Here is a 70,149-nt window from a genome sequence, read left to right as displayed (position 1 = left end):
TTCAATATCCGAAAACCACTTTACGGTTACTATCTCTTGATTGATTCTCAGTTTCCTACATTGGACACTCATACTTTTTATGTAGGTATCTAGTTTCACCTCATGAAATTTATAGTTTCTTATAAAATAAAACTTACTTTTTTTTGTTTGACATTTTCCATTCTCTCATATTTTCTTTTCTTGTTTTATCAACTGGCTCAAAGGGATGAAGAATCAGATGTTTCTTCATTGCTCCTGTAAACGGTGGTTGTGTATGAATGGATGGTATTTGACCTCTTTCACTTCTTCTTAGTGGAACATTATCTGTATCAGCTTTAAACTTCTTTTGAAGTGGAGGCTCAACATCTTCGTTTACCTACAGACAAAAAAAAATAGTTTTTACAAAGGGTTATTATGTCTATAAAATAAATCAATACTCACAAAGTTTGGAAAACAAACCTGACTGTCTTGTTGTACCAATCTCTTTTTAATTTTCATTAGAGGTTGGAAAACAGGAATCTCACAAACATCTCTCATAAGAACCTGATTCATGCAAATCGTTTTTATATAATTGTTTAAGAGGCCTTATCGATCATGAAATAGTTTATAAAGCTTTATAAAATACCTCATTTGTACCCTTTCCACTATGACTTTTTTGAGAAAGGAGATCAAACTTAGGAGACGTAAATGTTGGAGTAGGCGATGAAACCTTCAAACAAAATATTTGAAAATTAGATGTTTATGCTATATACATTAAACTTTTACAAGGCCTTATAAAATATATTAATTGTGTACCCTTGTATCAAAGTTTGGAGTAGGCGACGTAACCTACAAAAGAAATAAGAAATTCAATTTTCCAAGCACTAAATCAAAATATTTATAAACCTTTATATCATATTTTAGATTCATACCTGCGACGTTTGTTTCAAGCAACTTTCTAATTCAAGTTTTTATGTGTCTTCGTCTTGAGTGATTTTTTTGTGTAGTCTCATTTTCCCCAAGAATATTCTCTTCTTCCCTTAGATGCCATGTACCAGATTTCGCTTCTTCATCACATATCTCTTCTTCATTTTCATCATCTAATGCACTTCTTCCATCCCCAGAGTTTGCTTCTTCGGCAATTGTATCTTCTTCATTTTCACCATCTGGTGCACTTTTTTTATCACCAGAGTTTGCTTCTTCATCAATTGTATCTTCTTCATTTTCGTAATCTTGTGCACTTCTTCTATCACCAGAACTAGCTTCATTCTCACAATCTTCTTTGTTTGGTGAACCGTCATTAAACTTCAAAAAAAACAAGTGAAATCGTTAGAGAGAAATAACATGTGAAATTTGATAAGTGCTTGGTAAAATTCAATTGGTTACCTTAACTCCTAAAACATTCTGGATCACTACTACTCGCTTATCCAAATCACGAACCATTTGGATTAGCTTATCAAGTTTCTCGCTGTTAGACATGGAATGATCTTTATCTTTCCTTTGCTCCTTATCCTTTTGATACTCTTCATCTTTATTTTCCTCTTCATCTGTCTTTTCCTCTTCATCTTTATTTTCCTCTTCATATGTCTTTTCCTCTTCATCTTTCTTTTCCCCTTCATCTTCACTATGGTTCAGATCTTCACCATGCTCTGCATCTTCGTCTTTTTTCTTGCATTGTTGACATATATCTTCTGTTGCAACAAACATATCCACAAAACTTTTCTCCCAATCGCTTCTCCTCATTTTGTATCCTTGTTGAACTAGTTTCACAACACTGTGAAAGTCAGCATCGTCACTATGTGTTGCCCCCACCAAATGTTTGTATTCCTCAGCCAATCCAATCACTGTGCTAACCTCAACCTGTATAATAAATAAAACAAATCTCTGTAAACCTCATATATATTAATTTATAAATCCCTATAAAACTACATTTACAATATTTTATAAACACACGTCACATTTACAATCCCTACAAAACACTGATTTGTGGACCTTTTCAAGGAGTGCCTAAAAATCCACTTTTCAAATAATACAATACGAATATATTTATAGACGTTTATAAAAACTCACATTGTTTATCTTCTTCAGCTCTAACACTTCAGTTATTGTCGGAGTTCTTGTTGAGTCCCAATGTAGACACAACGGATCTGAAGAAGAGGATGTCTCGCATGGTTTTCCCAAAGATTTACCAAGCACATTTACTGATGACATTGCCCAAAAATTTATGGCTAGCGCAAAACCACTCACTTCATAACTATCTCCTGTCCAGGAACTTGCACTCAAACTTTTTACACCTCTCATCAAGATGCTATAAGCAGTTTTACCCCAAGCCATCTTGGGTAAGCGATAGTTCATATAACGCTGCAACCTGTCTCTCGGGATTTTAGAACTCGGGTTTTCTGCCATAACTACCGCTTCTGTGATTATTGCTGTTCCAAGGGATAATCTTTCTAGTGTTGGCATGCTTCGTGGTTTCTCTTTAAACATTTCATACAACGTTCTCACCGTAAACTTATCATTTTTGCCCAGTATCTAAAGGTATGGCTTCTTCATTATTTTGAACTGCGACTCTGTTATTGTTTGATCTTCCTCATAACGTAAGCATGTTGTCAGATGAAATTCCCTTAGTGAAAACCTCATAGGCTGGTCCGAGAAAGTAAACCAGAGATCCTCTCCTTGCGTCAATACTCTTCGCTGCATTAGAAAATGGATCAACTCTTCTGAAAATTGAACTCTATTCCTTTTAACCACCTTCAAAATGCTCCCAATGTGAGATAGAGAACTCTTCTTTTCCTAATATATCTTTTGCCTTCTCGACATAATCAATCTTTGAGTGATGGATTATCGCTTTGAGATTATCTAGTGGTTCTACAGCTTCATAAACCCTCCCAGACAATCTCAAGGTTGTGCAAAACTCGTTGCTATCCAACTGCAATACAAGACAACACTTCTTGAGTTCACGCATCGTATAATTACTTGAAACCCACATTTATAAAGGCTTATAAATTTTCAAAAAAACTCAATGTTCACTATCGATACTCTTTCTCTTAGATCTAACTAGGAACATGACAATCCTCAACCAATCCTCTTCTGTTTTCTTGTAACATAAATAACAAATTCAAAAAATGACTTCAAACAAACAAAAAGATACCCAAATTTAGGAACTTACTTGTAGAGAATCGTGAAGATGAGAATCATGAAGATGAGAATCGTGAAGAGGAGAATCTTAATCGTGAAGAGGAGAATCGTGAAGAGAAGACGACATTTTTGAGATGAGATTTTGAATCGTGTAGTGTGATTGTTATTCGTCGTCACCGGATGCTCTTTCCAGAGAGACGTCGTGACTAGTGAGAGAGAAGACCTTTTCTCGTCGTCGTCGTGAGAGTGGCCGTCGTGAGTGTCGCCGTTGTTAGAATCGCCGTCGTCCTAAAACTTAGATTTATAAAGAGTTATAAATTTTCAAAAACTTAATGTTCACTATCGGAAATCTTTATCTTAGATCCGACTATTAATAGATAACTCTTTCTCTTAGATCGAAACAACAAAATCTGAGAAAATTACTTACAAGTTGTGATTCTTTATCGATCTCGTCGTCGCTCGATCTCGCCGTCGTCACTCGATCGCGTTCGCTTCGTGCATGAGAGAGGATACACTTGACCTCGTCATCGTCGCTCGATTTCGTCACCGTCGTCGCTCGATCTCGTCGCCGTCGTCGCTCGATCTCGTCGCCGTCGTCGCGTTGCCGTTCGAAGCTTTCTCTCGAGAGAGAAAGAGATAGGAAACGAGGTTATAATTGTGAGAGGATTATTCTTGTCTTTTGCCTATTAATGATTGAAGTATTTCTGAAAATGTTCTCCTTCTAAGTGTATATATAAATAGTGGTACTAAACAAAGTGTAAAAGTAAAATTTTCCCTACAAATTATCAATATAATAACTTTTATATTTTATGATATAATATCAAATGAATATTTAAAATAACAGTGCAAAAAAGTATAATGACTTTTTTGACGTCTTTCTTTAAAATTTTAAAAACCTTAAGTTATTAAAAAAAAATCCATATAAATTTTGTGTTTTGGTAAGTATGGTTTCTGCTTCTCTTTGGGCCGAAGGCGAAATTGAAATGGACTTCTAGTTCATATATATGAAGTCCATTGATAATCTCGATTTCACCAGAACACAAAAACGTCACGTAGTTTCAGTAAGCAAACAAAAAAAACGAAAACGACATACATTCGAAGCGATTAACGATAACATCTCTTTCACTTCCTTCGAAGTTCATTTCAAACCACACATTCGAACTAACTGAAAACAGAGAGAGAGAGAGAGAGAGACAGTAATACAGAGTGTGTGAGCAAGCAGCAAATGTCCCTATCAATGGCGTTATGCTCCCAGCCGATCTCTTCTCCGCTTCAAAACTCTACTCTCACCCCCAAGATCTCACTCACTCTCCTCTCCACCAAGCGCCTCTCTCTCTTCTCCCTCACTCGAGCCTCCTCCTCCGACAACGGCACGTCTGCTACAGTCTCTGCAACCACCGTGGAGATTCCAAAGCCTGTGTCTCCCGCTAAAGAGGAAGTTCCGGTTAAATCTCGGACGGAAAGCTCCTCTGACGAGACTGATTTGACAACTACCACGACGGAGATCAAGTTTCAGGATGCGAAGTGGGTTAATGGAACATGGGATCTGAAACAGTTCGAGAAAGAAGGCAAAACCGATTGGGATTCTGTAATCGTTTCTGGTTAAGTGTGCTCTGTTACTTACTACAAAAGCTCCTTGTTTTGGTTTTGTAATACGTTATAGGGTTGTTGTATAATGTGTAGAGGCAAAGAGGAGAAAGTGGCTTGAAGACAGCCCGGAAACAACTACTAACGACGAGCCTGTTCTGTTCGATACCTCCATTATTCCATGGTGGGCTTGGATGAAGCGGTATCACCTACCAGAAGCTGAACTCCTCAATGGTATAACTCAATAATGATATTGTGTAACTTTGCTACTAAACATGATCTCAAGTTTGTTTGTTTTTTCTTCTTGGTGGGTATTGTCTTATAGGTCGTGCTGCGATGATAGGGTTCTTCATGTCTTACTTTGTTGATAGCCTTACCGGAGTAGGACTTGTTGATCAAATGGGTAATTTCTTCTACAAAACACTCTTGTTTGTGGCTGTAGCTGGAGTTCTTTTCATCCGCAAGAATGAAGATTTAGACAAACTCCAGGGTTTGTTTGAAGAGACAACGTTGTATGACAAGCAATGGCAAGCGGCGTGGAAAGAGCCGGAATCATCATCTTCAAAGAAGTGAACAAAGTTTCTTGCTTTTTTCTTCTTCTTGTTATGTGATGTTTGTGACCAGTGGAAAAGTCTCAAGATCATTTATTTCTTGTTTACCGATCTTGAGGTTATAATCTTTCTGGCTTGAAAAGGAACTCTATGAAAGAAAATGTACTTAGAAACCTTGGAAGAAAAGCAATTGATTGCATACCAGATTAGAATCTGACTAGGACAACATCACAACATGATTTCATATTTTATGTGTATATAATTCTTCGTTTATCCCACAAGGTATATATATGACCCCACATGAATCTTCAATATAATAAGAGGAGAGTGGAGAGTGAATCAATCAAGGAGCATACATTATGTGGTCAACCATATGATTCCATGCACATTTATTATAACAACAACAATACTGCATCGCAATTTTTAAACAGTGGCTTATAATGCACCCGACGATGACCAAAAGCTAAAGAGTAATCACATTCACATGTGAGTTTTCTCACTTATTAAACTAAACCCAAACTTTTGCTCACATATCCACAGGAACCTCATATATAGTTTTTGAAACCGAAAAAGAGGTAAAAGGAGAGGACAGAGACAGACAAAGCGGTGGGTAACTTGATGATCTACAAGTTAGAGTGGCCAAGACGGAGAAGGACACGGTGCCACGATGTATTGAGCACCCCTCTTAGGTTCCACACTGACTCCACATTTTCCGGCTGAACATTGGCCGCCGAATCCACCTACCCCACAATTCCCATAATTATTATACGAGAATAATTCACTATTATTATTATCTGAGAGAGAGGCTTTTTTACCGCTTTGGCGATGACCTCGGTGGTACTCTGGGAGACATCAATAGTGGCTTCAAACAACACCCACGCCCATTTGTCGCTGGAGTTGTGTTCAGAGATGTAATCCTTCCCTGGTTTCTGTGTTCTAGAAGCTTCCACCCAGCTTTTGCCTCCATCCATTGATATATCCACTCGCTCGATCCCTCGCCCACCTCCAGAAACCGCATATCCTTTGATGCTTACCTGCAAAAAAAACCCAAATATTACAACTCAATTTGCTCCTGCATTGGTCAGATGAGATTAGTTGGGAAATGACTTCAAAGTTCTCACCTTTCCAGGCTTCACCATTTGCACGTCCTCCAAAGAGCAGATTGCACTCTGTTCACACCATAACCATGAGATAAGATATATTTGGTGGTGGTCCAAAGAAAATAATGCTCGGTTTATAATTCTATAGTCAAACCAAATTCAAAAGGGAATATTGTATACCTGAACAGGGAAATCCATTTGGGGCCTCCTTGAGGACCAGTCGATATTGTCCCAATTGACAGAAGGAGGGAACATTTTGTAATCTTTTTGCATGAAAAAACCCTACAACATTGTGATCCTTTAGAGCAGTTTCTGATTTGCTAAAAACACAGGGGGATGCATGCTGAGACACAGACCTGGCATTCTCCGGCGAGTACATTGATGGAATCAAGCCATTTGACGGAACGAGCACCAATCACACCCGGGACAACCAGCCTTAACGGATATCCGTGATCCCTGTTCAGGATCTTCAAACAAGAAGGAAAAAAAAAACATTTAATCAACAAAAATCTCTGAGCAATGAAAAAAGAGAAAGGGAGATATAAAAACCTCTCCATTCATCTCATAAGCGAGTAGAACATCGGCTTCAGGATTTGTGGCTTGGTTAAGAGGGATTGACGCCTTGTAAGGCCCACCATTCTCCTCCTAGATAGAGCACGAATCAAATCAAAACCAAACGCATAAACTAAAGATGAAAGGGAAGGTGTATATATATAAATACCTTGCAGCGATCAACACTGACAAACTCAACATGTCTGCCACCTAAACCGGTGGAGCTAGTGAGCTTTGGAATCCCCAAAAGCTCAAGAACATCGGCCAATTTGGCCCCGCCCCACACAGCTGAAAGGCAAGTACTATTATTATACAGTCTTTGCATTATAAAAAAAAAAGAGAGTCTGGAGAGAGAAAGAAAAACAAACCGTTGCCAATGGCAGAAACATCCCAACCAACCCCTCTAACATTCCTGACTTTGCTCATAGCAGTTCTTCTGTTACCCGCACACTGTAGAGTAGCAGTGACATTGTACTTGGGCAGGGACATGATATCTTTGATGAAGAGCTTTGTTGGGTTATCGATCAATCCGGTGACGGACACGTAGTAGCTGCTAAGTGGAAACAAAGATCCAGATTCAGACAAAAGTTGGAAAAGAAACCGAAGATGGAGAGAAAGAGATGAGTGACTTGTCGATGTGATCGATGATGGGAATGGGGCCATGGTTTCGCTTGTAGAAAAGGTGGACGGGAGTGACGTAAGATGAAACTAAGGCGGAGCGAGGTGGTTCGGCATTGAAGGGCTCCTGTCATCGCATCACCCCCAAAATCGAATGAATAGCAGATCAGAAACAAAATAAGAAAGGAGGAGGGCTTGCCTTTGCGTTGATTTTGAGACTAGGGTCACGAGATGGTTCCTGCGAGTAATCTGAAGGTCCGCGAATCCCAGGCATATCTTCTTCTTCTTTTTTTGCAGATAAACCACCAACCACCAAGACGCTTCCTTTGCTTTGTGGTCAGAGAAAAGGAGGACTTCTGTGGTCAGAAAAAGATATGTATCAGCCCATATACTCGGCCCAAATTTCGATTGGGCAAGGTATTGTGCCTCCATGATTTTGTTTCTTAGACTTTCTTTTTTCTTTTTATTTCATCCACTTGCATATTATAGCAAAAACCGGAACTGAGAAACCAAACCAAATTATCCGAAAACGAAACTGGATTGAAACTCTCAGATACCCAAATGATTTATCCGAATCGGGCACCCAATATCAGAAAAAAAATAAATAATAAGTTTCAGTTTTTTGATATAAGGTAAAATGTCATCAATGGATTGCATAAGAAGAGCGAAAACATTGTTACTATCCAAGAGTGACAACATTGTTACTAACAGAATACATTATCTTTTAGGTACTCTCTTATGTTATAAAGATATATGGTATTTCTATATTAAAATACAATAAATACTTACAAAATTAGCATCTTAGGAACTTGAATTCTGGTTGGATTGACGAATATGCAAGTGTTTAACCATTAGATCACTTAGATTAACATGTTAACTAATATATTTTATATATGTATATATTTGATTCATATATTAAATGGATGTCCGAAACCAACCGAAACCGTACCCGAAATCTCATAAGTGCCTATTTGAGTATAAGAATGATTTATCCAATATACCCATAGCCGAATGGTTCCTACCTGAAACAGAAACATAACCGAATACTGGATGCCTATGGGCTATGCATATCTTGTGATAATACTACTTTATTCCTAAAATTAAGAAGCCCAAGTATTTCAGATACTAACTACTTTTTCTATTAAGCTAGGAATTTTTATTTTTGTAAGTATATTATTGTTTCTAGAATTATTATTTTTATATTACTGACAATTATTTTTGTATTATTAGGTTATTACTCCATCTGTATCAAAATAAGTGGATTTTAAAGTTTTTGCACACATATTAAGAAATTACAAACTTTTATTTAATTTTTCTCATTTGTCTAAAAACAATAATAAATACATTTAATTCAACCAATAGAAAATCATACTGCAGAATACAAATAGTCAAAAACATAAAATTGCATTTACTTTTTACATAGAAACTTAAAAACATCACTTAAAATGAAACAAAAAAAAATCTCTAAAAACATCAGTTAAAGTGATACGGAGGGAGTAGTTATTTTTTAGAATTATATTGTTGCTAGAAACTCTTCATGGCCCTGACTAAAATAATTGTATGTTTTTATTTTTATTTTTTAAGAGTAGTTAAACAATCTGCCTTCTGGTGTTCTTATATGTTTTAGGTTAGATGTATATTTTTACTGATGATACGCAATGCGTATCTAAAACAATATAGACTTATTTGGATCAGGCATGATTGAAGTTTACCATCTACGTTGAAGTTACATACCTGTTAGCATTGTTTTTGTTGCAATAAGCAATAACTATGTTCTAGTTGCAACAAAGTTTCAAACTTTATAGAGGCTTTTGTGAGTATATCATTTGTGCTTGAGACAATTTATGAAGAATACTCATTTACAGTTTCGTCTCAAACTAATTACGTATACCGTTCAAAAATATTAACAGTATATTTAGCAATGCGACAGGATTTTGATACACCCTTTAAAAGTGCAAATTATTTGTTTGTCGGTATAAATTTTATTGCGGATATTCATAATTTTTCACCATTTATATATTTATAGACATTGAAGATAAGCTATAATTTGTATTTAAATTTATGAATACAATTTATGTCAATAGAGTTTTTATGTAACTAACTTTTTGAGCTTTGAAAAAAAGTTCTATATACATAGATTTTTAAAATTTAAATATTAAAACTTAGGTCATAAATAATTTATTAGAAGTGTTATTATACAATTTTGAAAAACTACAGGTGTTCAGTTTTTCAATAATAAATACTTGACTAGAAACTCAAGCTTATTTTGGAATATATATATATTTATTCAATATTTGGGATTAAAAAAAAAAAATCAGTACAACCTTTGAAAGATGTATTCAAAATTATATGTTTTTTTTTATAAAATGTGAAATTTATTGATCAAAGTAGAAAGAATAGACATTTACATCAACTATAAAAGACTATGAAGAGGAAAGCAAAAGCTATACAATGCAAAAAGAATTATTTTGTAAACCTCCTAAGCTTATGCTGTTGCTTCAAACTACCTTTGCAATATACCAGCTAACTTGTGGCCCGCTCTATAACGCAGAGACGTGATCATGTTACGTATGGACTTGTCAATGATCCGATACGCTTGATCCACTGTCCGAAAGTCTGTGCGATGTCTCCTCTCATTCCGCTCCCTCCAAAGATGATAGATGCAACTCTGAAACACCTCCAAAATTATATGTTGATATAATCCACAACACGAAATCATGATTTGAAATATATTATAATATTTCAGTTTTATTAAAATGATAATTATAATTAATATAGAAATTTCCTATCATAACATTTTTTAGTTTATTTTTTCAAAAATAGTCCTCAATGAATAAATTTTATTATAGGGTAAAATACATTTTTATCCTAGGGTTAACTAATCTAGACTTAGAGTTTAGAGTTAAGGGGTGGAGTTCTAGAGATAGAGTTTTAATTTTAAAAATACAAATAAATATTAAAAATTTCAAAATAAAAATGACTATTTTGGTTATTTTATTTCTTGAAAAATATTTTTGTGACAAAAACTTAAAATAACTATTTGAGAGAATTTGCCTAATTAATATGTACTTTTTATTTATAGTATTTGTTTTAATAACTTGTCTCCCATTGGTTGGTTATAGCTCGTTTAAATATTTCAGTAACAAAAATGATTTTGTTCAACATGTCCTTTAAGTTTTTCGATTGGGATTAGTATTCAACCGCTTTCTGCTTCAAGTGATTTCCTATGTGTAAAAACTGTCGAAACAAAATTCTGAATTGTGATCATTTTGCAACTTCTCTGTGATTCCAATTCTGATGCAGCCGTTCCGCTACACCATCAATACTCCTCTTTTACCTTCAAATGAAGCAGAAACGAAATTGAAATCTATGTAAACCAATCATAGCCCTTTGATAAGGAATAAGAAGCCAAGAATTGATCTGGGGATAGTACCAACTACCAATAACCAAGCATTGACTTTCTTCATTAGGCAGCATCTGAATGTCACTATCAAGCTGATGTTTATCATTTATATTCCATGCACGACCCGACCCGTATATCTCTTGGACGATCCTATGAGAGAATATATATATATATATACAATCTATGTAACAAAATAGCATCAACCAAGGGTTATCTCAAAGACTATTCTGTATTTGGCAACGGTGTTAGACCATCGCTGAGAATTGTATAATAATCCTCCCGCCAATCTTAAGACGCAGACCATAATTCATAAGTGGATCTAACATTCTATATGAACCCAACATGTGGATATGTTTCCTTTTCGCACACCTGACACCAATTGTATCCCCTTGATACTATTGGATTTTTAATTACACTATTTCCATATCAATTAGAAAATTAATCAATACTATTGAATTTTTGTATGGTATGCGTATGTGATTAAACAATGTTACCGATCAGAGCCTTCGTTTATCCCAAAAGGAATATGACCCACGACTCGTATATATATATATATATATATATTAGCAAGTCCCGTTTCTATATCTATAACGAGATCTTGAATAATAACGGGCATCAGCATAGATTCTGAAAACGAGAGAACCAAATGAAAATCATAAATATTATACACAAATAACTTTGAGTTATTGTTGGGAGGGTGAACCCATAACATTTCTTTATTTCAAATTTGATATCTTTTAAAAAGGAAACAAAATATTAGCAAGTTATATTATGTTTAAAAAAAAAAAAATAGCAGTTACAGAAAAGAGAATTAATTTTTTTTTTTTAACGTCGTCAGGAAAACACTAAACCCTAAATCCTAATCCCTAAACCCTAATCCCTAAACGCTAAATCCTAAACCATAAATCCTTGGGTAAACCTAAACCCTTAGGTAAACCCTAAACCCTTGGATAAACTTTAAACCCTTGGGTAAACTCTAAACCGTTGGATAAATCCTAAACTCTAAATAAAAACGCTAAACCCTAAAACTCTAAACCCTAAATCCTAAACCCTAAACTCTTGAGTGTTTTAGTGTTTAGTGATTTTGATTTACAGTTTAAGATTTATCCTAGAGTTTAAAATTTATCCTAGGGTTTAGGGTTTATCCAAAGGTTTAGGATTTAGGATTTAGGGTTTAGGGATTAGGATTTAGAGTTTAATGTTTTGCTGACGACGTTAAAAATATTTTTTTTGTAATTACTACTATTTTTTATTTATTTCTTTTTACCTTTTATTTTTAAAAAGATAATATAATTTGACAATATTTGTTTTCTTTTTTAAAAGATACCGAATATGAAATGACACAATCCTATTAGTTCCCTAGGGGGTGAACCCAAGAATAAGTCAATAAATTTTGAATATTTTTGAGATTCAGGATTCATCGAAAAATATTCAAAAGTTATTTGTGTATAATATTTATGATTTTCTTTTTCATCACTACTAGTTTACAAATTTACTGTAATTCCACAGAAAAAAAAGTCAACATCATTACAACATTTAAGAAAACTTGTAAAACGAAACTTGTAAAAGGAAACAAAATAAAGAAGACTTTATAAAACTTCCAAAGTGCTGACAAAAAAAATCATCCAAAGTAAATAAGGGAGTTATTGGAACATGAATTTCTGTGGAATTTGATGATTTTAATAGTAGAGAGGATTTTACAAGTTAACTAGATTTAACAGTTTTATCAAATACTTTTACATAGATTTTCATTACTTGTGTATAGAATTCTATTGATTGTTATTAACTTTTAAAGTAAGAAATTAATGGTGGTAGAAAAAAAAGAAAGAAAATCATTTCAATTAAGGCAATTCTTAAACAACTTTTAAAAAAGTTTTTGTCACAAAAAAGATCTCAGGAAATAAAATGACCAAAAAAATTAATTTCTACTTCTTACTTTATAGACATATAAATAGTTAAAAAAATTATATAATTTCGAAATATATGTTTTAAATTTTAATTTTTGTAAAAATAAAATTGAATTATTTTTTTAAAATGTTGAATTAAAAAATACGAAAGTGTTTTTTAAAACTATTTTTACAATTTTTATTTTAAATTTTTGATATTTTTTTCTATTTTTTTAAGTTGTGAATTGTATTATGTTAAAATTGTGATTTGTATATTATTTCATTCTTCAATTTGAGTTTTTGTATGTGAGTGTATTTTATTACATTGATTTCAAAAATCTTATGGGTATAAATGATATTCTCAAAGTTGAGTATTATGAGTAAAAACAAAGAAAATTTACATCCCAATAACAATATATTTTAATAGAATCTTATAATCAATAAAAACTACACTTTTCCAATAACAAAGAATTTTGAGTGAAATTTAAAAATCATCACTCCAATAACAATGGATTCTATTTAAATTTTAAAAATTCACAAACCAATAAGAATGGAATCTCAAAATTTAATAACTCCTCTAGAATTCTTTGCCCAATAACCCCCCTAAATGTCAATGGCTCATTTTTCAACCCTGTAAAAAAAAAATTCAAGGGTTTGCTCGGGAGAAATAATCTCATATGCTTTTAATGAGGCAAAAAATAACCTTGCATACTCTTACGAATTATGGCATACTCTTCTCTATTCTGATACTCTCTAGGAGTGTGGTTAATGTCGAAAGTGCCCCTGACCGATTTAAACTTAAATTAATGAAATAATTAATTAAATTTCACGCCTCCCCCTCCCACTCGGAACCCTTCCACTCGAGCCCAGTCGTTCGTCGATCCTCTCTCGTCCTCGTCGGTCTTCCTCGCTATCATCAAATTGCTATCGGTTTCGTTGCTTGTATGCTGAATCATTGAACTATTGATTTCGTTTTACAGGGTATGTATATCAAATCGTCCCTTTAGAATCCTCATCCACCATAGACGATTAACTCTATTCACAGGGATTCCGATTTGGATAGAAGATTTCATATTTGTGTATGAACTAGTCGAGGATCGGAAAGTTTGGATGGTCTGTTTATTAGGGAATTCGATAATCAACAACTGTATAATTGCATGTCGGGAATAAAAGCTGATTACAATTACAAATTGGTTTTGAATTGAAGAGTCGATTCGTAGTAATGTAAAATTTCTTATTCATTTGTGTATAAGGATCGGAAAGTGTGGGTGGTCTATCAATTAGTCAATTGGATAATCAACGACTGTGTGATTGAATGTCGGGATGGAAAGGACGATTGAATCAAAGAAAGTGATTACTATTTGGTTTTCAGAGAAACATCTAGAGCTCTGAAACTTGGGGAAACTTGGTTAACATGGTATAACGAAGTATAACTTTAATGGTATAACTGTATAACTATGTATAACTTTGATGGTTTATTTTTTTTATATTGCAGACAATGTGTCCTTTTTCGACGAACATACACTTTGATTATGATGGACATTATTCGAAGGCTGGAGATGATTATGAATGGATTCCAACCGATGCTCGTTTGTATGTTATATCCTTTATGACATCATCATTGGAGGAGATCAAGTATTCATTGTTGAAGGAGAGGATATGCAGGAAGATGAGAATAGATCCGTTAACGAAGAGGCTCAATTTGGGTTACATTCCATTGGTAGTGGAACCTAAGAGGCAATCATATATTTTGGATGATGAAGATGTGTTTGTTTATCTAACATCAGTGGATAGAGAGCAAAGAAGAAGTATTTTGCATGTGGAAGACGTCCAAGAATTGCAAATAGTTCAAATAACCGAGCAACTATCAAGAGTTGGAAAAAGCTCTTGTAGTAGAAATTATGAATGGAATTATACTGAGCGTGAGAGTGGATATGGAGAAGAAGAGAACGTGGTCACTAGTTTGGAACACGATGAACACCCCCACAAGAAACAGAAGAGGAGTAGGTTGTAAACCTTTTGCTTTGAGTTTTGATGTGAAGTAGGTTGTAAGCCTTTCACTTTCAGTTTTGATGTTTTTATCGTATGAGAACGTTGTGAGGTGAAATTTGTATTTGTGTGTTGTGCAACCAAGTGAAACTTTGTTTATTTATTACTGGTATAACTACGATAGGTAAACTGAGTAATGTGATTGTAAATTCTAAACTTGTTACTAAGTCATGGAAGTAATTAGATGGTGATTTATTATTAAAATCATGATCTAATCAGAATTATAAAAATTTCATCTCATTGCTTGTCAGCAATTATTTAGGAAATACACTGAGTTCTCATAGCTTTTTCGTTAATACTCACCTCGTTACATTTAAAATTTTGCTAATGGCAGGAAATCAAGTTTATGTGTACATGATCGTATGAGAAATGAACCAAGAAAACATAATTTAATTGGTATAACTATAAAATCAGTCATTCAAGTAGAGCATAACTAATATAAATAGAAATAATTAAAAAGTACAACTTTGATGTTTTCTGTAAAACTATAAACTTGGTGAAACTTCGACCACGCAAAATATAAACTTAGTGAAACTTCAACCACTAGATTTTCCCGCCCAACTTTTTGAATTTCTAATTTCCCTCTTCCCAATATGCTAAAACCCCAAAATCGTTTAATCGAAGTATTAAAGACCTTTTTTTGTTTTCCTCATTCGCTATATTCTCCTTTCTCTCTCTTCCTTAATTTATCTCTCTCCCATTCGAACTCCCCCCAACCCCGAGAGAGAAATAATAGAGATGTCAGCTTCATCTTCCATGACCGGTGGCCGGAGACGAGTACGAACTTCGGGAATACCTAGTAAGTGTTGGTGCGGGGTGGGCATCACCGAGCTCATCTCCAAAACCAATCAAAACCCATATCGCCGGTATTATCGGTGTATCTATGCGGCATCACTAAGGGTACATCCGTTTAGCTTTAGTTATTGAAGGCTTACTCGTTCTTCTTTTAATTGGTACGTTAAATCCGTTTTAGCTCGAGAACGACAATCACGTCTTCAAATGGGTTGATGAAGCTTTCACCGATGAGATACAACAGTTGGACTGCCAAGTTCGAATGCTAGAAAAAGAAGTTCAATTTCTCAAAGCAACAATAAGGAGCGAAGGTGAACTCAGCGAAGGTCCCAAAATAATGGAGCCGAAGATGCTGAAGATAAAGATATCAGGAGGTTGTGTTATTCTTGCTGTCGTTTTAGTTCTAGGAATTATGATGTACAAGAAGTAATCCCTAAGAGACTTCCAGCTACTTTCTGTTTTTTTAAGTTTTTTTGTAAGTTTCTCCTAAGTTATGCGAAGTTGGATAACTCTGTAGTTTGATCTATCGAAAAAGTTTCACAAATTCTGACCTATTTATACGAAAACGAATTTCAACTTTGTCTCAATTTTACAAAGCTGGACAATTGATTAAGTGAAAACACAAATTGTTACCAGTTTATACAAGCACAAACTTGTAGTTAATCTATTTTTTTCGAAGTTGGAAAATTGAAAAAATTCAAACCACGAAGTTTCACCAACATTTGACATAGTTTCACCAACATTTAAACAAAGTTTCACCAAGTTTAAGACAAGTACGAAGATGAAGAACATTGAGAACAACAAGATTTACAAAAGACCTACAGCCCCATATCGCTGAACATAAGGGTCACTGTGTAGTAGAGACTGCCTGAACTCCTCAACCTCCGGCAAATGCGGATTGAACCTGAAGTCAGATAATCTGCCCTCGGTCTCAAGCCATAGATCAGGAGGACCAAAGTAACCTGTATAAATGAGTAAATGAGTTTAGTAAACATTTTACTCAACTATCACATTTAAAACCAGACACATAAACTACACTTACTCCAAAATTTCCAGACCCTCCACATCTTAAGGACCACAATCACCTGTCTACGAACTTTCATGTTTTCAAGACCATCCCGGAATGCATAAGCATGAGCACCAGTTGCCACAAATTTTATCTGACTATCACTATTCAGAATAAAAAAAGGTGCGTCAATTACAGTATAGATAAATTTTGCTTTGATTATATGTTACTTTCTACTTACATGTTGTCCCTTATGTAAAACTCCATCCTTGCACTTGCAGGGGCATCGAAATGGGCTTCCGTGTTGAAGACCACTTCCATTGTATCTACCAGATAAGTGTTACGTTTTTCTTAGTTTCATAAATTTAGACAATCTAAATCACTTAGTTTTACTTAATTATACATAGTTATATTTTTAATACATTAAAGCTATACAAAGTTCCGAATCCAAGACATGTGAATGTTGCGGTTACTAACATCTAAATATTTAAATATATTTAAATTTTAGTAGCATTCATACCTATGGGATAGTTTCGGTCCCTGTGGTCCATGTGAGGGATTGCATGGATGTTCTTGAAGTCCATGAAATGCCGATTGTTCAGGGGATCGATGATGTAGACTTGCGTATGGCGCGAAGCAGATAGATTGAACCGAGAGTTAGTTGCCTGGAAACCTGGATATGAACGTTTAACTTCTACCCGAAAGATTTCCACCCATTTTCCCTCTTGCTTCTCTAGACCTCAAAACCTATCAGAATTCCCATAAATGGTCATCTCCATCTTGGTTCCCTACATAAATAAAGTACAAGGATCAAGTTTTTATTTTTCACGGTTACATGTTATTAGAAAGTCGAGAGATGATGATTTAACACGTACCTCTTCATCTGCTAGGACATATGTATAGAAAGGTCCACTGCTGGTAACATAGGAATAAAAAGGGTAGATCCTGTGTATTTTGACTCTGAAACGCCAAGCCGTGATCTTGGGGTTATATGAAACTTCAGAAAGCTTATCGTAGTGTCTCATCTTGTTTGTTGAGAGAGGAGATGATGAATCCTTTCTTTGCTTTTCTTTTTGGTGAATTTTATATCTGGACTAAAGGAGATGATTTAAGTTACTGTGGTGGAGTTTAGTTTAATTAATGCAATGGACATGCCACTGTTTAAATGCAAGTGTAATGATTATTATAAGAGACTTTTTCACGCGAGACATCGTGTTCCTTCGCGGAGTCCAACATTAATTACAGGTTTTTTCTCAAACTATATAATAAGTTTTGGATACTGATCATTTCTATCAAAATAGAACAATATACTATCTAAATTTCGTTAAGATTTACATAGTTTCAAATATTTATACAATCAAAATTGTAACGTTTTTCCTAGTTTCATAAATTTAGACAATCTAAATAACTTAGTTTTACTTACTTATACATAGTTATAAATCTTAATAAATTAAAGTTATACAAATTTCCGAATCCAAGACATGTGACTGTTGCAGTCATAAGGCGTGTGAGAGAAGTCCCGGGGAGTCAATCAAAGCACCCTTAAATGGAGACGCCACTGCTAGAATCATTAATTACATGATTTTTCTCAAACTAAATGTTAACTTTTACATTTATTATCTCCTATACTGCTAGTTTATGTCATTAAATTTATCCACAATAATTTCTGAGTACTGATCATATCTTGCAAAATATAACAATACACTATCTAAATTTCGTTACATTTTACATAGTTTCAAATATATATACAATAAAAATTGTTACGTTTTTCTTAATTTCATAAATTTAGACAGTCTAAATCACTTAGGTTCACTTACTTATGCGTAGTTATATCTTAACAAGTTAAAGTTATACAAAGTTCCAGTTCCAATTCCAAGAGATGCGACTGTAGGAGATAGAAGTTTTTCAAAGTTTCAAATCCAACCCATGCGCACTGAGAAGTCATGTCTTCTGAACTCGTGTCTTCTAGAGGCGTCTATCAAATCACCATTAAATGGGGTAATAAATACTCAGTTTAATCTCTCTAAACAAGTTAAACGAAAATCTCTCCATTTACTTGATTAAACAAATATCTCTCCATGTCGAACTTTAACTTGGCTTCTCTCCCTCCTTCCATGCTTCATAAGATTCTCTCAAAGGTAGCAACAAACCATCTCCGGGACTTCGGTAGTGCAAGAATTGCTTTCTCCGGGTTCAATCAAATTGGCAGAGAAGACTACTTCTATCGATCTGCAGATCTCTTTAACTTGAATGACTGGATTGAAGAGGCTAATGCTTTAAGGACATTGATGCTTAGGTGTGTTGCAGTACCCACAACTGAGGTTCCCATCATCCGCAAAGGTCCTACCACAAGGTCCGGTTCAAGGGTTATAAGAGCTGGATTTGCCAAAGCTGTCCAGGAGTTGCTTGCACAGGAACAAACCGGATTCAAGCAACTATTGATCCAGGAGTTGGCCGACTTAAAGCTTGAAGACACCAGCAAACCATTAGAGGTTCCAGACTCCTTTCATTCAAGTCAGTTCTCCTCCATTGATCAGAACGAAGCCGGCTTGACCATTTCCACCTTCATCCTCAATCCATCCAACCAACTTTCTTCCAGTTCAGAGATATAGCCGCAATCAGAAGGAGTAGTATGCTGTTGTACTCTTTTTCCTTATCGGGTTTTGTCCCACTAGGTTTTCCCGAAAAGTTTTAACGAGGCAACATGCAAGCATACTATGAATTTTGATCAGGACTTCTCAAATCGACAACCAGATGTCTGGTTTATTTTAATTTATTTGGTTAAGACTTTGGGCTACTGTTTCAGCCTCATTTTCGGCCAACTTGTTTAAGGCCTTTTTATCTTTGAGTCTCATAAGGGATAAACCCTATATAACTCCATGTAGTTAGCGATTTTTGCCTCAAGTCTTTTATGAATAATTTTGCCTTTGCAAACCTAAAACCCTAAGTCTTTTTCTGTGATAAACAAGAGGGAGCAGCCGAGTCTTATCAAGCTTCAACCACCAAGCTTGTGGCGATTCTTCACCTCCATTCCATCCATCGATTTGCCTTGAGAGTGATACACATCCAGCAAGCCAAATCCCATAGCTATCCACCTCCATCCACTGTTCTTGTTGAGAGAGATACACATCCAGCAACAAGGATCCATCCCCCATATTTCTATCCTTCTCTTGTTTTGTTTCAGTTGCATCATATAGTTCTAGATTTTCCATTTAATATAAAAACCCATAAAAAGTCACATTTGCTTATGTTCTTCATTCATCATTTAGTTTTCTTCTGTCATCATTTTGATTCATAAAAAAACTCATAAAAATAACTCTCTTTCGTTTCAGGAACCAGATCGGCCATCTCCCTCTCCATCGCGCCCGTCTAGCCGATCTTCCGTCTGTCTGTCGGTCCGATCTGTCCAAGCCTAGCCAAAACCAAACCTCAGTCAAGTCATCCGTTTAGTACGAATCCCAGCCTGCAACATTTGGTATCAGAGCTGAAGTTTCCTGCGAAACTCAGTTCTTTCTGAACCCTAGCCGTCACAATTCAAAAAAAAATATTTACTTTCCTTATTTTTCAAATTTTCGGATTGTTCTCCAAGTTTTCGATTTTTGCATTTAAAAAAAAATATTTACTTTCCTTATTTTTCAAATTTTCGGATTGTTCTCCAAGTTTTCGATTTTTGCAATTTAAAAAAAAATTAAAGAAGTTTTACTTTCTTTCCAAGTTTTCGAAAAAAATATATATATATATATATTCCCTCATTCCTTTTTCAAACTTGATTCGATTTTAGCTTAATTTTTTTTGCATTTACTCCTAGTCTTGGTCGATACTCAAGTATCCGACCCAAGCAACTATTTAATCCCCTCTTGTCTCTAATCTTTCTTTGAGTATCTTTTCAGAGAACTATGGGAGATGTAGGTCAAGACCAAGCGGCCATAAACACTCAGCTCCTAGGTGACAATGAAGAGCTGAGGGCGAGCCTTAGGGCTATCACCGCCGAGCTTGCTCAGCTACGGTAGGGAGGCAGGCCCAACGGACCTCGACCACCAGGAAGGCATCAGCCGGACCCGCATGACACTGACTCGGACGCGGACAGTACAGATGATACGCGCAGTCAGGACGAGGAGAGGTCGAACCGGGGAGGTAGGAGGAACGCGCGAGGACCCCGGGCCCAAGTAGGAGGAGGCCGTGACCATAAAGGAGGAAGAGCCCTGGTTGGGAGGCAAGGCACTTAAGCTTCACCCCCCAACGTTTGCCGGCAAGGTTGATCCGGATGCCTACATCGTGTGGGAGAAGCGCATGGAGTACATCTTCGACTATTACCAATATAGTGAGGCCAAGAAGGTTGCCCTAGCAGCAGCCCAGCTGACGGACAATGCTCTTCGTGGTGGGATCGAGACGTTGCTAAGTCCGGGCCAGTGTGGAGAGCGCGTAATTGGACCGAGATGCGGACCAAGCTTAGCGCGAGGTACATTCCATCTTACTACCAGCGTGATGTGCTAAAACGTTTTCGTAAACTTACGCAGGGAACTAAGACTGTGGAGGAGTACTTTGAGGAGTTCGAGGCACTCAGGAATAAGCTTGAGACCGACGAGCCCGAGGAGACAATGATGTCCCAATTCCTGGAAGGGCTGCAAGACCGCATTGCCCGCAAGGTGGAGAGACAACAATATGAAGACTTCAACGATCTATTGCACTTTGCAATGCAAGCCGAGCAGCACATCAAGCGCAAGACGGCCAGTACCAGCCGCAGCAAACCTGCTTGGACTCAACTGGGTTCAAAGCAAGGCGACAAGGGCAAGACGATTGAGATTGAGAGCCGATTCAAGACAAACCAGGCTGAATCGTCTAATGCATCTAAGCCGGAGCAGGGTAAGACTCAAGCCCAAACTTTGCGTACTAGTGACATCATTTGTTATAAGTGTCAGGGCAAGGGCCACTACGCTCGGGATTCTCCAAACAAACGAGTGATGGTCCTAAAGGGGGATGGCGAGTATGAATCCCAAGATGAGGCAGAGGCCGCGGCAGTGATCTCTGATGAGGAAGTAACCGATTACCCGGAGACAGGCGAGCTGCTAGTGATCCGGAGGGCTCTTAGCACCCTCTTTGACCCAGAGACCATCCAGCGGGAGAACATCTTCCACACCAGATGTAGTATTGAACACAAGGTATGTAGTTTGATCATAGTTGGCGGATCTTGTACTAACGTGGCTAGCAAGTATCTTGTTGATAAGCTAGGGTTGGTCAAAACTGCCCATCCTCGACCATACCGTCTCAAATGGCTCAATGATGAGACTGAGCTCAAGATTGCCGAACAAGTTGTAGTGTCCTTCAGTATTGGCAAGTACCAAGACCAAGTCAAGTGTGATGTTGTGCCCATGCAAGCCGGCCATATACTTCTAGGAAGGCCGTGGCAGTTTGACAAGGAGACGCTTCATCATGGCCGCACCAACATCTACAGTTTCGTCCACAACAACAAGAACCACTGCCTAGCACCTCTCAGCCCTCGAGAAGTTCATGATATGCAGAAGGCAATGACGCAGTCCGGCCAGGTAAGTAACACTAACCTTTACATGACTTCCGGACAAGTTCTTAAATCATTACAAGGTGAGACACAGGTGCTACTAATGATCTTTAAGGAAGGTTGGTTTGCAGGTTTAGAAGCTCCTGAAGTATCGGACGTATTAAAAGACCTCATGGGACGTTACAAGGATGTCTTCCCTGATGAGATTCCGGCCGGTTTATCCCCTGCCCGTGGCATAGAACATCAGATCGATCTTGTACCCGGCGCGCCACTACCAAACCGAGCCGCTTACCGTGTCAACCCTGAGGAAGCTAAGGAGCTGGAACGGCAGGTCCAAGATCTCATGGACAAAGGCTACTTCCGCGAGAGCCTTAGTCCCTGTGCGGTTCCGGTCCTACTAGTGCCTAAGAAGGATGGGACATGGCGCATGTGTGTGGACTGCCGAGCCATCAACAACATAACCATCAAATATCGGTACCCTATACCTAGATTAGATGATATGATGGATGAACTGAGTGGGTCTGTTGTGTTTTCTAAGATTGATCTCAGGAGTGGATACCATCAAGTCCGCATGAAGGAAGGAGATGAGTGGAAAACCGCCTTCAAGACCAAGCAAGGTCTATACGAGTGGCTGGTGATGCCGTTTGGCCTTACCAACGCCCCTAGCACCTTCATGAGACTCATGAATGAGGTCCTCCGACCTTACATTGGTAAATTCGTGGTTGTATACTTTGATGATATCTTGATTTACAGCAGGTCTTTAACTGAGCACATGGGACACCTTGAACAGGTTTCGAAAGCCTTAAGGCAAGAAGGCCTTTATGCTAACCTTAAGAAATGTGTATTCTGCACTGATCAGTTAGTATTTTTAGGTTTTATTGTGAGTTCACAGGGACTGAAGGTTGATGAGGAGAAGGTCAAGGCAATACAAGACTGGCCGACCCCGACCACGATCGGGCATGTCCGCAGCTTCCATGGACTGGCCAGTTTCTATCGATGATTTGTGAAAGATTTCAGTACCATTGCCGCCCCAATGACCTCCGTGATCAAGAAGAATGTAACCTTTGTTTGGGGCCCTGCCCAAGAGGAGTCTTTCAACAGGCATAAATATAGTTTGACACATGCATCGGTTCTAACTCTTCCTAACTTTGATAAACCTTTTGAGATTGAATGTGATGCTTCAGGGACAGGGATAAGAGATGTACTGACCCAAGGGGGCCGGCCAGTGGCTTTCTTCAGTGAGAAATTGAGTGGAGCCACCCTCAATTATCCCACCTATGATAAAGAGCTATATGCTCTAGTAAGGTCACTTGAAACTTGGCAACATTATCTTATGTCTAAAGAGTTTATTATTCATACAGATCACGAGACTCTTAAGCATTTGAGGGGCCAGACCACAATTAAGAAGAGGCATGCTAGATGGCTGGAATTCGTGGAGACTTTTCCCTATGTGATCAAGTACAAGAAAGGAAAGGACAACGTAGTGGCAGATGCTCTATCCCGGCGCCACACCCTCATTACCACCATGGAGGCTAAGATCTTGGGTTTTGAACAACTTAAAATGTCTTATGAAAATGCCCCTGATTTTTCTGAGCTTTACTGTAACACGGCTAAGGGAGCCATGGGTCCATTCTATCAGCAGGACGAGTTTCTTTTCAATGAGAAACGCCTGTGCATTCGTCATGGTTCCATGCGAGACTTACTGACCAGAGAAGCTCATGGGGGCGGGTTGATGGGGCATTTTGGTCGAGACAAAACCTTGAGCGTCCTGTCCGACCACTTCTATTGGCCCCGGATGAGGCGCTACGTCGAGAGCCTTTGCGCCAAGTGCACTGTCTGTCTCAAAACCAAATCCAGGTCGCATCCTTATGGTTTACACATGCCTTTACCTATTCCTACTACACCATGGGTCGATCTGTCTATGGACTTTGTGCTGGGCTTGCCCAAGATAGAACACAAGGATTCTATTTTTGTTGTAGTGGACAGGTTCTCCAAGATGGCACATTTCATTCCGTGTTCCAAGACCAATGATGCAAGCCAAACCGCCGATCTCTTCTTCAAGGAAGTGGTGCGCTTACATGGAGTGCCTCATACCATTGTGTCCGACCGAGACACAAAATTCCTCAGCCACTTCTGGAGGACCTTGTGGAAAAAGCATGGAACCAAGCTCCTTTTCTCGACCACTTGCCACCCACAGACTGATGGTCAGACCGAGGTAGTAAACCGTACACTCTCTCAGTTGTTGAGGGCTACTGTGGGTAAGAATCTTAGAAATTGGTTGAGTTGTTTGCCTTTCATTGAGTTTGCTTATAACCATGCAAGGCACTCTATTACTAATCTCTCCCCTTTTGAGATCGTGTATGGCTTTAGACCAGAGACTCCCATGGACCTATCCGCACTGCCCCCAGCCATGCAAGTTAGCCAGAGTGGTGACAAAAAGGCTGAGTTTGTGAAGAACTTGCACCGGCAAGTCAAGGAGACTTTGGAGAAGAAGGCTGAACGGAACCGGATCAAGCTCAACAAGGGGCGCACATAAGTTATCTTCCAACCAGGCGACTGGGTGTGGCTCCATATGAGGCCAGAGAGGTTCCCGAAAGAGAGGAAGAGTAAACTATCCCCGCGGGGGGACGGACCATTCCGAGTGCTCGACCGAATCAATGACAATGCCTACCGGCTAGAGCTGCCAGGTAAGTTCCAGGTTTCCCGAACGTTCAATGTGTCTGATCTGTCTCCTTATATTGCAGATGACGGAGATGGTCTGAGGACAGAACCTGTTCAAGAGGGAGGGGATGTTGCAGTACCCACAACTGAGGTTCCTATCATCCGCAAAGGTCCTACCACAAGGTCCGGTTCAAGGGTTATAAGAGTTGGATTTGCCAAAGCTGTCCAGGAGTTGCTTGCACAGGAACAAACCGGATTCAAGCAACTATTGATCCAGGAGTTGGCCGACTTAAAGCTTCAAGACACCAGCGAACCATTAGAGGTTCCAGACTCCTTTCATTCAAGTCAGTTCTCCTCCATTGATCAGAATGAAGCTGGCTTGACCATTTCCACCTCCATCCTCAATCCATCCAACCAACTTGCTTCCGGTTCAGAGATATAGCCGCCATCAGAAGGAGTAGTATGCTGTTGTACTCTTTTTCCTTATCGGGTTTTGTCCCACTGGGTTTTTCCGTAAGGTTTTAACGAGGCAACATGCAAGCATACTATGAATTCTGATCCGGACTTCTCAAACCGACAACCAGATGTCTGGTTTATTTTAATTTATTTGGTTAAGACTTTAGGCTATTGTTTCAGCCTCATTTTCGGCCAGCTTGTTTAAGGCCTTTTTATCTTTGAGTCTCATAAGGGATAAACCCTATATAACTCCATGTAGTTGGCGATTTTTGCCTCAAGTCTTTTATGAATAATTTTGCCTTTGCAAACCTAAAACCCTAAGTCTTTTTCTGTGAGAAACAAGAGGGAGCAGCCGAGTCTTATCAAGCTTCAACCACCAAGCTTGTGGTGATTCTTCACCTCCATTCCATCCATCGATTTGCCTTGAGAGTGATACACATCCAGCAAGCCAAATCCCATAGCTATCCACCTCCATCCACTGTTCTTGTTGAGAGAGATACATATCCAGCAACAAAGATCCATCCCCCATATTTCTATCCTTCTCTTGTTTTGTTTCAGTTGCATCATATAGTTCTAGATTTTCCATTTAATATAAAAACCCATAAAAAGTCACATTTGCTTATGTTCTTCATTCAACATTTAGTTTTCTTCTGTCATCATTTTGATTCATAAAAAAACTCATAAAAATAACTCTCTTTCGTTTCAGGAACCAGATCGGCCATCTCCCTCTCCATCGCGCCCGTCTAGCCGATCTTCCGTCTGTCTGTCCGTCCGATCTGTCCAAGCCTAGCCAAAACCAAACCTCAGTCAAGTCATCCGTGTAGTACGAATCCCAGCCTGCAACAAGGTGCTACGAAGCCGGTAATCTAGAGGCCATCTACATCCGAGGTATGTATGAGTTCTTCGTCCTCCATTTACTTGATGAAGGAAGGGAAAAAATCCGTCTTGCTGGTGAGAGAAGATTGTTGTTGGCCAAGTATGTAGATGGAATGCTGAACTTAGCGTTTAGTGTTGATGCTAGAGGATTTGTTCACAACTATCCTAGCTTTAGTCGTGAATTTGTTGATCGGATGAATTACATGATCATGACTTCGGTATTCTCAGGCTATTGGGGTTACGAAAAACCCCAGGTGTTTATGTCTCTACTGGAAAGAATAGATCCCAACGTCTCACATGATTGTTGGTGCTCCGCGGTAATAGAACCGGTGTTTGTAGTCTCCTTAGATGGATCTAGAACACGGTGGACATGCGACTGTTGTTTCTGGCAATGTGCAGCTTGGGACTTCTGCAATGATATTCACTTGACCGCTGCCAACTGGCCAATTGAAGATTAATTGTGTGTTTATGAGTTATGACATATACTTTTTTTTATCTATTTTTACTAGGTTTATGTAAAATACATTTCATATAATATAATGTCTCTAGTTTTTCTTTATAAAGTAATCTTTATAAATATATCATTAACAACACTGTCTCCATAAAAGAACAATGCAAATGAAAAAGATACAATCAAAACTAGTTGAACTTTGCAAATCAAAAAGTGCGACTTAGTTCAACTTAAAATAACTTTGTAATTGATACAGTCTAAATTAGTCACAGTTTTATACGCTGTACAGTTACACCAAGATTTACAATTACACCAAGTCGTACAAAGTTTTCAAAAGTTATGAAGAAAGTGATCCGAATTTTATGGATCGTGTCTGGATGGTCCGCGAAATCGTCCTGGTTGGGTTGTAAATATGTAAATTTATGTTGGTTCTGTGGTCTTTTAATAAATTTTTCGATTTAATTAAAGATTTATCTATTTAAAATTTCGGGCAGTTTCGATCAGGAGTATGTGAGAATTTTTTTTTTCCGGGCAGGAGTACCGGAGCAATTGATTCTTTGGTTTAAGGAAAAAAATTACAAGGGTGGTGTTTCGCACGCGTTCAAGCATCCACACGTACGACGGTCATCTTATAAAACCCTCGCAACTTCTCAATCGGCCTCTGGAGAACCAAAATAAAGCCCAGTAATATATATGCAGTTAATCTCAACCGTCAGATCGTTCATCTGCAATCGTCACAGATCTTAGTCGTCGTCACAGATCACCTCTCTCTCACCGAGCCGTTCTCTCGGTGGTAAGTACCGAATCCGATTTTCGTTTTTCCATTTTTTTTTCGTTTATTCCAATTTCAATCTCTGCGTTCAGAGAGATTCTGGAGCCTTGCCTACATTAAGTGTTTGATTTTCGATTTAATTTTCGAATCGTTTTTATCTGAATCTTGAGAAACTTTTGTCTAGGTTTTGTACTTGTTCAATTATAGCGTTCGTTGTGTAATTCAAATGTTTTGGGGTTCTGTGCTGTGTAGATTCTGAAGATGATTATGATGATGGGCAGTTACGTTAGCAATCAAGCTCTAGTGTCTCAGAACTCGTTGAATTAGCTGATTCTATTAATCGAATAAGCTTCTTCTGCTTCTTCTTGTTCGTTTTACTTGTCATCTGTAAATGGGCTGTTTACATTCCACGGCTGGGAGAGAATTCTCGGGACATGAGAACCCTGTGAAGCTGGCCTCTGAGACAGCTTGTAAGTTTACTTGTACTACACGTTTCTTTATCTTAGCTTAAATATCCTCAAGCATGAGCTTATTAAAGATAACTCTTTTATCCATTTGCCTTCTGCTGTATGACTTCTATTTAACTAAAATTTTTTTATGTTTTTACTGGCCATTTATTGTAATCCAAACAATTTGAAAAGCTATATCTTATTCAATAGTCTGTTTCATCTGCAACTTGCTTGATTATGTTTAATCTCGCGGCTTTGGCTTATTGTTTTTTTTTTGTCTTTACAGTTAGCGTGAGTGAGGTTGAAGCATTGTACGAGTTATTCAAGAGCATAAGCAGCTCAGTTGTTGACGATGACTTGATCAACAAGGTAACTGATTATTGATAGCTGTTGATTGATTCGTTTGCAGCTCGTGGCAGGATCTTGAAAGCTTGATGTATAGTATAGTGATGTAATATTAAATGCACTATTATCCGTAATATATATGTCAATTTTGTTGACTTTAACCAATTTATTATTAGGCGATAATTGGATCACCCATGCTGATCTGTGGGGCTCCTTTTTGATCAACAAGTCTGTGTATTGAATGTTGATAGTTGACTTGAATTATAATTCTTTTTCTTTTATTGGTTTGGTTTTGAAAGTTGAAAGTTGAAGTTTTGGTGGCCCACTTGTGGTTTTTTTTTACTTATCTCTCGACCAACTTGTAATGCAGGAAGAGTTTCAACTTGCTTTGTTCAAGAACAGAAAGAAGGAAAATTTGTTTGCCAATAGGGTAGAAGTTCTTAAGCTTTCTCAGACCTTTAGGACTTTCTAGTTAATCTTAAAGACTGATCTTAATGCCCTCGTTTGCAGATATTTGATTTGTTTGATGTTAAACGAAAAGGTGTTATTGACTTTGGAGACTTTGTGAGATCACTCAATGTTTTCCATCCCAATGCTTCTCTAGAGGAGAAAACAGACTGTAAGTCCTCACCTATTGCTGTTCCTATGAAGCCTTGCCTTGATTTTTATTCACGTTTGTTTCTATTTTTTCTCAGTTACCTTTAGGCTATACGACATGGACTGTACGGGCTTCATTGAACGCCAAGAGGTATAAATTCCTAAGATGTTTCGTTTTGGAACGTGTTCGAAGATCTTTTCACTACTGATCATGAATGGAAGTTCTTGATTTTGCATCATTTACGTTCATGATCGTGTATTTGATTCTGGCAGGTGAAGCAAATGTTGATTGCCCTTCTCTGCGAATCTGAAATGAAACTAGCTGATGATACCATAGAAGTGATACTCGATCAGGTTTGTTGTTTATTACAACTTCTACTTATACCAAAGCAAAGAGTCTTTTATAAAACTCAAGCCTTATGCTTTTTTTGGCGTGAACAGACATTTGAGGACGCAGATGTGGACCGAGATGGAAAGATTGGTAAGACTGAGTGGAGTGATTTCGTAATCAAAAACCCATCTTTGCTTAAAATCATGACTCTTCCATATCTGAGGTAGGTTTACTTTTCTATGCACCTATTTAATTTATTAGTTTTGGTGCCAGTTTTTCAAGTCTGTGGACTTGAAATTTCAAATGCAGAGACATAACGACCACGTTTCCAAGTTTTGTCTTTAACTCGGAGGTGAATGAGATTGCGACGTGACCAAAAAAGTTGGGTTTATTGAGACCAAGTTGTAGCCTGGACCAAGAACACGACCGATTGTAACAGTGTTTTGTAGTACCACTTTCTTGATTTTTTTTCTTTTATTTGTTCAATTTCAATGACAGTTTTTAATATATAAGTTGTCGTTCTAAGAAAAGGTTAAATACAAAATCTCATTTCTGATAGATGATAATAGTTTCTATGTAATTTTGTTTGGAAATAAGTTTTTTTTTTATTAAAACTGGAGAAATCTAAATTAAAATAACATTTAACGCATTTATTTTTTTTTTTCAATAAAAGTAATTTCAGCTCAATTTTGCTACAAAACAGAATAAACTAAAACCGAGTCAAACAAAAACTAGATGAGATAAACCGAAACTAAACCAGATCATCCCACCTACCAATAACCATTGGAAAACAAAATTTGTGACACCAACGAGGTACAAGGGAGAAAGCCCAATGGGCCTTATATTTAGGTGCCAAATTAACACCGCCGAAGTCTTCTCACGAGACCAGCACGTGAGCGCGAAGATTGACACAGGTTACAGATTCCGGTATAGAGAAGCAACGGGAGAGAAGAAGAAGATGGAGGGAAGAGTACTGAAAGACGCGACGGCGGAAGAAATTGCGGCGAGGCTTTCCTCAATCGACGACCTCTACTTCCCACGCGCCGTCCAATCAACCGCTGCATCTTCCGACCAACGTAAATCCATCCTCCTAGACCTTCTCCGTCGTGATCCCGCCGTTTTCCTTGGTAAATTCTCGATTATAACACGGACTTCTCTATATCGCTTCGGAACTGTATGAATTTAGATTGAATAAACCCTAACGCAGTTTTGATTTTCGGAAACTGAATTTTAATCGTTTGCTTTCGTTCATAGCGTTTGTGGATCATGTTTGAGTGTAGATGAAATTGCTATTGAGACTTAGCTTTTTGATTTGATTTCAGAGCGTTATGGAACGCAGCTGAGTGTAGACGAATTGCTAGCGTTTGATGCTTTGAAACATGACTACGAGGTTGATTGGCACTTGAAGAACCTGAGGAAGAAGATAAGTCCGACCTCAGAGGAGCTGAAATCGAGGTCCGTAGCTGTGAGGAATAGGAGACTGGCCTACTTGAACAAGCTTGTATCAGAAGGACAGTATTTCTCTGAGGACGCTATGAGAGACAGAGAGCCGTATCTACACCACGAGTATGTCGGGAAGTTTCAGGATTCGATGAGTAGGAACATGGCTAGGCCTGGAGAACGTTGGTCAGAGACGTTGATGAGACGGGCAGAGGAGGCTGCGTTGGTTTCTAGGATTAGAGAAGAGCAGCAGAGGTTAGGTGTTGCTGAGTGTGATTGGGTTGGTAATGAGAAGATGGAGGAGTCAGAAGAGGAATCAGAACAAGAAGAAGTGGAAACAGAAGATGAAGAAGAAGGGGAGGAAAAGCAGACAGGAGCTAGCTCAAGCCTTGCAGAGGTAACGTGTTTCTTGCTGTGTATGTTAGTTTATTCAATTGTGGTGCAAAACCCTCTTTTACATTTTAGCTCCTTCGATTATTTTCAGGCTGGTAGAGCAGAGAACAAGCAGGGAACAGGTTTACCGCCGGAGGAGATGCAAGAGATGATGGATCAGTTCACATCAATCATGCAGCAGAAGTTCTTATCAGGAGAAGATCATGAGCATTTGGATTACACAAAGATAGACAATGACGAGAATCTTGATGATCATTGGCTTCGTGAGGTTGGCCTTGACGCTGAAGAGAAGTACTTTGGTGATGACTAATGGACACCTGCTCTTTGTAAGATGTGATCTCTCCTCACTCTTTCTTTATCGAAGAAAATACTGATTGTTGGTATTAGATAGCGACAGTATCAGTATCTTATGATAAAGAGAGTGATTTCATCTTTGGTAGGCAAGGTTAGGAAAAAGTCCAAACACCAAAAAAAATAACATTTGCGTGTGTGGTTTTGGTTGAGAGTCTTCAAATCTCCCTATGTATATTCTTTACTGGTTTTTTTTTCGATGGTGGAGAAGTATTTTGTTTGAATTGAGTGTGTGTTTTAGTCAATGTGAAGATGCAGGCTTGAGATTCCCATGAAAATAAATGTAATAAAAAGTTGGTAGTGTTTTTGTTCATCACAAAAGAATATATAGTGGAAGAGTAGAATGGTAAATTGATGGACTGATTCTTTAGAGAAAGTAACCGAATGATAGAAATTGAATATTCTTCTGGTAAAAGATAATTAGATGTTCTTGCCGAATTTGTTTTGTTCTTTACTTATGTCTTTTTTTTAAAAAAAATTGCAAAACGCAAAAACATATATGTGGGCCACGGTGAGTATTTTACGAGCGTCGTGTAAAGAACTGCCACGTGGTGAACCAGAAGATAATGGCTCGACTTGAACTCCATGTATCCACTTTCTCTCTGAGTGGCTGCCGATTCACCGCTCCACTTCCTCCCCCCTCGTCTCCAGGAATATATAATACTTTATTCCTCTATTTCCTATTTTACCCCTCTTTTAAAGAAGTATTTGTTTTCACGAATCTAACGGTTAAATTTGATAGAAAAAAATATTTCTCTGTACCAAACAGAGGACAACTTGCGAAACAGAAAAATACAACAAAGATTATAGAAAAGAAAGGAAGAAAGAAAAAGCTTTCATTTCAAAACCCTAGAGCTCAATTTTAACCTGGTGAAGTTGAACAATAGCTGCATCTGAAAGTTATATATATATAGAGAGAGATTCGTTAGAGATTTTAGAATCATGTATAGAGAGAGAGGCACGGTTGGTTCGAGACCGGAGGTTGCAGATCGCAAACGGATCAACCAAGCTTTTGAACGGCCTTCTTCTACGTCTCATCAAGTTAACGGAAAAGGAAAAGGAACCGTTACGGCGTCGGCGCACTCCGTGAAGCAACCGCATGACCATAGAGATTCGCGTTCTGCTTCTCTCTCCAAGAATAACGTTTCAGACGGTGAGCTTTCCCTTTCGTTTTTTGTCTCGGAGACTTAACTTAGAATAAGATATGTGTCTCCTGATCTGGGAATCAATGAATGTTATTATTTGGTAATCTAATTATGAATTAACCAAAACGCTTTTATATAATTGAATTAAACAAAACGCCTTTACATAACTGAATCAAACAAAACGCCTTATTGTTTATTGTAGAGATATTGGTTGTTTCACTTGTGTTCATTAGCTGTAACTGATGAAACTGTTTGTGTGCTTGTCCTGTTGCTTTACTGGTGGTAGATGAATCTGACACAGACAGTGAAGAAGAGTCAGATGTCAGTGGTTCAGGCACCTCATGGATATCTTGGTTCTGCAATCTTAGGGGGAACGAGTTCTTCTGTGAGGTTGATGATGATTACATCCAAGATGACTTCAACTTGTGTGGACTTAGCAGTGTAGTCCCGTACTACGAGTACGCTCTTGATTTGATTTTGGATGTTGAATCTTCTCATGGTAAGTTAAAATGCTTGGTCCCCCTTAGGTTTATGTTCTCTTGAATGTATGATTTGGGATTGGGTCGGTAACAACAGGAGAGATGTTTACAGAGGAACAGAATGAGTTGATCGAGTCAGCTGCTGAGATGCTTTATGGACTTATTCACGCTCGCTACATTTTGACAACCAAAGGGTTGGCTGCAATGGTAGTATAACAAGAACAAATCTTTTTGTACTCCATTTGCTTATTTTAAACATCTCATAAAAGATTCATGTATTGGTTTTTATCCTTACAGTTAGATAAATACAAAAACTATGACTTTGGAAGGTGTCCTAGAGTTTATTGCTGTGGACAACCTTGTCTTCCTGTTGGTCAATCGGATTTGCCTCGATCAAGCACGGTGAAGATATATTGCCCTAAATGCCAAGACATTTACTACCCCCGATCAAAGTATCAAGGCAGTATCCTTTTTTTTTTCCCCACACTTTCACTTCTTCAATCCTGATACAAATCTATAAATGCAGGTTCTGAAAACATACCGATATAGATGTCTGATGTTTGATTCTTGTGCATAAGCAATCATCTTTTTTGAGTTTGTGTATGTGCAGCAGTTGTTGATCTTTGTTGGGTTTTCCTTAAAATAATGAATAGACATTGATGGGGCTTACTTTGGGACAACGTTTCCACATCTGTTCTTGATGACTTATGGGAATCTCAAGCCACCAAAGGCAACACAGAACTATGTTCCAAGAGTTTTTGGTTTCAAATTACACAAGCCGTGAGGGAAATTTCAAGACAAAACAGGCAGGGGAGGGGAATGAAGATCATGGCTTTGGGACTGGAAAAGAGAAACAAGGAGCATTTTGTAATCACCAAAGGTGAAGCAGCAGCAAAGTTTCTGTTTTTTCATCAGGTATATACACATTAGAAGCAAGCCAAAAAAAAGAAATTGATGTTAAACTGGAACTTGTATTTTTCTACGTTTTGTAATTTGCTTATTTTGTTTTGTTATGTTTCTTCCCATTCAAATGATATCAGAGTTTAATCATATTTTAGATAGCGCAAATCTCCAAAATAGCACATATCTAAGTTTATGTCACAAAGATAGCTCTCGAAAACTAAAATGACCAAAATAGCATTTTATCTTTTGAAAAATTTATTTTTTTTTATTTTTCAAAATTTGAAATCTTATTTCAAAACCCCATTCCCCAACTCTAAACCCTAAACCCTAAATACTAAACCTCACCCATTAACTGTAAACCCTAAACCCCACCCCTAAACCCTAAACTCTAAATCCTAAATCATAAACCCTAAACCCTAAATCTTAAATTTCACTTTTTAACTTTAAACTCTAATGTCTAAACCATTGGAGTATAACTGTATATTTATCTTTTCTGATAAAAGATTAAGTGTTATTTTTGTCATTTTTATTTTTAGAGACTATTTATGACAAAAAAATTTTGAGTATATTGTTCTCTTTTTGCCAGCTTATCAGAAAATTCACGTTATCTTCGAGAGGATGTTTGGCAAGTCTAACACAGCTGGAATTGAAAATGAAAATACGTTTATTCTTTCTAGAAATACAATATTTGTGGAATATTTATTTTTTTTCAAACTCTTTTCTTGTGGGGTATATTATGATCCAAATGATTATGATCTTTTTTTATTTAAGATTAGGGACCAATTTGATTCTGCAATAGTTACTCGAAATAAGGTTACTCTTATCTTCCGATCAAGCAGGAAGACGACAATACAGACGGTCAAATTCTTTAAGCGTGTACTTTGTGAAAAAGGATTGAACATACTAGTAAAAGTAAGGGGAAAGAAGTAGGATGCATGAGCCTATTTTCCTATAAAAACTATCGTATAGTATTATTTTTCTATAAAAACTATCGTATAGTATTAAATGTCTTCCAAACTATTTATTTGTTTTAGCCAAAAAAAAAAACTATTTATTTGTTCTATATATCTCTGAAATAAAAATTTCAGACCTGTTTCTCCATAGGAAAAGAACAAATACTTATTTTTTCCTGAAATCAAAGTTCGAAACCTATATGCCCAAAAAATTGGATTACTTTGGTTTACTGTACATAGTAAAACAGAGACTAAATATATCTGATTGTAAACCAATAGAAGACAAGTTAGCCTATAAACCAAAATCGTTAAATTTCTCCTCTGCACATGTCTCTCAGTAAATTATATTTTATAAACAAGCAAGCAACATGGGGTTACCAATCTCACTTTATCATGCATCCTAAAACCATAGTCCACCCGGACTCATCAGCTTAAGCCCACGATTAGACGTAACATCTATAACAATTTGATGCAGCAGATGCAAATCAGTTGGTATAATGGTATTTGATGCAACATTTATCGGTTATATACAACATCTAGTTTCAAAACACATCAACAAAATTGAACCTTGACTTAAGTTCTCCCAAACAGATGTACCAGATATACTCTAGAGCTATAAAGATATGTATGTATGACGTCATACAATACAATGTTGATGTAAGTTTGTTTGACTGAAATATCATGAATGACATTTTACAATTCTCATAAAATTTATTGACATAATATGTGAATTTCATATTAAGTAAATGTCTTTTTTCACATTAACTAAATTTGGATCATGCAGGAAAAATACATATCAAGGAGATAAAGTAAATTATTATAAATTATAAATGGCAAAAGCAGTTAAAAACTACAAATCTATACTATTAAAGCAGGATCCTATTGTCCTTTTTACCTTAGCATGCTTTTTCTTTATTAACATTGCATATTTCATTAAGGACAATCAAATAATATTAATAACACATCTATATTGGACCATTTTTTTCGGATCCAGCCCACTGTCCACATCAGATCTCTCTTGGACCATTTGGGCCGATTAAGAAATCAGATCCAATTCTCACTTTTTTTTTCCTTTGGGCCATTGAGTCCAAGTTCAAATAATTTTTTTCAACCATTCTTATTTTTTTTCTTTTCTTAATATAATTTAAGCATTCATAAAAAAAAATTGATTTTTTCATTGAAAAGTATAAATCTTTATTAAAAGTATAAAATTATTTTTATTAAAAATATTAACCACATAATGAAATTAATTTATCAGAGTTATACCAACTTAATTCATTAAAAAAATAAAGTTTAATTTTTTAAACATAAATAGTCATTTAAAATGAAACACGATAAAGAAAGATAAAAAGTTTAAGTCTTTTAGAAAATAAAACACAAATATATGAAATATGACACTAAATATTTGTCAATTGAAAAAAAAAAGGAAAATAAATATGCGCTTTGAAAGCGCAGGTTTTCAATATATCTATACTATTAAATCAGGATCCTATTGTCATTTTTACCTTAACATGCCATTTTCTTTACTAACATTGCATGTTTTATTAAGGGCGATCAAGTAATATTAATAACACATCTATATTAGGTCATTTTTTGGATCCAGCCCACTGCCCACTTCAGATCTCTTGGGCCATTTGGGCCGATTAAGAAATCAGATTCAACTCTCACATTTTTTTTTTGGCCATTGAGTCCAAGTTCAAATAATTTTTTTTCAACCATTCTTAATTTTTTTTCTTCTTAATATAATTTAATCATTCATAAAAAAAATTGATTTTTTTCATTGAAAAGTATAAATCTTTATTAAAAATATATTTTTTTTTATTAAAAATATTAACCACATAATAAAATTAATTTATCAGAGTTATACCAACTTAATTTATTAAAAAAATACAGTTTAATTTTTTAAACATAAATAGTCATTTAAAATGAAATACGATAAAGAAAGATAAAAAGTTTAAGTCTTTATAAAATAAAACAGAAATATATGAAATATGACATTTACTAAATATTTATCAATTGAAAAAAATAAGAAAATAAGTCCGCGCTTTGAAAGCGCGGATCAAAATCTAGTTATATATTAAAACAATAAAGACTACACCAAAATATCAAAACAAAGATCTGAGATGTTGTAGAATCGACCGAAATGTTTATAGAATTTCGATAAGATACTGGTACTCAAGTTTTTTTTTGGAGAACCGGTAGGTTACGTTAATATTAAACTTTTGGTTGAACTTATCACCATGAAACTTTCTACTAGTGGCTGTAGGATCTTTAAAACGGTAATTGGTCATGAAAATTAGTTGATCGTACAACTCAATAAATACTCGTTCTCGGTTAAGAGTCCATTTAAAATTGTCTTCTCTCAATAGATTTACAAAATTTCAATCATTTACCTATATATTAACTATTTTAAAACATAAAAAAATTATTAACTACTTATCCGTGCTGATATTTATGTAGGAAGATTTATATATTCTTTCTTAGAAAATGTTGTGTTTTATTAGCGATTAGACATCATGCTTATAATTTTAAAATGACAAAATAGTATTAATGTGAGCTATATAGTTTGAGCTAATCATCGTACATTATTTATAAAATTAGATAAATATGTTTTAAGCTAAGTGTTCGTAACAAAACTATTTAGTGGCAAAAAAAAAAGAAAAAGAAACAGATCAACACCAACAAATATTAGCGGATGATATCTGCATGCAAATCTCTTGTTTTTTTCATAAAAAGACAAAAATATTGAACTGCAGATCTTACGCTTGAAATGTTTTTAAAAACAAAAGAACAAAACATTTTCCAGCCACTGTTCAGCCACTTTATGGCCATTATATACGCTTGTCTGAAAGAGATAGTCATTAAATCATTATAAAAAGTATTGTACATACAAGCATAATTTTGTGCCTGAATACTACAAAATTACATTTAATTTTGATGTTAATATATAATAATGATAAATAAATTTTTTATATTTAGATATCAAATTTTAGATGTATGCATATATTATATATGGCATATATCTTAGTTTTTTGACTTTTTCATAAGGTATATACATAACGAGAAACATATATCAACTTAACATATATGCATCTGAAGTTTGATGCACGCATATATTATATCATCATATATGATATATATTCCTTAGAATATCAGCTTGATAATATATATATATATATATATATAACTATGTGATACACATCATAAACACACACACACACACAGAGATATATATATTGAAAACTCCAATCATCATATAAAATGACTAAGTCCGTTTTTTGTGCTGTCTTTATCATCTTAATTCTAGGTTTGTTTGATGTTTAACCATCTTTACAGTAATCTATTGTATCTGCTGCAAAAAAAGAAAACTGATACTTATATGTTTTTAAATGATGTTTTTTACAGGATTTATGGCGAATGAGATTCAAGGACAGCTAGGAAAGCTGTGTAAAGAGCCTTTACCACAAACAGATTGTGGTGCCGGCTCATGTGGTGCTCTGTGCCGTCAATTAAAGCATGGAACCGGCCACTGCCTTCGGGGATCCGAAGGAAAATATGTGTGCTTCTGTTATTTTAAATGCCCTTCTTGAATTTTTGTTTCACTCTCTAAAATGGTATCTCACTTTAATGATAAAATGAAAAAAAAAGCATGCTTCTGTTTTTTTTTTGTAAAATCTTCTTGAATTTTTGTTTCACTCTCTAAAATGGTATCTCACTTTAAAGATAAAATAAAAAAAAATATGAGAAAGAGCAAAAGAGTATAATAAAAAGTATCTCATTTGAGAAATTACCAAGGTTTTTGTTTAAAATTTTAATTCTGTAGGTTTTATTATAAATGAATTAATATTATAAAATATTAATATTTTAGGAATAAAAATTATAATTGAAAAAACAATAGATATGCTGTAAAATGTATTTTTCCCTTGATTTATTAATTAGTCAGTTACTAGATGTTTCTCCGCGCATACGTACATAAATGTTTTATAATTATTTATTAATGCATGCATTACTAATTAAAAAAATATAATATAATTATTATTTCTGTTTTCATTTAAAAATGCTTACAAATTATAAATAAAATTGAAAATTTCTTGGTACACTATATTCATTACAGAGAAATAAATCTAAAAATCACTCAATATTTTTTTCAATTATATAAAATTAAGAATTATGTACCTTACCATGATTTAACAATTCATCAGTTATTGAGGGATATAATTAAAATAAAATAATCTAGTATGACTTTTATTTTCTTAAAATTACAATTAAAAACATGATTTAACAATTAATCAGTTATTGTGACATAAGTCTTACATTGATCAATAATCAATTCTCTTCTTTTTTTTTCAAGAAAGAATCAATTCTCTTCTTTCACACATATGCTTTAATTGATCAATATTATTAAAACTGAACTACATTTAGTACTTAACCTGATTTTTCTTAAATAATTATAATTCATGCTACTGTCTTAATAATAACTATCTATCTAAAACAGTGTTTTATTGGGAGTGATTGGTAGTTGCTGTAGGTGCTGTCCACAACCTTATTTATTTCTAAAGTACCAAATTCAGAGCAATCAAGCTTTAATTTTTTTTTTGAAACCACAGCTCTAGATATAACTTACAGCTGTACAAGTGTTCTGCAGAGCCAAATATCCAAAGCAATTTTTTAGTGTTTTCATAAAATTCTACAGCAATAAAATTTAAAGCCACAGCAAAAAATTTAAAGCCACAGCAAAAAATCTACAGATTTTTTTCGACTCAAAAATTTTAAAACTACAGCCATTATCAATCGGACCCATTATTTTTTTAAAGACGTAACCGTTTTTAACGTGACTTCCGCATGGTTCTCTTTCACTATGTTTAAAATAGATATTGATGTAGTAATTGATTCCAGAGCAAGGAACTTCTTTGTTGTGATGGTTCTCAATATACATTAACTCACTACACGTAATATATAGTTTACATAATATATTGACCAAAAACGAGTTATTAGTTTTCTGTGTACATTGACTCATTGACATTTTATTGTTTTCACATCCAAGATCAAGATCAAAATGGTTTATAAAAACCATTTTTGTTTATTTATTACACATAAAATAATTAAAAAACGTAAGTTTCAGTAGACAATCGGTTCGTTTATTGTTTCAGATAAAGTTACACAGATTTATTAATAAATCAAGCCTAATTATATATCAAAATATAAATTAACAAATTGTTCAAACAGCCTAAAATATGGAAAACCAATTTAAATTTCTAACATATTCCTAAAATTTAGATAATTGGCTAAGGAAACAAACAAATCAAATAATGTGTATATATATTAGGCGTGATTCACTCCTATACTACCTTCCTTTTTATAAATCTTTAGGAATATATATATTATATGATAATCCGCACCTTGCGTGAAGTGAAATGAATTTTAAAAATATGTTATAAACAATACATATTTTCTTATCAATAATTTTTTTTTTTACATTTGATTAGGGATTCACATTCTGATACCATTTGGCTCGGTTAGGTTCTATTCCGCTCGGATCTTTGTGGGTTCAAATCTTTGCAGGTTCGGTTTGAGTTTAAGTTCAGATAACCCATTTAGTTCAAAAAAAAATTAAAGTTCATATATACTTTAAATTTCTCAAAATATAAAAATAAAAATAATATATAACATATACATTTGAATAATGTGTGCCAAAATACTTAAACTTAACATAAAAGTTGGTTTAGTAATTTATAGTTGTTTTAAATAATTCAAAATATAAGAAAAAATATAAGAAAAATATAAAATATAAAATTATATGCTTAGTGTGATTGTTTAATTTCTTTTAATACTGTAAATAAAACAAAAAGTATGAAAAATAACAAAATTGTTATCAAATATTTATTATTTATAATCATTAATTTTGATATATATGTTAATCATATTAGGTAATTTCGTCGTTTTTATTTAACGAAAGAATAGTGAATATTCTTTTGTACACTACTAATTAATTTGATAGTTAGCTTAATAAAAAAAATATATGTTTAGATGAACCAACCTATTTCTTTAAAAATTATGAGAATCATTCTCATGATGTCACGTGACTACAAAAAAATATTATAATGCTTCATGATTAATTTATAGTAGATATATATGTATATATATATATCGATTTCATTTATATAATAAATGTCTATTTTCAACAATATCAACCATACAATCTCGCCATATCTAAATATTAAAAACGAAATTAATCAATATTATAACAAGTTTAATTTTGGTTATTGAAAAGGTTCGTAATTAGGAATATTGTGATCGATTTATTTAACCGCACAGGCATGCAGTTCAAATTCTAGTAATCAGTTACAGCCAGTGTTTTTAAAACCGGACCGACCCGATGGTTGGACCGAGTTCGACCTTGAACCGGTTATATAGCCGGGTTGGTCTAGTAATTGGTTCGACCATGAACCGGCCACATAGCCGGATTATATTTCAAAGTTATTAAACCAATAAAAACCACTTAAACTATCAAAAATCTATAAATCATCCATATAAACAAGAAACTAATTTATATTTATAATATTTTATGTTCAAAATTGATTTATATTTTAACTATGCATCATGTTTACTAATATTACTTTTATATTTACGTACTTAAAAAATATTAAACCATATTATTGAACCAGATTTGACCCGGTCGAACCATATTGAACCGTGACCCAAAATATTTCTGGTTCAGCTTCCGGTCCGGTTTTAAAAACACTGTACAGCACAAGTCTTCGGCTAATCGTCTTCGTCTTCCTTTTTAAAAGATAAGGCAGAGACCGTCACGCTCTTTCATCTTTGTCACTTGCCCATCTCCAAATTTTCCCTGGTTTTCTAGACAAAGAATCAGTGTGAATATTACTTGTTTTCCTTGCCCAAAGTTTCAAATTTTAGATGCTTGCATTATGACATAGGTATAGTTAAATGCGTGCATATCTATACTATTATTTATGAAGTGATTTTGCTTATTTGTCATTATTTAGATGATTTTATGTAATTTTGTTTATTTGTCATGTTTTAATTAGGTTTAAGCTGAGTAACTAATTTATTAATAGTTTTTTCTGAGTATATAATTTATTAATTTAAATAATATAACTATAAAAATTGTAACCAGGTATATAATTATTTTGATATTGCTTATGTGTAATGTTTTCCATGATTTTAGTTACTTTTGCTTATTTATCATATTTTAATTAGGTTATACAATAGTCATTAAATTATTATTAGTTTTATCTGAGTAATTACTTTATTAATTTAAATAATATAACTATAAACTTTGTAACTAAATATATAATTATTTTGATTTTGTTTATTTGTCACGTTCTCCATGATTTTACTTAATTTTGCTATTTTTCATGTTTTTATTAGGATTTAGCTAAGTCATTAATTTATTATTAGTTTTCTCTGAGTCATTAATTTATTAATTAAAATAATATAACTATTTCAAAATTTATAATTAGATATATAATTTTTGTAACTTTGACGAGTTAGAACCAATTTTTATTATTCTGTTTTAAAATCATATTTGTTACTGGTAATTTTAAATTATATTTGTTACCGGACGTGGAACATAGTCTATCTTTTTTTTGAAACACACATATCATTAATTAAAAGATGGGTTAGTTAGGAGCATTAACAGAATCCTCAACTGCCAATGGTTCAAATACAAGCTGAGCATTTTTTGCTAAACAACCAGCAATCATGTTCTTCTCCCTAGGAATCAAGCCAAAAGAAACATAGTCAAATTCCGAAACAATAGAGAGGATATCCGACGCTACGCAATGGAACTCTGCAACTTAAATCTCAGCTTTTAAGAACTTAATAAGGTGGGCAAAATCAGACTCGAAACGCACAAATCGCATCCCCAAGCTTCGACATGTTAGGGCAGCTTCCCTAAGCGCCAGTCCCTCTGCCATTAAGGGAGATCCCACAAAGTCAAGGCGCTTTTGAAAGGACCTGTTTTGTGGGGAAGTCAGAAGAGTCCATCCTAGCCCTGCAGAGGTTGATGACGACATCCATGTCGCATCCGACCTTATAATTGTAGCTCCACTCGGAGCAAATGATAATATAGTTTAATGATAATATAGATAATGCATAAGTGATATTTATCTTAGTCTATGTTGTGTTATAGTTATAGTAGTATGTAAATGCTATTACAAAGAATTATGATGCCGACTTTATCTTAATATCCATCTTAAAAATGTATTATAATTATTTGCCAACTCTATGCTACGATAGTATATATTCTCATCATATGTTTGATGGGAATACACACAAAACTTACAAAACTTCATTTTTAAATAATATGATACACTTTCAAATGTTGTCTTTTTGAAAAAAGAACCCCATTTCACTTTTTCTTATTAGAGTTATTGAGTCGGGTAAAAATTACTATAAAATCAGAGTAAAGGTGTTGATACTTTAGAATCATGAAAAAGTCAAATTTGTTTCAATTGAATTGGTATTGATGCCGTTGTAAATATATTAATTTATTTCATCTTTGATTCACATTAATTATATGATTTGGTGTTAGTCACTTATTTAAAATTTAATTTGTAGGAACTACGACTCATGCTTCTATTGAAAAATGTTCATTTGGTGACTTGTTTTTTGGTAATTTTTTTTATACGTTATCTCAACGAGATTCTTTTATTCTGCATAATTTCACTTTCGGTGATTATACCATAAAATATAAAAAGACTCCTAAGCTTTTTAAGATAAATTTTTATATAACAACCAAAATCATACCTTCTAATGATTTTCCAAAAGAGTCAACAAACAACGATTTCAAAGAATTTAAAGAAATATAGGGACGTCAATATGAAAATGAATTTTTAGTCGATATATTTTCTATATCATATTTTATTTTTATTGATGTGTCTTATATATGATATGTTTGTTCACGAGTTTTTTCTTTCTATTGTTTTGTGTTTTAGATATCATGGCGAAGTTGTGAATGTTGAACTTTTGAAATATTTCATTGCAGAGTTTAATTTAATTAATATTGTTATATTTTTATGACATGACACCAATTTAAAATTTTAATATAACATGTACATTGAGTCTTTGTATGCAAACCAGGTATCGGATTTATTTAAACCGATCATGAAAATCACGGTGATATGTATTATTGAGTTTTATTCAAGTTCTCTTCATAGTTCTATGTGGCCAAGAACATATACTAATAAAATAGAGATATTTTTTTCAAATTGAGTGTGTTTGCACTTAAACCAGATTTTTTTTTAAAAATTAGACTCTTTAATATTAAAAGAAACTCATTTAAATTGAGATTCAATTTCTAAATAGAAGAAGCATGTATAAACAATAAGAAAAAAAAATCACACAATAAACAATTGAGATTTGGTTAAAAAGACAGAAAAAACACAATAAATAATTTTTATATCTAATTAAATACAATAGCATAAATATAAAATAATATTAAACTAAAATTATTAAAATATATACCGTAGTCTATTGGTTAAGGTTTAAATGCTTATACACCCAGGCCTGGGGTTCGAATTTCAAACTAAGCAATTTTTTTGCAAATTACAGGAAATCTAGGTTTTAAAAAAAAAACATCACGAGAAACATATAGCAACTTAATAAATCTTCATTTGAAGTCTGATAATATACGTATGAAGCATATATGTCTGAAACATATAACAACTTAATAAATCTTTAAAATGTAGATTTATTAAGTTGGTATATGTTTCTCGTGATGTTTTAAGTCTTATAGTATTAATAAGACTTAAAACATCACGAGATGTCTAAATATATGTTTCTCGTAACTTAATAATTATAGCAACTTAATAAATCTGCATTTAAAGTATGATAATATACGTATGAAGCATATATGTCTGAAACATATAGCAACTTTAAATGCAGATTTATTAAGTTGCTATATGTTTCTCGTGATGTTTTTTTTTAAAACTTAGATTTCGTGTAATTTGCAAAAAATTGGTCAAGAATCAATCACTCTTAAACAAATTCAATCTTGACCAATGTTAAGACTTATGTCATACGATTCAGATTTATTAAGTTGTTATTAAGTTGCTATATGTTTCTCGTGATGTTCTCGTGATGTTTTAATAATATTAGATGAAATAAGTATGAATCGTATGGAAGACTTTAAATGCAGATTTATTAAGTTGCTATACTTATTAAGTTACTTATGTCATACCAATGTAAGACTTATGTCATACGATTCATACGTATGACATAAGTCTTACATTGGTCAAGAATCAATCACTCTTCTTTCACACGTATACGTCTATTTCCCGTTATGCGATTTCTTCGTCTTCCATTGTGAAAGATAAGGAAGAGACCATCACGCTCTTTGACACTTTCCCATCTACAATTTTTCTCGAGAAATTATCAATGTGAATGTTCCACTTGTTTTTCCTTACACAAAGTTTCAATCTTTATTCTCTCTCCTCTCCTTGAGACATGAACTGTATGTTCTTGTTCAAATCCAAGAACCCAGAAGAAAAGGAAAAGACAGAAGAAAAGCACAAAACTCAACTCCAGAACTGAGGAACAAGAGCCAAACGCCGTCGTTTAATCTCCACAGGCCGAGATCTTTGCCTTCTCAGCGAAGTATCAGAGACTTGGATACAGAGAGAGAACAGAGTCTTAGAACATTAAACAGGCCGAGATCTTTGCCTTCTCAGCGAAGTATCAGAGACTTGGATACAGAGAGAACAGAGTCTTAGAACATGTTTAATGGGGTTATCAGTAAGAGGTTTTTAACGGAATATAAGAAACAGTTTCTTAATTTTCAATTAAAAAAGCTAAGAATCGGTTTTTTAAATAAGATATTTAAGAGGTGATTCTTAGTTTTTTTAGCTAAAAGCTAAAAGACGATTTCTTATATTCCGCTAAGAACTTTCGTGCTCGGAGGGTTTTCACTTACGTGCATGCCACCTGTTTTTCAATGCTCTTCTTTAATGTTTGTTTTACTCTGGTTTTCTTGACAAAGAATCATGTGAATATTTAACTTGTTTTCCTTACACAAAGTTTCAATCTTTCTTCTCTCCTTACAACATGAATTTTGTCTGTTCTTGTTTATATCCAAGACGACAGAAAAAAAGGAAAAGTATCAGAGACTTGTATACTCTACTCAGTCCTGTTCACCACATCCAACATCGTGGCAGCCTCGAGCTCACCATACATATGTGTCTGGTCCTTGCTACACACCTTCTTAGATCCTCGATTCTGGTGAATTTTACCATGTCACATCCGACCTGAGTTTCTGACAATACAATCACCATTTTAAGGGAATGAGGTGATTAATCATGACATGTGATAACACACACTAGTCTTGGATAATGTTCTTTATTCGCAGTAAATTGTGAAAGAATATAATATTTGTTACACAAACCCATGTCTAGAGCATCACCAACCCGAGACTTTATTTTAAAGAGAGTAAAACTTCAAAATTCTGGTTAATTATTTCAACCATGAATCTTCGAAAAAATCTTTAAAAGTTTATTTATTTACATTATAGTTTTTGATATTAACAAAAGTTACAAATAAAGATAAAAACTTTACAAATATATATAAAACATACATTTAATATAAGGCAATTCTCTCAAATAGTCATTTTTAAGTTTTTATCACAAAAATAGTTCCCAAAAAATAAAATGATCAAAGTAACATTTTTTTATTTAGAAACTTTTAATATTTATTTTTTATTTTTTGATATTTGAAACTCCATCCCCAAAACCTACTCCTTAATTCTAAACCGTAAGTCTAGATTAGTTAACTCAAGGGATATAAATACATCTTTTACCCTTTAATAAAATTTCTTTTTGTCATTTTGCTTTTTAAGAGATATTTTTGAGAAAATAAACTAAAAATGCTATCCAAAGAAACTTCTCTTTAATATATTATACAGCACACACAGTATTATAATATTATATAACAAAAGATGATATAAATTTCATGTATAATAAAACAACACACATACACATAAATTTTAGAAAATTACATATAAAATACCAAATTCTCAAGCATTGTTCCTGTAATACTCTCATACAAGGATAAGACCTGCGCCTTGCGCATGGTGAATTTATATAAAAATTATTTAAAAAATGTTGTATAGAAAAATACAATTTATATTCTTGATCGAATTAATATTTTTGGCCCTTAAACAATTTTTAAAATTTTTTTTTGTTAATCACATAATTAGTTTATTGATGAACTGATCCCAATTTTTAAAATATTTCAGGTCAAAAAATCACTTATTGCATAAGAACCTAACGTTTAGGCCGAAGAATCTCACTCATGCCTACTATTTGGTTACAATGAAACTATGTCAGCTCGGTTTTATATCATGATTTATCAATTTTAAAAGTTAATTATGATTATGAAAAGTTTACGTTCACGTGCCAATCCTATCTATCTTCACATTTTTGTGTCGTTATTCATTTTGGTTATTGTGTGATATAAATATTAATTTTTGAGATTATTCTCATCTTTCGTTATTTTGTTTTGGCATAAAATTTAGAAATTTTTTAAGATTTAAATAATATTAAATAGATACATACTTAGGTTAAGATCCGTGCCTTGTGCAGAATAAATATTTTATATTTATTATTTATTTTATGTTCTTCTACATATTATGAAATAATTAAATAATAATTATATATTAAATAACTAAGAAATAAATTACTATTATGTAATAAATTGGCGTGCACATATAAATCAAACGACCGCTCTTGTTTATTCGCAATCATTTTAGGGTAAATAAATCAAAACAATCAATCTTATCTATCGTATATGATATATAATTAAATTAAAATGATATTAACATAGATATATAGTATAATTTTAATATGGATATTTATTAAATGAGGTTTGTACTCATATGATTTTATGATTATTTGCATATTTGTGTAACAAAATTTTAAACCAACGATTTTTTTTAATGTGGAATGTTTAGTGGTTTTAATAATTTATAATCATTTTAAAAAACAATGAAGATTTCAAAATTAAAATATTAACTTTTCAATATATTTTCAATGCGTATATCAAAATGGAAGTATGTATTTTCATATGATGTATAATTTAATTTAAACGATATAATATATATATATATATATATATATATATATATATATTAACATAAACAACTATTAAAATAAAAATATTTATTCATATGATTTTATAATCATTGTATCTTATTATAGAAAAAAAAATTAAACCATGATCACAAAAGTTTATGTGAGACTTTTAATAGTTTTAGTAATTTATACTCGTTTTGAAAAAAATCCAAATACAACATATACAAAAAATCTAATTTTTTATTATATGATTAATGTAATTGTGTAATTTATTTTAATAATAAATAATTTTTAAAAATGATATAAAGTATACAGATTGTAACAAATATTTGTTATTTTAAAATCATTAATTGTCTTATATATCTTAATCACATTAGGTAATTCCGTAATGTTTTACTTAAGAAAAAAATATATAATAATTTTAATTTGATAAATGAATGGTATATAATGGACATACTATATAATATAACATTCCTTAACAATTTAATTTTGGACTAAAAAAATTCCAATTGATTCTCAAACCGCCACGTAAGCAAAATTAACATTCCAATTACGTGACAACTCAAAATGACATTTTTTTAATTATCACAAATTACATGTTATAATTTTTTTAATGTTTCTCTATTAATATATAGGGGATGTACTCAATCAACGCATTCCGAAGTGATAAATGAGCTTCCTTAATTTTAATTTGTAGATTACGAGCTAGAAATTATTGAAATCGAGTATGTTCATTACCGCAATTTGTAAGATATGTAATATTTAAATGTTTATGTAATTTGCTTTAATTTGTGCTAAGTTTGTAAAAGGTAATTTTTATTTTTTGTGGACTTTATTTTATGTATTTTTATATTGTGTGAACTTTATTTTAATGTTATGTAATATTTATCTTATTTTAATTTATTTTGGTGTATTTAAGTTATTATAAATTAAGTTTAGCATATGTATTTATGAAAAGAAATAACTATAAGGACCAAACAGAAAATAAAAGATAGTTTTGAGTTTGTGAATAGAAACCTCAAATTTGAGGTTTCACTATTCACAACTTCAAAATTTGAGAATTTGAAGTTGGGTTGGAATGACACAAAACCTTAAAATTCGAGGATTTAAGGTTGGATTGGAGATGCTCTTAGGTAGGGGTGGGCTTTCGGGTTTGGATCGCGTATTTCAGTATAGAAGCATAAAACCCGTTCGGGTATTTTTACACTTCAGGTTGGGTTCATGTACTTTTAGTTTAGATTCGAGTATTTTGGATATAACCGAAAAAACCAAAGTATTTGATAAAAAAAAAATTAAAGCCACATAATTCTTGCAAAAAAAAAAAACTGTTACTTCTCTTGCTTTCGTTACGTAACAGATCGAAAGTAACAAGGGAAGCTCCATGGATGGAAACTACCCCTCTGTAAACGACTAGATGGTTCGAGGTAGCTCTGGTTGTTACAGTGATGGTGGTTATCGTTGATGACAACAACAACTAATGTCTCCAAAAATCTTTACATGGATCGTGAGAATAACAATATTTTAGAAAATAAGATCTTGTAGGTAGAAAAGATGAGAGATGGGAGATTTAGATAGATGGTGCCTTAATCTCTCACGTTTAAGAAAGAGTACATATATATATATATATATGCACACGTTTAAGTTAGGGAAAATAATGATTTTGTATTGGTTTTATATAATATTAATTAAACTAAAATCGGTTTAGAGAAACCATTCATTACATATTGGATGAAAGATGTATATTTGGGTTAAAGTATACATATGTTTGGATGACTTTGGGTATTATTTCGGGTTTGGATATATCCAATCGGATTCGGGTATCCAAACCTGTTCAATATAAAACATGTTTGGGTATTTTGCTACTTCAGTTTGGATTCAGGTTCAGGTTTTTCGGGTCGGGTTCGGATTCGGGTTCGAGTATCGGATAAAATGCCCAGCCCTATTCTTAGATGTATCCATTAAGAGCATCTCCAATGGAGAGTTCTACCCGTTGGAATAAAAAAAATTGGATTGAATTTTTCATAAAATTATGAACCCAACACAATTACATATGCATATATAATATATATATATATATGTGTGTTTACGATTTCAATGGATACAACTTTCCATTGGAAATGCTCTTGTGATCCATCTTTGGTCTTTTCAAGTGAGGGAGCTGAGCACGTGGGCGCTCATCAAAACATGACAATTTTTTCTTGTGCATCCAAAACATGACAATTAAGATCAAATTAGATTTTGATCCGCGCTTTTCAAAGCGCGGGATTATTTTTTTAAAAAAATTCTACAAATTTTTTAATTATAAGACTTTTTTAATTATAAGATTATGTGTTTTTATATATGATAACTATATACATTTAAAATTTATTGATTGTTTATGTTATAATTATAGATATTAGATATGCTATTAAAAAAATATATTTATATTTATGAAGTTATTTTTAAAGAAGTTAATTTTTTAGAAAAAATATTGTATTAATTTTAATTTATTCTAAAGTATTATATTTATATACTAAAGATATTTTCTCATTACATAATTTAATATTTTTTCCACATTTTATTTTTAATGATAATATTTTATTAAATTATTTAGATGCATATGTTTGTTCCAATTATATAAAAACACTACTATATAAGTTGAAAAATGAAAGATATTTCTCATTACATATTTTAATATTATTCTTTGCAGATTTTTTTTTTCTTTGCAGATTTTAACTTTTAGTGATTATTTATTTACTTATTTACTTAGATGCATATATTTGTTTCAACCATATAAAACTCAACTATAAAAATTGTAAAAAGAAAATTTTATGATTTTGTTATTTCTCAGAATTAGGAAAATACACTACAAAAAAACACATCAATTCATTTATATCTCATAAATAAATTATATTAGTTTAATTTATTTATTACCCGCAAAATTAAGTATACTTCATATGATTAGAAATATCTAATTATTCAAAACAAAAAAAAATCTGGTCGAAAAAAAAATTATTATGGGTATGATAAAGTTTTACCGAAAGTAAATGCTAATAGTTAATTAGCATTTATAGTTTTGTTTTGGTCTGTAAAGAAAATTTATTTGTTACCATAAATATAAGATATCTAAGGGCAGAATCCTAAATTTTTAAAATAAGATATAGTATAGATTTTAGATGCACTCATTATGACATAGATACACTTAGATTCATGCATATATTAGATATATTGCATATATTCTTAGTTTTTGAATTTTTCATAATACATTAACGAGAAAGATATCCAATCTATTAATTTAGAGTCCTATTTTTTATCTACCATACAAAAGTCTATGTTAGACCATTAATTAGAAACTAAACTAATTATCCTAAATTTATGCATATATGATATTTTCTAACATAAACATTATATACATCTAAACAATAACATTCTTAAACAAAAAGCCAAATACATTTCCATTATGCAATTATTTTGTTTATCATATTTAGTCTAGACCAAACTTTATATATATTTAAGCAACTAATTTCGAAATTGAATAGTATATCCCAATTCTTTTTGAAATTATCATAAAATTATATACGTAAAAATTGATATTAAATATATATCTTTATAACTTATTTTATATTATAAATGTTATTTAAAAAAAAACATATATACGCACGTATGTGCTGGTTCAAATCTAGTAGCAACTTAAATATGCATTTAAAGTCTGATACATTCAGATATCGCACCATCATATATGGTATGTATTGATTTCCTAAAGATATACATAAATGGAAAATATGAGCTTGATGATATATAAATATGTGTGTACATATGATGTACTACACTACGCTCATTCTTTTTATATTTTGAGAACTCCGGTTATCATATAAAAATGACTAAATCCATTTTTTGTGCTGTCTTTATCATCCTTACTCTAGGTTTGTTTGATGTTTTACCAACTTTTAAAATACTGTACTGTTTCCGCTGCCAAAACAAATGGTACTTATATGTTTTTAAATTGTAATTTTTGACAGGGCTGATGGCGAATGAGATTCAAGGAGACATGTGTGGAGAGGTTTTACCACAAGTAGATTGTGGTGCTGGTTCATGTGGCGCTCTGTGCCGTCAACTAAAGCACGGAACTCCTCACTGCGTTCGGGCATCTGATGGAAAATTAGCATGCTACTGTGTTTATCCTTGCCCTTCTTGAATTTTTGTTTCACTATCTAAAACTTTAGGTATCTCACTTTTGAGATAAATACAAAATTGAAAAACACGATAAGAAATAATAAAGTATCTCTCAAAATTTGTTAGAAATTCCAGTAATATATGTTGTTTTATAAATGATTAAATTATTTAAAGATAACCATTAAAAAAAAAATTGATACTTTAAGGATGAAAAACTTTAACTGAGAGTTCTCCAATAAATATGTTGTAAAATACAGTTTTTGATTAATAATTTATTGAGGAATATAAGAAGAAAAAAACTAAGTTGATATGAGTCTTGAAAATTACAGTACGAGTCCCTACACTTACTACATAGTCGGAAATTGTCCTACATTGATCAATAATCAATCACTCTCCTTTCACACGTATACGTCTATTTCCCGTTACGCCATTTCTTCGTCTTCCTTTTGTAAAAGATAAGGAAGATACCGTCACGCTCTTTGACACTTTCCCATCTACAATTTTTCTCTTCAAAGAATAGTATAAATGTTCCCCTTGTTTTTCCTTACACAAAGTTTCAATCTTTATTCTCTCTCCTTTCCTTGAGACATGAACTGTCTGTTCTTGCTCAAATCCAAAAAACCCGAACCCAGAAACCAACAAAAAGACAGAAGAAAAGCACAAAACTCAGCTCCAGGACAGAGGAACAAGAGTGAAACGCCGTCGTTTAATCTCCAAAGGCCGAGATCTTTGCCTTCTGGGCGAAGTATCAGAGACTTGGATAGGGAGAGAGAACAGAGTCTTAGGGTTTTCACGTACGAAGAACTCAGTGAAGCCACTTGTGGGTTTAGCAGAAGGCTTAAGATCGGTCATGGTGGATTCGGTAATGTTTATAAAGGAAAGATTCCCACGACCGGAGATTCTGATCCTCCACTTGTCGTCGCCATCAAGAAACTCAATCCACAAGGTTTACAGGTAACTGAATTGAGAGATTGTTTGTTTTTTTTTAAATGTAAAGTCTGAAACTTTCCTATGAGTTTTGATGTTTTCTCTTTCTTCTGTGTTGTAGTGGTGTGTGTTAGGGTCACAAGCAATGGCTAGCAGAAGTTGAGTTTCTAGGGGTAGTGAATCATCAGAACGTTGTGAAGCTATTAGGTTATTGCTCCGAAGATGGGGAGAACGGGATGGAGAGGCTTTTGGTTTATGAGTACATGTCTAATCGAAGCTTAGAGGAACATCTCTTCACGCGTGGAGCTTGCACATTACCATGGAAACAAAGGCTTGAGATCATGCTTGGTGCAGCTGAAGGATTGGCTTATCTACATGAAGTCAAGGTACAATCTTTAAACCCTAAAACAAAAACCCACTCACTCGAGGAAACCTGGTTTAAGACGGATACTTTTGATTGTTCTTGGTAATTTAGGACAGGCACAATGTGAACACATACACACATGAATAGTAGTTTAGGAATGAGACAGTTTTATGAACCATTGGGAAAGAAAATGTTTGGTGGATTCTCAAATATTCATTGTCTGGTTTTAAGTTTAGTTTGTGATTCATTGTGTGGTATAATTGGTTGGGCAGGTGATATACCGTGACTTCAAATCCTCTAATGTGCTTTTAAATGATGAATTTTGTCCGAAATTATCGGACTTTGGGCTTGTAAGAGAAGGACCTCAGGGCGACAATACTCACGTCACAACTGCAGTAAGTATTGAACACTTCTTTTATCTTCTTGGGTTAATTGTGGCGTGCATTTGGTTAGGTTTGGTTATGGTTTTTACATAGTTTTAGATGATGAATGGTTTGATAGTTTCTTCTTCTTGATTTTTTTCTTGGTTCTCTTTGTAGAAAGTTGGAACACAGGGCTATGCAGCTCCTGAATACGTGCAAACAGGCCATTTGCGGTTAAAGAGCGATGTATATAGCTTCGGTGTTGTGCTTTACGAGATCATAACTGGACGCCGAACCATTGAGAGGAACAAGCCACCCGCTGAACGGAGACTATTGGAATGGGTCAAAGAGTATCCTCCTGACTGTCGACGCTTCAGCATGATCGTTGACCCGCGGCTACGTAATAACTATCCATCTGCTGGAACGAGGAGTTTGGCTAAACTGGCTGATCTTTGCCTCAAAAAGAACGATAAAGAGCGGCCCACGATGGAGATTGTAGTGGAAAGATTAAAGAAGATTATCGAAGAGTGCGATAGTGGAGATTCTTATATAGCCGCGAGTAAAGAAAGTAGTCAGGTAAGATGCAATAGTAGAGCCGCAGGACCTGTGGAGGGGAGTTTGAGAGGAGGTGTTAGTGTTAGTGTTAGTGTTAGAGAATGATTTTTGAGTTCGGAATATTTTTTGCATAGTGAATATTATACAAATAAGTTTTTTTTCATCGAATATTATACAAATAAGTTAGTAAATGCAAATCATGAAGTAAAATGAATACTAGAGAAAATGAAGGAAAATGAATATATATGGAAATGATTTGCTACAAGTTATGTCTCATCTAACTTTTGTTTCCATGAACAATTAGTAAGGTAAGAATCGCTACACTTTTCAAATGATGGTTGTATTGAAATTCATTTGAATACTTGCGTAGTAACGTTGGTAATATAGCTCTTGTCACTACAGCAAAGAAAACTGATACTATCACTCAATCTAATATCAAAACACAAAGCATGGTTTGCCAGAACATAGAATAAAGTGTATAAATTTTAATACCTTGTATATATATTTTCATGGTTGAACATGTAATACTGTCACATATGTATTTGTTTTCTTACCCAAAAGATACACGAGAAGATTACTCAAGCATGCCCCATGGACTTTATAACTCACACAGGCATTTACATTTCTCTCTTCTCATGTACTCCCAAAACTTTCAAGTTAAACAAAAAAATAAAACTAATGAAGAAGCTGATGGATCTTTAGCTTTCCCAGAAACTTCAAGCTAAAGCAAAGCGGACTTGAGATTTAGAAAAAAAGATAAAAGAGAATCCCAAAACCAGATTCGACACACAATCTCACTTCTTCTTTTGTTTTTGTCTTTTTGTGTTCCTTTTTATTATTATTATAATTATAATTCCCAAACTCGTCATCAGATTCAGAATCTCAAGCAGCAGCAATAGTTCCGTTGTGACATGAATAACCACGAGATCTAGTTGGAGAAGAAGAAGAGCTTCTCTGTTCTTTTCTCCTCATTGCCGAGTTCACAGAATAAGACAGATTCTGTTTCTTCTCTTTTGCTTCATCTCTCTCTATCTGTTCTTGTCTACACTCTTCACTGCAAAAGGGCGTGTCTCCTCTGCAGTTACACACACATAAACAAAATCAAAACTTTTAATCAGACCCGTGAATCATTTGCATGGCTAATGAGAAAAAATCAATTCTTTTCAATTAAAAGGCGAAAATCTTAGATGAGATCTGATGCATAGATCTAAATGTTTACCTGTACATGTAGATGTCTCTGTTGTCACCGAGTGGTTTCTTACAGAGGAAACACGAATCCAAGAAATGAGGCTGTCGATTATCGAATCTGAAATCATGGAATCTTCCAGAAACGGCGGATCTCGGAGAGGAAACAGAGTATTGATGGTGATAATAACTTGGATGGTTGTAGTTGTTGTAATAGGAGTTCGTGTTTTTGCTGAAACTGTTCATCCTGACGTAAGAGAAAGGACTTGGAACGCTGCCGTTTTGTGAGTTTACCCTGTTACCAGAAAACCCAGCTTCCATCTCCGATAAAGAAGAAGCCAACTCATCTTCTTCTTCGATGAAATAAGGCTTCCTCTCTGAAACCTCCATGTTTCTGATTTTGAGAGAGAGAGAGAGAGAAAAGAGGTTTTGTGGGTGGAGAATTTGGAAGGAAAGTGTAAGTGCGAGGGCTTTTATAGCAAATAAAAGATACTTTTGTTTCTCTGGGTGTTTAATATAGAGGAAGTAAGAAATTACGGGGCCAGTTTTGAGAAATAGAGAATCTGTGAGTAGAAAAACTTTCATTGTAGTATAGTTCTGATTTCTAAATGTATAAAAAATAGTTCTAGAAATAGTTTTATTGACGCAAATAATAAATTGAGGCGTTAGAAAATATTTTTGTCGTGACTTATTAGTTTTAGAGGAACTTTCGAGAGAGCTTGGTTAAAAGTAAAATTCCCTTTCCACATTTTGCTTTTTAATTCAATTATTACTTTGCCTTTTCCCGATGGAACAGTTATAATATTAGTATTCGTTTTTCCAGTAAATTCATATAGAATTTTTGAAGGATAAATTAAATAGCTAAATTATAGAACATGTTTAGGTGAATAATTTCGCAAATTAAAGCCAAGTTAAAACCTTGTAATTAATTAAAAGCAAGTGATTGCATAATTTGGTTAAATGTATAAAATAGCATATAGTTACATATATTGATGTTTATGTGTATTTGTTTTTATGATAATTTTATAATGCTAATTAAAAACGATTTGCACATAAATTCTACAAAAATTCCGTAATTTGCATGCATGAAAAAAACACAGGCTCAAGTGTGAAACTCAGCTCCTGACCATGCGAAATGACGGTAATAACCTTATGTCTTGTTTTCTTTTCTTATGGAACCTAAGAGATTCGTAATGATAATCTTGAATAAAGTTCTCTCTCACACAATTTTCATTCTCTCTTTTTTTTTTTTTTTTTTTTTTTTTGTTCAAACGGTAACTTTATTAGAAAAAACTTGACCAGAGTTTAAGGTCCAAAGGGCTTGTTTAGCCACTGAATCGGCCCGAACATTTGCCGATCGTGGGATGAAAGAAAACAAAATAGACTTAAATGAAAAGGATAGGAGGTAGATATCAATTAATGCTCCATAGATCTCGAGCTTCATCTCCTTCTTGTTGATCGTATTAGCGAGGATCTGAGAGTCTGTGAGTATCGAGATGTCGTCTAAACCGCGAGCAAGGGCAGAGTTCATGGATTTTATAACAGCCAAAGTTTCTGCCATGAGGGGCGAGGAGACCGAAGTCGTACTTTAAGTTGTTGTATCCCAGTCAGAATTTTGTGGAAAGGTAAATAACGGTCGATATTTCCTGTATCCCAGTCAGAACTACCAGGCAATAGTAAATCTGATACTTTAAGTTGTTGTAGGGCCTCTGGTACTGGACCTATTGGTCTCAGTTGTTCACAATGGGAAAGCCATGGTTATGGCCAGACGTTTATTGCCTCTCCTGATCACAGCATCCATCCCAGTTGACAATACTTCCCGAGGAGACATCTTGCGAGGAGACACTCCGGGTTCTTTAAAATACGCCAGCTCAACTTCGCTAGCAACGCATCTTTAAAGCTTAATCAACCTTGTCTTTTTGGTCTTGCCATTTCTTCTTTATATATCCAAATCTCAACCTTTTTTTTGTAAATTTCAAAAAAAAAATTCTCAGTTTGATTTAAGAACTTTTATCTTTCCACAACTTGTTCATGTTCGAGGTGAAAAAACAAGTTTCTTTGTCTTTGGTCACATGCATGAAAACATATTAGTTTTGAATTTGATTATATGGTGGCGCATAGACATGTCTTTGGAAGAACCGTGTCGACCATTTTGTTTTCTACATGCAAGGGTTGATCCCAAAGGGAACAAATTAACAATTAAAAACGAGCCAACTCTCCAATTTTCTCATCTTCTTCTTCCTTTTGTGGTTTTGGTGAAACCAAGTCTTCTGATACGGTGTCTGATTGGAGCGAGTTTGTGACTGGAGTGAAGGAAGTTGAGTTTGTGTGCTCATAAAAAGAGCTAAAAAAATCTATGTATTGTAGTTCAATAGATTCTATTTGATGATTCTTGTCTAGAAAACAAACAGAGAATATATGTATATATTTAGCCGGCTAAAATATATATGTTTTTGTATTCATTTTCCTTGATTTTGTTTTGTATAATGTTAACTTAACTCTTTTTTTTGAAACAAGATAAGATTAACTTATGTATATATATACGTGATATGTAAGTTAGCCGGTTATAATGCAATTTTTTGGATCATTCGTAAATTAGCTGGTTATATTATATGATTTATATGGATATTTTATATGTTAGCTAATATCTAGATTTGAAATACCAGCTATTCTGATAGACTATAGTTTAAGAGGTAATAGTTGCTAGTTATTTAAATTAGTGGTCGGTTATTTCTAATAGTTGATGGTTAATTAAGTTAGTGGTCGGTTATCTTTTGATGGTTAATTAAGTTAGTTAGGACCTTTGAAGTTGTAATTCTTTCTGAGAAAAAAAAAGGTTTGTGCTTTCATATCTAAGTGAACTGAGAGGCGTGATCAACAAGTGTTGATCCACAGTAGATCAGAATTGATCCTCGTCGAGTCGTGTGTGACATCCAGGCCCGTTCCTGTCTTAAGGCAACTAAAGCGTTGGCTTTAGGCCACATTTTGTACAGAAATATTTAGGCCACAACTCAAGTTTTGTTGAGAACTTTATTCTTAAGTTTAATATCAATATAAAAAAAATGGAGGTCCATTTGTAACTGTTCTAAATCTCCCACAACTTGATCCATTTGTAAATGTATTATCTTTTGGACGTCTAATTCACATTCTTTAGTCCGATGATCTTACCAAGACAATGATGGTTGATTCCATGTAAATTCCATGTAATCTCTTTTACTCTTTTACCAGCTTATTACTTTCTCCCCCTAATCCGTATACCTGGCCTCAAACTGATCACCCATATTTGGCTCAAGGTACTTAATAATCGTGGGATAATCATATCCAACATATATCCTCATCCTCCTTTGAGGTCCCATCTTAGTTCTCTGTGGTGGAGTAATTTGTATATAGATGGCACATTCAAATGTCTTACGATGGGATATGTCTGGCTCTTGACCCGTTATCTAATCGATGGGGAATATCTATGCTCACTAAATGGCCTGATGCGTATTAACTTAGATGCATGTAAATTTCGTGTGATCCAAGCTGTGACTGGGAGTTTTGACCTCATAAGTAATGGTCTAGCAATCTGTTGTATGCATTTAATAAAAGATTTCGGCCAAGCCGTTCTTGGTATGGACATGTATCACGAAATTGTCCACACTTACTCCCATGAACATACCATAATCATTTAAATGCTTGAGACATGTATTTACCAGTTTATTATTTACTTAGTCTCTTTGACTGGTGAAGGCCTATCAATGAGTTTCCCTCGTGTACATGCTACACACGTGAGATTCTTTGGGATAACTCTTTCTTCCTTTCAACGTGTGCCCATTTGTATATCAATTTCGCATTATGTTTGAAACAGGATGGCCAATCCGGTTATGCCATAAAGTGAATATTTTTCGCAGGCATTTAGCCTCTATCATCCTGATCTTGACATAGTAAAAACCAGTAGAGAATGCAGGTATAGTCTCGACCATTTTTCTATGGTCTTGGGCAAATTTTATATATCTAAAAGGAACTTTTTATTTCTTTTGCCCATTGTTTCAATATGGAAACCACTCTTATCCCCTTGACTATATTTGCGAAGTGATTTATACACATGTCATCACTACAATCATTCTCGCTGAAAAAAAGATGACATGACACTTAAAATAGATGACATGGTTTTAGAAAATAATGACATGACATCATATTAATTGTGAGATGTAAAATTTCCTTATAAAAATTTAAATTTTTTGCAGGAATTTTAAATAAGATAATAAAAATAACTCATATATCATCATTAATGTCAATTTTCCATATAAATATTTATTTATGGTAAACTATTAAATATATTAATAATTCATATATCACAATTAAAATAATAATATATATGTATATATGTATCTCACATTAATAAAAATAAACTAAATAAAGTAACACTAATTCAAAAAAATATTGATAGTTAAATATTTAAACATTATTTAAATTTATCTGTTCATCTTCATCATTTAAATTAACAAAAAGATTTTTCAGTTTAACTAAAACAAAAAAAGTGTCAAATTTATTAGAATTTATATATATATATATATATATGTATATATTTAAAATTAGATGGGAAGGTATATATATATATTTAAAATAAATAATCATTAAACACAATAATATAATTAAAACCATTTTTATAAAATCTAATTTTATCTTTATTAAAATTTAAATAAAATCAAATTTAAATAGTTATACCAAATAAAAAAATAAGATTACAAAAATACGTTTATGATTTCTTATAACTATTGAAGTTAAAATATAAATTAATAATGTTGAAATATAAATCAAATTTTTTTTTTGAAATAAAAAGTGTTATGTTAAAAATTACTATTTCTGCGCATGACGCAGAACAACTCCTAGTATCTTTTAAACTCAATGGGCTTCTATGAGTGAATATAAATCATTAGATCTCTTTAGTCTGGCCGTAGCCTATCATGAGAATGACTATACCCGCAACTATATTTCTTATAAACTTATATATTCGAAAAATAATTCATTCCTTTTATTAAGTTCCGAGCAAACAAAGCAATAAAATAAATTCAAAGTGATAAAACAAAGCAAGTATAAAAATCAAACAAACACAGAAGTCGAAATCAACATTATTCTTTTAGGCAATCAGAAGTTTCATATTCCGTAGGATCATCTATTTCATGATCAAAAATCATCTTTGCCATCTTTATATACCAAGTGGGCTTCAGGATTCTTCCCTTTCAGACTCTCTTTGATAGAGGTCACAAAAATGTTTGGGAGTCCTTCATATCTTAGCCCAATGGTTCCCCATTCCACATCTATGGCACACTGATTTGGTCGAGCTTTGTGGTTTAAAGGATATACCACAGCCACTGCCTTGACCATGGCTCAAATTGGGTTGATACCCACGGCCTCTGCCATAGTGATTCCCACGGCCAAATGTGTTATAGTGGCCACGGCCACGTCCTTTCCACCCTCCACGGCCATGACCGTGTGGTATATCATTCTGGACGTGGTTACCTTTTTTTTTCTGCGGCCTTATTGGTATCAGGTAATGGGGTTAATCCAGGATGTCTCAATTTACTGTTTCTCATCAGTAATCCATTATTTTGCACAGCTAGCAATAAACTCATCCACAGACTTATAGTCCTGGATTCTGGGATTCTTCCAATCAAATAGGGCCTTTGGTAATAACACCGTTCTTTGGTGATCATATCTCGATTTTTAACTCTGTCCAAAGGTCTAGAGGATTCTCTATATTCAGATACTGATCTTTGAGACTCTTAATAAGATGATGACTAATAATTAATATTACCCTGTATCAATCTTTCTCATTGGCATTATTGCCTTATATGATACATTCAGCAAGTCTTTTTGACTTTAGAATAATCTTTGTATCCAATGCCCACCGTAAATAATGATCTCCAGATAGATTTAGGGCAGCAAAATCCAGGTTGATTTTCGATATCTCAAATCATATATCACTCAATATTTAGGTATAATTTTTATGCGGCATTACTCTTAAAAACAATCAATTCGGATTTCAATCTTGTGAGGACTATGAGACTATCAATCTTAAAGGCATTTAATCAATCAGTCAATTTCTAGCAAGTCTCAGTAATACTATTTCTATGTGCTCATAATATTATGGTTTATCAGGACTAGCAAAAATGGATTCAATTAATCATGCAATTAGGGTTTAACAATCAATGGATTTTAGCAAGACTAGTAAAAAGATTCATTAATCACTCAATCAGTTTCAAGGCTGATTTTAGCAATACTAGAATATAGATTTCAAGCATGAATTTCAATGAATCAGTTTCAAGGCTGATTGGTATTTAGCATAAACCGTGTGTAAGTAATCTATCTAGTATCCGAATTTACCAAACCTCAAAAACATATAATCAGATCAATCAATTTAATAGAACTCATAAGCATAATGAATTTAGGGTTTCAAGTTTCAGATATGCGGATTAAGGTTAGGACTAGAATTAGGGTTTCATGATTTCTAATCAGATCAATCAATAAAATCGAACCTTGCATACAATCTTAAACCTCAAGACATTAGATTTTATCATGAATCTATCAACCTAGCATACGGATTATCTATTCTCAAAGACATCCAAATCAGATCAATATAACCTATCATACGGATTATTTAGGGTTTCTATTTAAAACAGATCAGATTACAAAACTATCAATCCTAGTAGATGATATTAAACCTCAAGAATCATGCAATCAGATCATTCGGATTTTAAACAAGTAAACCTCAATCAATCTATCAACCTATCGGATTCAATCAATGTTTTAATAGGCTGGTCGGTTTAAACAATTTTAAATCAGATGAACAATTAACCAAGCAGGATGAGAAAATAAATCTATCAATCCTAACTGTGATTAAAGCATTAATAAAAATAAGCAGGTCGGATTTAATCAAGACTTAAACAGATCAGAATTATTAAACTAGCAGGATGAGAATAATAAATCTAGCAACTTAACGGTCACACAATTCTAGCAACATAGCATCATATTCAATCAGATTTAAAACTTCAATGATCAAAACCGAAAACAGATTTGATTTCAAAAATATTCGATTAGGGTTTTAATATGTGATTTGATAATTATAGTATAATTAATTCTGATACTTATATTATTTAGGGTTTATAGATATAGGGTTAGGGTTTATCTGATTTTAACTTGTAAAATCCGATTTGGGGTTTTAATCATGTAGGAACATGATTTAGGGTTTATCGGATTATTAGAATCCGATTTGGAGTTTTAAGGTTTTAGGGTTTAGATCTTTACCTTAACCTCCAAACGGGTTGAACGGACCACCGAGAATCAAGAAGAACTTCGCGAGCTGGTACGTGCCGGATCGGATCGTCGGGTCGCGAAGAGCAGTCGGGATCGTCAGTCGGATCGTCTATCGGATGCGCTATCGGGATCGCCTGGTCGTCGGTACATCAGGATGCGAACAGATCGTCTAGTCGGGTACTTATCGGATCGTCGGATCGACTGAGCTTCTATCGGGTCGTCGAACGTCAGGAACGCCTTGGGCTGAAGCTGATCGGGGACGCAGCTGGAACAGATGCGGGAACAAGAGACGCGATCGGGGTTTAGGGTTCGTCGGATCGCCGGCTAGGGTTAGGGTTTTTTGATTTGGGTATTAGCTGAGGGATTTAGAGTTTCGTGCTGATAATGTGTTATAAAAGTAATGGAAAAGTCTATCTTTATTCATAACATAGAGGTTCCTTATATAGGAGATTACACCGTCATAGATAAATGGAAAGATTACAAATCATAATCTCTTGGTTATGAGCCATCCACAATCTGGTTCATAACACTCCCCCTTGGATGCCATAACCATTTAGAGCTTGTAATGTGCTTTAATGTTGCCTCATTAAAACCTTACCAGGAAAACCCAATTGGGACAAAACCATGGTGAAGGAAAAAGAGTACAACACACATTACTCCCCCTGATTTGGACATTACTGAAGGTCCCTTGGATCTCTCCAATTTTATGCAATCCGTGGGTGATGAAGATCTTGGGCAGAATATGCTTCGTCCTCGAACATGATAGTTGGTTCTTCTTTACCATCGGCCATGCCACAATCTGATCGAACATATTGAGTCATCGACCTCAAATACACACACACGAAATCTTGGATGATGTTGCTGTGATATGCGTGTACCACCATGTGTAAAACATAACCTGTCTGAAAACAAATCAACAAAACCAAATAACCCCTCTTTGGACTGGTTAGTATAAAATAAACCAAAATCAAAGGCTTCTTCATCGTCCTTCTTATGGACCAAACATATCAGTGTCTAAAATAAGACTTGTGCATCGTCCATCTCAGGACTAAATGGACTTCTTTATTGTCCACCTTTGGACTGAATGGATCAGTGTCCAAAACAAGTGATCTCACGCCCATGTACTAGATAATGGGTGAGACTGGTCCATATTAAATCTCTTGAGTACCATTTTCTGTATATACTATTTAACGCACAAGGATTTCATTGTTAATGTACTCAAGCTGTAATCCCAAACAAAACTTTGTTTTCCAAGATCTTTCATCTCAAAATCTTTCTTGAGATATTTAACTGTTTGGGAAATTGTATCCAGAGGTTCCTAGGATATTCAGATTATATACTTTGATGATTATCAATATTGTTCTCGAGAACTTGCTGTTCTTTCAGCTCAATACCCTCTAGTACTTTCATTATCCAGTGGACCATATAAATATGCAGTCACTACATCAATTTGCAGCAAGTTTAATTTTCTCTCTTATATAGCTAGACTTATGAGAAATCTAAAAGTAGTTGCATCCACCACATGGGAGCATGTCTCCTCATAATCTATTATTGGTCTTTGTGAGAATCCTTGTGTAACATAAGCTTTATATCTCACGATTTCTATTCCTTACAAGACCCATTTATATCCACTGGTTTTAACATCATATGTCGTCTTAATCATATGGCCAAATACGTCTTTCTTCTTTAAACTATTCAACCCCACGTTTCCATTCAATCCAATCTGTTCTACGAGTGCGCACTCTTATAATGACGTGGGTTCATGATCCTCGCTTATATTCATAAATTCAAGTGCTACCTTGTATGCAAATAAATCATCTTATGTCGACATTCCTTATTGGTTCCATTATGTTCCAGACATGATATAATCGATTGAGATTCATTATTATCAGGACCTTTAATACTTTGCAGCTTGGCGTCCCAAGCTACATTGTTCGGTACCTGTACCTTAGAGCCGGCCGGCCTTATCTCCATGTCTGGGATGGTTTCCTTAGTAACCTCGGATTTGGATTTTTATTATCATTCTCTGCACCTTTCTTTTGTTTCCGAGGATTCTTATCTTTATAGACCAAGTGGGTTTGAGGATTATTCCCTCTCAGACTCTCTTTTGATAGAGGTCATAAAAATGTTTGGGAGTCCTTCATATCTTAGCCCAATGGTTTCCCATTCCACATCTATGGCACACTGATTTGGTCGAGCTTTGTTGTTTAAAGGATATACCACGGTCACTGCCTTGACCATGGCTCAAATTAGGTTGATACCAACGGCCTTTGCCATAGTAATTTCCACGGACAAATGTGTTATAGTGGCCATGGCCACGTCCTTTTCACCCTCCACGGCCATGACCGTGTGGTCTATCAATCTGGATGTGGTTACCATTTTTTTTTCTTCTGCGGCCTTATTGGTATCAGGAAATGAGGTTAATCTAGGAGGTCTCAATTCACTATTTCTCATCAGTAATCCATTATTTTACCCAGCTACCAATAAACTCATCCACGGACTTATAGTCCTGGATTCTGGGATTCCTCCAATCAAATAGGGCCTTTGGTAATAACACCGTTCTTTGGTGATCATATCTCGATTTTAAACTCTGTCCAAAGGTCTAGAGGATTCTCTATAGTCAGATACTGATATTTGAGACTCTTAATAAGATGATGGCTAATAATTAATATTGCCATGTATCAATCTTTCTCATTGGCATTATTGCCTTCTATGATACATTCACCAAGTCTTTTTGACTTTAGGATAATCTTTATATCCAATGCCCACCGTAAATAATTATCTCCAGAGAGATTTAGGGCAGCAAAATCCAGGTTAATTTTCGACATCTCAAATCATATATCACTCAATATTTAGGTATAATTTTCATGCGGCCTTACTCTTAAAAACAATCAATTCGGATTTCAATCTTGTGAGGACAATGAGACTATCAATCTTAAAAGCATTTAATCAATCAGTCAATTTCTAGCAAGTCTCAGCAATACTATTTCTATATGCTCATAATATTATGGTTTATCAAGACTAGCAAAAAAGGATTCAATTAATCATGCAATTAGGGTTTAACAATCAATGAATTTTGGCAAGAGTAGTAAAAAGATTTATTAATCACTCAATCAGTTTCAAGGCTGATTTTAGCAATACTAGAATATAGATTTCAAGCATGAATTTCAATGAATCAGTTTCAAGGCTGATTGGTATTTAGCATAAACCATGTGTAAATAATTTATCTAGTATCCGAATTTATCAAACCTCAAAAACATATAATCAGATCAATCAATTTAATCGAACTTAGCATACAATCTTAAACCTCAAGACATTAGATTTTATCATGAATCTATCAACCTAGCATACAGATTCTCAATTCTCAAAGACATCCAAATCAGATCAATATAACCTATCATACAGATTATTTAGGGTTTCTATTTAAAACAGATCAGATTACAAAACTATCAATCGTAGCAGATGATGTTAAACCTCAAGAATCATTATGCTATGTTGCTAGAACTGAGGTGAATCTAGGATCTCGATTGTATTATTTGATCTTCCTCGGGCAGGGGGTAACCCTGTGATGAAATCCATGGATATGGAATCCCATTTCCCCTGAGGTACTAGTAAGCTTTGTAACAACCCTCCTGGAATCTGATGCTCGACTTTGACTTGTTGACAAGTTTGACATTGAGCCACCCATTGCGCCACTGATTTCTTCATTCCTGGCCAATGATAATACTTTCGAATATCTAGATAGATTTTCGTACTCCCGGGGTGGATACTGAGTAACGAATGATGCGCCGACTTCAAAATCTCATCTTGTAGCCCTTCTCCCTGTGGTACTGAAATCCTCCCATAATAGTGTACCATTTGGCGCCATATGATAACCACTTGGGTTTGGACCTTCTTGACTCTTGACTTCCTCAATAATTCTCTTTAATTTTTCATCCCGTTGTTGCTCCTGTCTGATCCGTGCGAGTAAACCCGCCTAGTTTACTGCATGCATGCCCAATGGTTCACTTGGCTCTCCTTCAATTGCCCATAAAAACTTCAACTTAAGTTCACTTCACTAAGGAAGTTGACTTTACCATTTAGAATATGGGCTTTGCGTTTTAGTTTTTAAAAGATTTATTATTTCGTGCACAATATTTTTGATAATTCAAATTTCACCATGGTTTGTTTTGTCGCTTTGTGTGACAAAGTCTTCAAACCATTGACATTAACCTTATTGTGTAGAATAATACGATGGTGTTGTTAGAAGAGGACCAAGTATTTTTAATTACCGGTTTGTTTTAGTTTAAACTGACAATAAAAAAATTCATCGTCACTTGAATGATGTTTTACAAACATTCAAAATGCCAAATAAGTTTCCTCATTGATGAAATAACTCGAGGCACATTTATCCAAACAGTACCGAAAAAGAAAATCGGTCCGGGTGTAACCAAAAAATCTGTAGAACCAAAAATTTAGAATAGAACTGGAGCTGAATTGAAACCAAATCAACAACCGAATGGTGTTGTTAATACCATTACATGTGTTCTTTGAGTTAATTTTCAGTCCTAATTCGTGCTTATTTGATATCATTCCAGGTTTGGAGCAGGTGAAAGAGTAAAGAAAAGAGTGCCATGAAGGAAAAAGTCATTTTGGAATATCTAACGCAGAACAGCCAGTCGGATCAATCCGAAGGTTATTCCAAAAGAGAACAAGCGACTAACTGTTCCCGACTATTAAGGAAACCTCCAAGATTTCAGGAGTTTGCCCTAGATTTTCTCTCCTTTCTCTTTACCACTGGCGCCTCCATATAAAAAGCCTATGCTATCATTTCTAAGGGTAGACTAGTTTTTAGTAGAGACGGAGAACTATTTTGGATTGAGCAACTTGTAAGGTAGAAGGCTACATCTCTCAATTTCACGAGAAGATCATCCTGAATCCTTGTTTTTCTACTTTATTTTATAAACAGTATTATTCAGAAATCATGTCTGTGTCATCTTGCTTTATGATTGAGTAGTCGGCTAAGCTTGCTTAGGGTTTTAGGGTGTCAATCGCATGAGCTAAACGCAAATAAGCGATTTTAACTGTTCTTCATTCATATTGTTCTTACTTCTTGCATTGAATTGATCATTAATGTTCGATCTCTAGTTTAATCACCTAGCTAACCGCTTAGAAGATAAATTGACATATTTTGAATGAGCTTCATATCCCTAATCAGCGAGAGTAGATATTAGGGTATTAAGTGAACTAATCAGACCTGATCTCTAAGGCTTGCTATCGCGTCTTGTTCCAAGTGAGAGCTTAGGACTCAAGACCGATCAGCAAAGGGAACAAGTCCACGATAGTGGATTGTTCTAGTCGAGTGATCCGAGTTCTAGACTGCACCTCATTGCACTTGAATATTTGTTTGGTTCCGCATTGACACCTGATGAACAACCCTAAGCCGGCTTTCATTTAAATCGAATTTGAATCTCTAAGTATTTTAGTTACTTGCGTCACCATTGATTTTTAAACCCCACTTGTTTCCAAGCTAAATATTGAACTCATAAGTGTAAAGAGTAAACTGGTCCTCTGGATTGAATCTCAAATATTACAATTACCACTGTTAACTTGACAGTAGCAATGATTCATTTTTAGTGTATCAAGTTTTGGCGCCGTTGCGACGGGGACCAGGCTTTTACCTTTATTTTTTGGTTTAATATTTAGTCTGAGATATCTAACTTGCTTTTAATTCTTTGTTGGAACAGATGATCCAAGTGCATGACCAGTAGACAAACTCGGAGCAACGCACAAGGACCACTACATCAACTGACCAAGGACGAACTCGCAAGATTAGAAAGACAGAAACGTCAACAGCCGAGAACAACCGATACCAACATGGGTGATCACGGCAATCAGGATGACCTCACTGCTGCATTGGCAATCATTCAACGACAAATGCAGACTCAGCAACAACAGATGTTGCAGATGCAACAGACCATCTAAAATCAGCAACAAGCTGCTCAAGAAGCAGCTGAGAACGCCGCGCGAGAAGAGCGTGGTGCTCCTATTGGGGAGCGGAACCTTCCGCGGAACTTCGCTACTAACCGCTCCCCCATCAACCCTCCTCCTTGCACTCGGAAAGACTATGAGATCAAACCTGCACTGATAAGTCTGGTACAGAAGATCACGTTCAGCGGTCTCACTACTGACATCCCGATGGACCACATCGAAGCCTTTGAGAGAATCTGCAATTTCTCTCGCTTTAACGGAGTGCCACCAGACTATGTCAAGTGCACGCTGTTCTCATTCTCTCTTGAAGGGAAAGCTTCTCGCTGGCTCCAATCTCTGCCAACCGGCTCTCTTACCTCATGGGACCAGGTCCGATCAGCGTTCCTGAGCCACTTCTACACGAAGTCTAAAACTGCGGCTCTACGGCACATGATCTTCAATTTCAAGTAGAAGTCTGATGAACCTTTTCATGAAGCTTGGGAGAGGTACAAGGAGTACCAGAGAGAGTGCCCACACCATGGGTTTGACGATGACTATATATTGGAAGTGTTCTATGATGGAGTGAGTTATGAGTTTCGAAACACCCTTGATTCTTCGAGTAATGGAGATTTCATGACTCAAACCACACCTGGTGCGTTCGAGCTGATTGAGAACATGGCTTCAAGTTCACTAAACAAGAACAAGGAGCATGACCGCTCGAAGAGTGTGAACAACATAGATGATCTCGCTGCAAAGGTGGACCAACTGCTTAAGAGAAACCAAAGCCAAGTGTTCATAATGGAAGAAGCAACTCCTAGAAGAGTGCCGGTGACCTGGCGTTTGATGCTGAAATATCAGGAGACGATCAGCAAGAGGTGAGCTACGTGAATGGGCAAGGATGGTAGCTCAAAAACTACCATCCAAACCCTAACATGAGGAACAACCCACAACTTTTCTGGCCTAAGCAAGACAAACTAGCTAATCCTGCACAGAGTAACCAAGGTCAGTATGCCGGGTATCAAAAGAACTACCAACCCCGGACTTATGTTCTAAGCCAACCGCAGAACAATCCACCTCAGATGCAGAAACACCAGAACACTCAGCCAGCTACCTCCGTTCATGTCGCTGTTCCGCAAGATGAGACAAAAGCTATGTTGCAGCAGCTTCTCCAAGGACAACAGCTCCAAGGGAAGGCTCTAAACCAGGTTACTACCGAGATCAATACCAGAATGAACCATATGTTCAACGATTTGAGAACCAAGTACAACAATGTCGCAAGCCATATGAGACAGATGGACATTCAGATTGCTCAGACTGCTGAGAGCGTCAAGAGGCAACAAGGTACTCTACCTGGAAAAACCGACAAAAACCCTAAGGAGTGCAATGCGGTTGAGTTGAGAAGTGGAAAGCAACTGTCGGAACTGGTAAAGAAGAGGTTCACTGTGGCTGAGAAGGGGAAGCAGAAAGAGTCGGAACTTCCACCAGCCAATACCCCGTCAGCTGAGAAGGAG

The 70,149-nt window shown here is 34.6% G+C and overlaps 9 protein-coding genes and 1 non-coding gene across 12 annotated transcripts; 7 read left to right on the top strand and 3 right to left on the bottom strand.

Annotated features, from left to right (window-relative positions):
• Positions 1-4,230: 4,230 nt before the first annotated feature.
• BNAC02G33160D (light-harvesting complex-like protein 3 isotype 2, chloroplastic) lies at positions 4,231-5,438 on the top strand. Its single transcript, XM_013821818.3, has 3 exons — positions 4,231-4,697; positions 4,780-4,917; positions 5,009-5,438. The coding sequence occupies exons 1-3, from the start codon at positions 4,322-4,324 to the stop codon at positions 5,254-5,256; spliced, it is 762 nt and encodes a 253-aa protein (XP_013677272.1). The 5' UTR covers positions 4,231-4,321; the 3' UTR covers positions 5,257-5,438.
• A 170-nt stretch (positions 5,439-5,608) lies between these two features.
• LOC106381876 (sulfite oxidase) lies at positions 5,609-7,924 on the bottom strand. The gene is made up of 10 exons (XM_013821817.3): positions 7,704-7,924; positions 7,516-7,631; positions 7,255-7,436; positions 7,056-7,174; positions 6,884-6,979; positions 6,691-6,801; positions 6,515-6,616; positions 6,356-6,403; positions 6,050-6,268; positions 5,609-5,974 (listed from the first exon to the last, which is right to left on the bottom strand). The coding sequence occupies exons 1-10, from the start codon at positions 7,776-7,778 to the stop codon at positions 5,858-5,860; spliced, it is 1,185 nt and encodes a 394-aa protein (XP_013677271.1). The 5' UTR covers positions 7,779-7,924; the 3' UTR covers positions 5,609-5,857.
• A 7,656-nt stretch (positions 7,925-15,580) lies between these two features.
• LOC106378487 (uncharacterized protein At4g04775-like) lies at positions 15,581-16,064 on the top strand. The gene is made up of 2 exons (XM_013818605.1): positions 15,581-15,742; positions 15,816-16,064. Exons 1-2 carry the CDS (start codon positions 15,581-15,583, stop codon positions 16,062-16,064), a joined length of 411 nt encoding a protein of 136 aa, XP_013674059.1.
• An 11,167-nt stretch (positions 16,065-27,231) lies between these two features.
• On the top strand, positions 27,232-29,651 carry LOC106381879 (calcineurin B-like protein 9). 2 transcript variants are annotated; one of them, XM_013821819.3, is made up of 9 exons: positions 27,233-27,392; positions 27,624-27,841; positions 28,107-28,189; positions 28,536-28,595; positions 28,676-28,784; positions 28,861-28,913; positions 29,036-29,116; positions 29,204-29,316; positions 29,403-29,651. In XM_013821819.3, exons 2-9 carry the CDS (start codon positions 27,763-27,765, stop codon positions 29,464-29,466), a joined length of 642 nt encoding a protein of 213 aa, XP_013677273.1. In that variant the 5' UTR covers positions 27,233-27,392; positions 27,624-27,762; the 3' UTR covers positions 29,467-29,651. The 2 variants fall into 2 exon arrangements, with proteins under 2 accessions (XP_022552689.1, XP_013677273.1); XM_022696968.2 differs by lacking the exon at positions 28,536-28,595 and having other exon boundaries at positions 27,232-27,392.
• A 259-nt stretch (positions 29,652-29,910) lies between these two features.
• LOC106381880 (coiled-coil domain-containing protein 97) lies at positions 29,911-31,590 on the top strand. Its single transcript, XM_013821820.3, has 3 exons — positions 29,911-30,220; positions 30,416-30,930; positions 31,018-31,590. The coding sequence occupies exons 1-3, from the start codon at positions 29,926-29,928 to the stop codon at positions 31,234-31,236; spliced, it is 1,029 nt and encodes a 342-aa protein (XP_013677274.3). The 5' UTR covers positions 29,911-29,925; the 3' UTR covers positions 31,237-31,590.
• A 316-nt stretch (positions 31,591-31,906) lies between these two features.
• On the top strand, positions 31,907-33,962 carry LOC106381881 (casein kinase II subunit beta-1). Of its 2 annotated transcripts, none has more exons than XM_013821822.3 (5): positions 31,907-32,430; positions 32,709-32,921; positions 32,999-33,108; positions 33,199-33,364; positions 33,555-33,962. In XM_013821822.3, exons 1-5 carry the CDS (start codon positions 32,220-32,222, stop codon positions 33,683-33,685), a joined length of 831 nt encoding a protein of 276 aa, XP_013677276.1. In that variant the 5' UTR covers positions 31,907-32,219; the 3' UTR covers positions 33,686-33,962. The 2 variants fall into 2 exon arrangements, with proteins under 2 accessions (XP_013677276.1, XP_013677277.1); XM_013821823.3 differs by having other exon boundaries at positions 32,018-32,430; positions 33,014-33,108.
• Positions 33,963-37,943: 3,981 nt separating this feature from the next.
• Positions 37,944-38,421, top strand: LOC111202679 (putative defensin-like protein 126). Its single transcript, XM_022695533.2, has 2 exons — positions 37,944-38,064; positions 38,163-38,421. The coding sequence occupies exons 1-2, from the start codon at positions 38,019-38,021 to the stop codon at positions 38,345-38,347; spliced, it is 231 nt and encodes a 76-aa protein (XP_022551254.1). The 5' UTR covers positions 37,944-38,018; the 3' UTR covers positions 38,348-38,421.
• Positions 38,422-52,392: 13,971 nt separating this feature from the next.
• Positions 52,393-54,368, top strand: LOC125581775 (probable serine/threonine-protein kinase PBL19). Its single transcript, XM_048747755.1, has 4 exons — positions 52,393-52,951; positions 53,059-53,310; positions 53,561-53,683; positions 53,828-54,368. The coding sequence occupies exons 1-4, from the start codon at positions 52,586-52,588 to the stop codon at positions 54,308-54,310; spliced, it is 1,224 nt and encodes a 407-aa protein (XP_048603712.1). The 5' UTR covers positions 52,393-52,585; the 3' UTR covers positions 54,311-54,368.
• Positions 54,369-54,675: 307 nt separating this feature from the next.
• Positions 54,676-55,990, bottom strand: BNAC08G08950D (FCS-Like Zinc finger 1). The gene is made up of 2 exons (XM_013819591.3): positions 55,425-55,990; positions 54,676-55,280 (listed from the first exon to the last, which is right to left on the bottom strand). Exons 1-2 carry the CDS (start codon positions 55,973-55,975, stop codon positions 55,088-55,090), a joined length of 744 nt encoding a protein of 247 aa, XP_013675045.2. The 5' UTR covers positions 55,976-55,990; the 3' UTR covers positions 54,676-55,087.
• Positions 55,991-69,076: 13,086 nt separating this feature from the next.
• Positions 69,077-69,183, bottom strand: LOC125582777. The gene has a single exon (XR_007320230.1). It is a non-coding gene; the product is annotated as a small nucleolar RNA R71 (small nucleolar RNA).
• Between the last annotated feature and the right edge of the window lie 966 nt (positions 69,184-70,149).

The sequence above is a fragment of the Brassica napus genome, chromosome C2 (assembly GCF_020379485.1).
Source record: "Brassica napus cultivar Da-Ae chromosome C2, Da-Ae, whole genome shotgun sequence".
In the NCBI taxonomy this organism is placed as follows: Eukaryota; Viridiplantae; Streptophyta; class Magnoliopsida; order Brassicales; family Brassicaceae; genus Brassica; species Brassica napus.
This window is presented reverse-complemented; position numbering and strand designations above follow the sequence as displayed.

Excerpts from the sequence above, each read along its gene's own strand:
- BNAC02G33160D (XM_013821818.3), top strand. The coding sequence starts at position 4,322 with ATGTCCCTATCAATGGCGTTATGCTCCCAGCCGATCTCTTCTCCGCTT. Across the intron at positions 4,698-4,779 it reads GGATTCTGTAATCGTTTCTG|AGGCAAAGAGGAGAAAGTGG; the intron begins GTTAAGTGTGCT and ends TATAATGTGTAG. Across the intron at positions 4,918-5,008 it reads AGAAGCTGAACTCCTCAATG|GTCGTGCTGCGATGATAGGG; the intron begins GTATAACTCAAT and ends ATTGTCTTATAG.
- LOC106381876 (XM_013821817.3), bottom strand. The coding sequence starts at position 7,778 with ATGCCTGGGATTCGCGGACCTTCAGATTACTCGCAGGAACCATCTCGT. Across the intron at positions 7,437-7,515 it reads ATCATCGATCACATCGACAA|CTACTACGTGTCCGTCACCG; the intron begins GTCACTCATCTC and ends TCCACTTAGCAG. Across the intron at positions 6,617-6,690 it reads TACTCGCCGGAGAATGCCAG|GGTTTTTTCATGCAAAAAGA; the intron begins GTCTGTGTCTCA and ends ACAATGTTGTAG.
- LOC106378487 (XM_013818605.1), top strand. The coding sequence starts at position 15,581 with ATGTCAGCTTCATCTTCCATGACCGGTGGCCGGAGACGAGTACGAACT. Across the intron at positions 15,743-15,815 it reads TCTATGCGGCATCACTAAGG|CTCGAGAACGACAATCACGT; the intron begins GTACATCCGTTT and ends AATCCGTTTTAG.
- LOC106381879 (XM_013821819.3), top strand. The coding sequence starts at position 27,763 with ATGGGCTGTTTACATTCCACGGCTGGGAGAGAATTCTCGGGACATGAG. Across the intron at positions 28,190-28,535 it reads ACGATGACTTGATCAACAAG|GAAGAGTTTCAACTTGCTTT; the intron begins GTAACTGATTAT and ends CTTGTAATGCAG. Across the intron at positions 29,117-29,203 it reads TAGAAGTGATACTCGATCAG|ACATTTGAGGACGCAGATGT; the intron begins GTTTGTTGTTTA and ends TGGCGTGAACAG.
- LOC106381880 (XM_013821820.3), top strand. The coding sequence starts at position 29,926 with ATGGGCCTTATATTTAGGTGCCAAATTAACACCGCCGAAGTCTTCTCA. Across the intron at positions 30,221-30,415 it reads TGATCCCGCCGTTTTCCTTG|AGCGTTATGGAACGCAGCTG; the intron begins GTAAATTCTCGA and ends ATTTGATTTCAG. Across the intron at positions 30,931-31,017 it reads CTAGCTCAAGCCTTGCAGAG|GCTGGTAGAGCAGAGAACAA; the intron begins GTAACGTGTTTC and ends GATTATTTTCAG.
- LOC106381881 (XM_013821822.3), top strand. The coding sequence starts at position 32,220 with ATGTATAGAGAGAGAGGCACGGTTGGTTCGAGACCGGAGGTTGCAGAT. Across the intron at positions 32,431-32,708 it reads CAAGAATAACGTTTCAGACG|ATGAATCTGACACAGACAGT; the intron begins GTGAGCTTTCCC and ends TACTGGTGGTAG. Across the intron at positions 32,922-32,998 it reads GGATGTTGAATCTTCTCATG|GAGAGATGTTTACAGAGGAA; the intron begins GTAAGTTAAAAT and ends CGGTAACAACAG.
- LOC111202679 (XM_022695533.2), top strand. The coding sequence starts at position 38,019 with ATGACTAAGTCCGTTTTTTGTGCTGTCTTTATCATCTTAATTCTAG. Across the intron at positions 38,065-38,162 it reads CTTTATCATCTTAATTCTAG|GATTTATGGCGAATGAGATT; the intron begins GTTTGTTTGATG and ends TGTTTTTTACAG.
- LOC125581775 (XM_048747755.1), top strand. The coding sequence starts at position 52,586 with ATGAACTGTCTGTTCTTGCTCAAATCCAAAAAACCCGAACCCAGAAAC. Across the intron at positions 53,311-53,560 it reads CTTATCTACATGAAGTCAAG|GTGATATACCGTGACTTCAA; the intron begins GTACAATCTTTA and ends TTGGTTGGGCAG. Across the intron at positions 53,684-53,827 it reads ATACTCACGTCACAACTGCA|AAAGTTGGAACACAGGGCTA; the intron begins GTAAGTATTGAA and ends TTCTCTTTGTAG.
- BNAC08G08950D (XM_013819591.3), bottom strand. The coding sequence starts at position 55,975 with ATGAAAGTTTTTCTACTCACAGATTCTCTATTTCTCAAAACTGGCCCC. Across the intron at positions 55,281-55,424 it reads AGAGACATCTACATGTACAG|AGGAGACACGCCCTTTTGCA; the intron begins GTAAACATTTAG and ends GTGTAACTGCAG.